The 72,089-nt window shown below is 40.5% G+C and overlaps 1 long non-coding RNA gene across 1 annotated transcript; it reads left to right on the forward strand.

The window, feature by feature from the left end:
* Positions 1-3,948: 3,948 nt before the first annotated feature.
* LOC115080080 lies at positions 3,949-21,442 on the forward strand. Its single transcript, XR_003853502.1, has 4 exons — positions 3,949-3,978; positions 5,184-5,278; positions 19,852-19,964; positions 20,325-21,442. It is a non-coding gene; the product is annotated as an uncharacterized LOC115080080 (long non-coding RNA).
* Positions 21,443-72,089: the final 50,647 nt, after the last annotated feature.

Here is a 72,089-nt window from a genome sequence, read left to right on the forward strand (position 1 = left end):
AGCTACGCTAAACAGATTTTTTTAGCCGCATCCTAGCTGGATAGAATGCAGCTGAAAATTCACCCACATGTGGCAAGCTGTAACAGCTGGTTAGATTTAAGCCATGTGGCAGGGGAAAAGGTCAGCCTGAGGCCGTCCAGGACCATTTCATCGATAACATCGAGGCAGTCGTATGCCCAGGGAGCACTCTAGCAACTGGAAAGTGATTTGGGGCGCCAAAGAGTCCTGGAGGAGTCAGAACATTTTACACACAAGGGAGTAGGATTGAGGTATGGGGGTGGGAGAGGGGAGTCTCAATAGGCCCTCAGAGGAATTTACACTGCCATGGAGGGAGCGGTCCTGGGGCTGCATCAGGCCCCTGTAAAAGACGGCAGCCCTGGGATGTGGGATGGCCATCACATGCTGTGCCTTGGGGGGAGGGGGAGCTAAGCCGTGGTATTTTCCCTGCTTTATTATACCACCGAGGAAAATACCTCATGATTCACCACCTTAGGGGGTCTATTTTCTGAGCTGTGGTATTTTCCCATCCAAGGAAAGTTTGTTCATGCAGACAACAGGACGAATTTTCATTCTGCAACTCAATAATTCCAACTTAGTATCAAAATGGACACCGAAATGTAGCCTAAAGCTAGTGTGATTTGTGTGTCAGTGTTTCGGCCGTAACAGAAAATGGCACCTGCATCATGGCTGGCAGGCGACATTGTCAAATCAGGTACTGGTGGGGCAGGAGCAACTGGGGATTGCCTTTGCCCCATGGAAGGGATGAGAGGCCTCCAAAATACGGGGGGAGGTTAGCAAACCATAAGGGGGAAGGTCTTGAATGCGAAATTCAATAAAGGTAAAGTTTAATAAAGATGACAAAGCATGAGAGAAAAATAATCGGGGTGAAAGAGAACGAGAGACTCAGTGACCTCGAGTGGAAAAAAGTGTGACCAAGGGCTGCCTCCCTAGGCAAACCTTTGGTCATGCACCTCCCTCTCTCAACTTACCTCCAACACAGCACTTCTTTCTTTGGCAGTATTGGCTCTGGCACCTCTTTGAGACTCATGCTGGTGGGATTTTGCCATTCCCCCCCCCAAAAAAAAATGTTGCTGCTCTAGGCGACTGCCTGGTTTGCCTATTTGAAGCACCAGCCCTATAACAGAAAAGAAATAGAATGAAGGCTGAGAGAAAGAAAGAGAGTTTGTTAGTGAGTATGTATGTCACATATCCAAAGATGGGGATGGAAGTCCGAAGAGGTGGGTTTTGCTAACTTCCGGCTTCCGCTCTGGGCCAAAGACTGAAAGGAACACTTGTACCTGACCACAGCGTAGGCAAGATAACATTTACTGCCGCAGTTGCTTTGCAGAGCGGGAATGCTAGGTTATGTAGAATCGGGAATCTTGAACTGATTGAAGCTATGAGGGACAGGACTGTATCCAAAGGATTTTTAGGGCATTGGTGTGCCCAAGCATCAGTCTTATTCGTGCTAGTTTTTCAAAGAGCTGCTCGGGGTTAAAGTCTGTGGGTACTTTTTACCTGGGGACTTCAGCCCGAATTTTCAAAGAATTATGTGAATAAATCCACTTGTAACATTTGTGGGTGTTTCGCAGACACTGGCGTACGGTTTAAACACATGGCATACAGACTTGAGAGTGGATGCAAGTGAACCAATTTTAAAACATGTGCGTGTAGAACAAATTGACCAGTTTGCCAATTAGCCCTCCAGTTCACTCAGTGCTCCAGATCAATGAAACCTTCCTGGTTTTTCAGCCTGAACTCCCTCCACTCCACCTACACCTCCCACCCTGTTGGTATTGCACAATAAACACATTTAATGTCACTTACACCAGATAATCAGCAGGCATAAAACTATGCAAGTAAGTCGTAAAATGTCTTTCAAAATAGCAACTTAGGTGTGCAACTGTTACCCTGTCCTGGAACTCACATATGTGCATGCGAAAGTGAACATATGTGCATCTTTTTCATTTTTATAAAATACAGAATATGCGAGTAGAGTCTACTTACGCATGTATATGCTATATTTTATGCACATAACATTTTGAGAATTCTACTGTAAATGAACAGAAATCTCAATTTTAAAAAATGAAATAAAACTAAATGTTTTTCTGTGCACATCCTTATTAAATTTTGGTGCTAGAGGTAGTTGACTGCATTGCCTATGACAAAAGCCTAGACTTGCATTACAGCTTTGAGTTTTAAGGTAGAATTCTAAGGTTATAAGTATATTGCAATGCCTCATTAAATTGGTCTGCTTCAGATCCCAAAATGGATCGTTCAACATTTGGAGTTGGAAGGTCTACCTGACGTTCTAAGCCTGATTATTAACTAAGGAGATTTGTCAAACTCCACAAATATGCATTAGCTGGGGGTTATTTCTTTGGATAAATGTATTCCACACTGCCCCTTCAGGAATATTTAGAGCTGAGCAGTGCAGAGTTCTGCAGACCTTGAGTCACTTAAAAGTTCTCTCACTAGAGGGGTCCCTAGCGATCAACAACTTTCCCTTGTATTCCCTTCCAGCTTCTGCTCATTAAGCCCTGCTTGAATCCTCCAAGGGAAAATTACTCATTGTATTATCTTCTTCTTAAATTCTGCAGTGGGAGGCTAGATATGCTGATCCCGTCTATTTCTACAAAAGACAAAGCCCAGGATGTTTCAGGAATTCTTTTGCCCCCTACTGCATTGTTGCCAAGCAACATTTCTCTACCAGCAGCTGAAAACCTCAAACTTGAGTATTTTGGAAAATAGCATTGTACAAGGGACATTTAGCAGAAATGAATCCATACTGGATATTTATTATTATTTTTAAGGGAGAAGGCTATGAGATTTTCTGTGACTCCCCCCTAAGTCTATCTCACTCAGGGTTTCCTAAACCTGTTCTGCTGATGCTACAACCGGTTGGATTTCCAACATATTCCCAATGAAGATGCAGGGAATTAATGTTCTTACATTGGGGACTCCGTATTTCCACTGTTATGCCATGATATTCATTGTGAATATTCCGAAAACCCGACTGACTGTGCAATTACCAGAACAGGGTGTTGGGAAGCCCTGGACTTTTTCCTTGCAAAAAGTTTCTGTTGTCCAATTAGTGATGTATAATGAAATTTCCGTTTTCAATTCCTTTAGTTTGGAAGCAAAAGAAAAGTGAAACAAGATATCATTTCTTTTTTGTTTCTTTTTTCCTCACTGAGCTGCCACGAGCCCAGGTCTGGGCACCCCCTGCCCCGTGTCACTGCTTGCCCCCACTGTAAAAAAAATAAATAAATAATTAGGTTCTAATAACAAAATGTACATTCAACAAAATGGTACAGCCTCAGGGCCAGCCAATGCAATTTTGAAATACTGACTTAGTGGGGCAGGACTAAATAGGATCGCTTCTGCCTCATTTGGAATTTAAAGACCAATGGTGCAGTAGTGATATACATTTGTTTTTAACGAATACCAAAAATGCAATGAAAGAGGCCATTTTTAAAAACTTACTGGGCTTAAACTTACAAAATAAGGAATTAACAGGTAATTGTAAGACTTCTCACATGGTTTCCCTGTGAAAAGCAGGTCAGTGGTGCACAGTGGACACTTGGTACCTGCATACGTTTGCACCTGCTTAGAAGCAGGTTCAACTGTGCATTCAGGGCTTTCAAAATGAAAGCTGCATGCAATATGTTTGTTCCCTTAACCTCATCCCATCCCTTTCCCTTGCCATAGATAAAAGCACCCATGCTGTGAGCAGTGCATATACTTTTACCCACAGTGGGGGAGAAATTTTCAGCAGCTCTGTTCCCGTGGGTCAACTGTTTACCCATGGAAAAAGCTTTGAAAATTACCTTATAAGTTCATAAATTGGATTGCATATTCAGCACCTCTGAGTCAGAATTTAGCTGGCTAAGTGGTACTGCATAAATATTTATTTTAATTATTTTTTATTTATATTCCATTTTTCAGGCACTAAAGAGCAGATTGCAGTCAAATACTGTAAGTACTTCTGAGCAGCCACCAATTAGCCAGCTGTTTATCTGGCTAAACAGCTGAATAAGTGGGGGGCAGGGTGGGGGTTTTCTGGATAACTTAGGCCTAGATTCATCATTTTGCTATAAATTTTGCATGAATAGCGCTCACGATAAAAAAGGAGTGTGGTTAGGGTAATTTTTGAGTTACCGCAACATGTGCTATTTTCATTTGGGCTGCTGAGTGAGAGAGAGAGAGAGTCTCTTTATAAGGCTCTTAAATTAGACAACTATACCACTGTAGGACGGTCAACTAGTAACTCGCGGTGAGGTTTTGGTGGTGGTCAAGGGTTTGAGAGCCGGTTTTACATGCACAGTCAGTTAAGAACAGCACAGTAGACATCAGCAAACATTTGATGTGATTCGGAATGAGGAAAGGTACACAAAGATAAGATTTCTACAATGTTCTCTCGCACTAGTTTGATGCAGCCTAGGGCGAGAATACAATGTAGAAATCTCATCTTTGTGTATCTTTCCTCATTCCAAATAACGTCAAATATTCACTGTCTACTATGCTGTTTGTACCTCTGACTATGCATGTAAAACCAGCCCTCAAACCCTAGACCACCACCAAAACCTCACCTCTGGTTACTAGTTGACCATATGTGCATGTTATAAAACTGGTGCATCTCTTAAAATCTACCCCGTAGCTGGATAAATCTAGGAGCATATCCCTCTAACTTTAGCTAGATAACTTGTCTGCTTACCAGCTTACTGAATATGCCCCCCTAAAGTTTTATTCCATGTTGATATTTATTTATTTATTTATACATTTTATAAACTGTCATTCCATATATAGATCACATCGGTTTACAAAGTGACATTCATAGTTATAGCTCAACAAACAAACAATGATTTGTTACAGAGGTGTTATTCATAGACAAGCATTAATATTTATCAAGTAAAATTTCTAGTTCATATTAATAATAGATCTGGTACTTAAGGCAAAGAGTATTTAAAATAAATCGAAATGATAGTTTTCACATCTTATTCAGTGGGTTGTTTGGAGAATCTTATGTTCTCTCATTTGATTTATTCTTCATGATTTGATTATTATCTTGTGTCCTTCTTGACTTTGTGGCTCTGTATATTCTGAAGTTTTTAAGTTAATTTATATGCATTTTTGAATAGCCATGTTTTTATCTCTCTCTTAAATTTCTTTCCATCTGATAGACTATGTGACGTCTCAGGCAGAGAATTCCAGAGCTTTGCACCTGCTATGGAAAACACATGATCTTTTGTTTGCGTCAGATGTGTCCGTATTGAAGGTATAGTCAATTGTCCTATATTTATGTGTTTATTTAAACATAATTACATGCTACACTTCTAGCAATGATAGCCAAGCATGGTACAGTAATAAAAAACATGGCATATAAATCCTTGCAGGTCCACCCAAAAAATAAAATCCTACCGCATTGATAACTCTCTTTGCGCTTGTGCAATAATTTGAAAATTCTTTGTAGGTCATGATAACTTATTGGAAAAACATTATGTAGCCCTTCTTCTAGTTGTAGCTATGAAGGCAGAATTCATGATCACTCCCTTTAAAACCTGGCATAGATCCTCAGAAAGGGGGGAAGGCTAAACCTCCAAGGCCCAAAGCGTAGTGTAAATGTCTCTTCATTAGATGATTGCTCAATCTCCATGTTGGAGATGGCCAATAACATGCTAGACAGATGAGTAGAGTGTTAAAAAAAAAAAATAAACATTTCAACTTGTTTAAGGATAATTAATTGGCACTAAGTACATTTTCTTTTTTTTACATTCATAACCACATCAACAAATAAAATCCAAATAGATCTGTATCTGTAGTACCATATTTTTTTTTTCCCAGGGGTTCCCTTTCTTGCAAGTGGGAAGATAAGGTCGTCTAGGGTGCATGAAATGGATTCTCCTTTCCCTAACATATCTTCCTTTCCAAATACCTGTGGTTCGCTGCTGAGATATTCAGCGGTCTTGGCAGGAGGTCTCAAGAAGGTACTCTGTGGGGCCATCCTGAATTTTTTTTTCTTTTGGGTTTTATCCCAGATCCTGTCCCTTATTTTCTTTCAGAAATTCATACTGAATAGTGCTGCGGCTTTCTATTTTTTGCTGGTATGAGTGACATACAAATCAGACCCAACTCCAGAGAATTCTAGGACAATTTTCTGTAAGAACACTTTGCAGAAAATTATCTAACAGTGCCCCTTAACTCGCTCTATTCTGCGCAATGCTCCTGCCAGCATAATGTAAATGGACTTGTTTTAATTGCTGAGCCTAGCCACTGCTCCATACACTGACTCAGGCTAGAGATGCTGTGGAAGCAAAACCCTTAGAAATGAGGGGGGAGGGGGGGTGTGGCTTAGTCCCTGCAGAAAGGCAACACCCAGGGCTTTTCAGAAATACGATTTCATCTTTTACCCCAACTCTGACAAAGATTCCCCAGGATTCAATAGTATGGGTAGCTTATTCAAGAGAATAAAGCAAAGATTACTTAAGTTTTTCTCCATTTTACCTTAACATATTCCTATTGAATCAGTGAGCTAAAACTTTAATAAGAGCTTTCGTCATTTTGTTTATTTGAGCTTTTTATGTAGTTTAGAATGAATATTTACTATTTATTGGTTTTTTTTAAATTATTTCTGTATTTCTGTTTTAGTTTTAATCACCACTGAGAATGGGTTCTGGATTAGTAGATTCTGAATTAGTCTAAAGAAACATAAATAAGTTGTAGCTAGGGATGTGCATTCATTTGAAATAAATGGGTAAAACATATCTAATGTGCCCTGTGAAGGAATGGCCTTATGATGCCTCCTTAAACTGTGCAGGACCAGGCTAGATGCCTGGTCTACCTTAAATCCCAACGAGGGAGAGAGCTTTGTGGATGGGACCCTGCTGGGGAGGTTAAGAGCCAGAGCCCAACTAGGATTGGCAGGGCAGGCCCATGTCTCCAGGAGAAGGCAGCTCCCATGCAACATTGCTGTCCTAAAGGTGAAGTCTGTATCTGAATGGTGAGTATGTCTGTGTTTACTGCCGAAGATAAGCAGATATGTGTAATTTGATGTTCACTATAAATAAAAACACGGAAAGAAGCCTTGAACACTCATTTGCTGTGCCACATGCCCGTATTTGTTTCATTTGTGACCCCCAAAACGAATCAAGGGGTCTCATTCATTTATGTTTCCCATTCAGTTCAATGGCTCATTGAAGTCTATGGCTATGTACTGTGGAGAAAAAAACCTGGCAACTATTGCCACAAACTGTTTTCTGTGTGATATCACTGCCAAGGCAGAACAATGGAAAGGATGCTATCCAAAGCACAAATCACAGGGCAACATCTTTTAGGCTAGCTTATAGCGGCTATCTGGATCAAATGATGCTGACGCACTCACAGTGAAACGTATGAGCATGTGCAAGAATCAGTCTGTATTTCTTCTCTAGCTTTTGTCAGAGAAGGATATGCTAAGAGAAGCTCTGAGAGTTTTAAAAAGCTTATCTTTCAGTTATGGGACTGATATAGGGATACTTCTAATCTTCTCTGTGCTGCAGTGGTCTCACTTATTGTGCCAGAAAGATAGCCAGTACACTGCTGTGGATTTTGAGGCCTCACCTGGAGTACTGCGCTCAGTTCTGGAGACCGTATCTCTGAAGAGACAGAGACAGGATGGAGGCGGTCCAGAGAAGGGCGACCAAAAAGGTGGATGGTCTTCATCGAATGACTTATGAGGAGAGATTGAAGAATCTAAATATGTACACCCTGGAGGAAAGGAGGAGCAGAGGTGATATGATACGGACTTTCAGATACTTGAAAGGTTTTAATGATCCAAAGATAACGACAAACCTTTTCCATTGGAAAAAAATCAGCAGAACCAGGGGTCACAATTTAAAACTCCAGGGAGGAAGAACAAATGTCAGGAAGTATTTCTTCATGGAGAGGGTGGTGGATGCCTGGAATGACCTTCCGGAGGAAGTGGTGAAGACCAAAACTATAAAGGACTTCAAAGGGGCGTGGGCTAAACACTCTGGATCCATAAAGTCTAGAGGATGTAATGAAGAGTGGGTTGCTCACGGGAACAATGGCTACTACCTGGTGACAATACCCTTATTCAATAAACATATACACGGTTAATGCAACTCCAACATTGCTCTAAGCTTCGGCAGCAATGAGGAAATGTGGAAAAAAGGATTTGCATTCACAAAAAAGCGGGGAGTAGCTTTCTTATGGCGGTTACTTCCCCAAACCAAATAAGCCTGATACTTCACTTTCAATACATATCCAGCATAGCTCTCTGCTTCAACGGCAGGGGAGAAAGTTTGACACTTCACGCATATCCAGCTTAGCTCTCTGCTTCAACGGCAGGGGGGAATGAAGAAAGGTGGATCTATATTTAGGCAACAACCAACAAGGACTGAATTACATAGTCTGGATAAACAGATAAGCATTGGTGTAGCTTGCTTATTGCGGTGGTTAATACCCCTAACTAATTAAGCTATTTCACTTAGAGGCAGTTCCAACACTGCTTTCTACATTAATGGCGGTGGTGGAAGGGAAATAGAATAAAAAAGGTTACTAAGAGCCAAAAGAAACATATAAGTATGTTTAAAAAAAATAAAAAAGTATGAAAGCTTGCTGGGCAGACTGGATGGGCCGTTTGGTCTTCTTCTGCTGTCATTTCTATGTTTCTATGTTTCTCTTCACTGGGGGAGAGGGTCAGGGTGGGACTGTGGAGATTGCAGTGGCAGCAGTGATTTCTTTTGTCCCTTAACACTGAGGTGAGCATAGCATGCTCAGAGAAGAGTCTTACCAGGCTAACAGTGTTTTAACAGATTTTTTTGTGTGTGGATCAGTCTGCAAATAACACAGAATACATACAATATGTATGTGTCTGTATGTGTGTGCGTGCAATACAGTTCTCCATACAGTGAGTGGGGGTACAGTTATGGTATCAATAAATTAATTTGTAATATCCAGTGCAGTGCACCAGCAAATTCTATCTAAAAGAGAGAAGAGGGGATCTTGGAAGGGTTGGCAGCTTTGGCAGAGGCAGCATTAAACAAAAAGTAGTCCAGTAGCTAAATTAAAGAGGGGATGTTTTAGGTCCAGAAATTAAAATTTGGACCTAAAATTTATTGATACCATAACTGTTCCTCTCCCTCTTGTTTTGGAGCAGAAAGAAAAGATGGGAGAGTCATTCAAGGCTGGAATTAGCAGGGCAAGGGTAACAGACATGCTATGCCATAAACCAGAAGCAAACTCCACTTTGGTTTCTGCTCCTGGGGCAGTGAAGGTAATATTTGCACACAATGATTCAGAGGATGAATCTTGTCTGGAATTTGCCTGAATCAAGATATTGAAGAGTTAGTAGCTGAAGAGAATTTGAAAAGTTTAGTCAATACCATCTTAACCTCCAGTTCAGTGATAGGGGAGAGAGATGATACTAACAATGTTGAAATCAACCCCCAGGAAGAGCAGGCAGTGCAGTAAGAAAGTATAAGTGATGCCCCTGGGATTTTTCCTCAGCCTCATTTCCAGTGCCAGCATCATCCTCCAAGGATGTAGATAATAGGGATGTGCAGAGCAAAAATTGTTTAGGTTTTTATGTTATTAATTTCAGTTTCTTTGTGTTTGTGTTTTATTTTTTATTTTTGTTTTGGTTTCAGAAAATAGTGTGTGCTAGTCTTCAGAGACCCACATCCCACCCCCTGCCACCCATAGAGATGACCATTTAAAAAAAAAAAGTAATTTATTTTAAAATAAATCTGTGGACACAGGCCTCACTCCTACCTCCCCCTGGGAGCCATCCCCTCCCCACAGCCCATCATATCCCACCTACTTGACCTCCCAGAATCACCAAATTCTCTCTAATGGTCTAGTTGGGGCCCGGGAGCAACTGCTTCTCTCTGAACTCGGCAGCCGCCAAGAATACTGACTCCCACCCCAGCTACGTTTGGATTTCAAAGGCAACACCCAAAACCCAGAAAGTGGGGAAAGCTAGATAAGACAATGCCTCCATTGCAACAGTATAAATCAAACTCTACCCATTCTCAAGGAGATTCAAGCAGGTTTATCTATGTAGCCAGAAAGAGAGATAGATAAATGCAACAGTGGCAATAAATATGGAATCTGGAAAACATAATGGCCGTTTCTTCCCTTCTCACAAGCTTATGTCTGCTTCTAACTACTGGAACTCTGTAGATACTGTATATGCCAAGACTACATGAAAGAAAACCATAGAATTATAAATTGACTCATTTATTTACACAGCTTGGTGTAAGTTCTATTCATAGGTCCCAGCTTATTTCCTCTGAAAGAGTGAGAAAAGGGCATTGGAGCTCCCCTGCCAGGCACTGTTAGCTATTCCATTCCATCCACACTGTACTTTTTTTTTTTTTTTTTTTTTTTTAAGAAAACCGAAGGCTGGCTTGTAATAAGTTCCGGAATCTGGATTGTATGCGAACCTCAGGAAATGCTGATGGAGGCTGTGAATAATGTAGATACCACATTTGCAGCCATCATGGGGAAGAACCAGGACTCTTGCTGCAATCGAGACCTGCAGCATTTGCAAGTCAACCAAAAAGCACCACTGTGATTTGCCTTGCCTGTTGCTACCTGGGATGCAGGGTGCATCCTTCAACACACCCCACTGCATTGGGAATAGATAAAAAGTGGTTAAGAGTGGAAAAAATGGCCATATATATATGAAAGCTTGTGACAAAGATTAGTATACCACTGCTGACTGTAAACTTAACAATTATAGGGCCCATGAGCATTGTTAGCCTTAGGCACATTTTATTTATTTCAGGCATGAGACTCAAGGCATGAGGTCCATGCCTTGAGTCTCCTCCTTGGTGCCCTGAGTCTCCTTCAGCTGTTGAGCTGCAAAGAAAAGGAGAGGCTCAGTGATGCTACGGCAGATCCCTGTTGTGACCGTTGCTGCCCGACGTCTCCACCCCACTCACCTTACCTCTGTGGCGACTCCCTCTTTGCTTGTTGGATGTTTGGCTGCTGCCGCGGTGTCATCTTGCCGCCCTCCTCCGGCGTCCCTGGGCTGACATGATGCTGCACTCCGCCATGTTTCCCAGAAGCCTAAGGGCACACGTGTGGCGCAGCCCCAACACAAGTACCAGCAGTGGCGCGAACCTCAGGGGCGTCCCCCTGAGATGATGTCATCCGCACCGGATAGTTAAAGTCTCTGAATTCGCCTACTAATCCAGTTGCAAGGAAAGGTTTTCTTACGCTCCTAGCTACTCTGCCTCCTCGGACTTAGGCAGGGGTCCCTGCTCCTTGGGGGCCTCATTTCTCTTTTGCCTTTCAGGTCGCAGTCTGTAACCAGTACTCGCTCCTCGAGGGCCCACGTTCTCAGACCTGCTTCTGAATACCACTTCTGCCAGGAAGTCTTCGCTGCCTACAACACCAGTGAGTTACCATCTCTCTCTCAGAGCTTTCCCTGGAACCAGGTACTCGCTCCTCCAGGGCCTAATCCATTCCAGCTCCTGGGCTGCTTCAAGAGACTATTGTGTGAGTGTTACCACCAAGGTTCTGTTCCTGAACTCTGCATACCCTGCCTACTCACTATATTCAGTTTCTCTACAGCTCAGTTATCCAGGGATCGCTGTTCCAGTATCTGAGGGACTACAACCCAGCCGGGTGCTTCCAGCTCACTACTGCCACCTCTGGTGGTTCAATATACTGTTTTGTTTTGTTTTTTAATTCTTTATTGTTTTAATGTCATAAGTACAACAAATAAATATCTTCTTGGAGAAAAATTAATAATGAATGATTCAACTGAAATTAAATCAATACACAAAATTACAATAAATTGCACAAAAAATATATATCTTTTCCAATGAAACAATCATTATATTAAATTATAGGAAAAATCAAAGTGATAATTTGGAACTAGGCGGCTTCTAAAGGAAACAATTTACTAACACAAGAAATTTGCATTAACATGTCCCACTACATTCTATCTAACCCGGATTTATGAATTCAGAAGTTTCCTGAGATCCTCTGGATCTGTAAATACATAATTCTTTCCTTCAACTTTGACAAAGCATCTACATGGATATCTCAACATATAATACCCTCCCTTATCCAATACTTGTTTCCTCAATGAAAAAAAATTTTTCCTCCACAATTGAGTAGGTTTTGCATAATCTGGAAAAATCCAGATTCTTTGTTCATAAAAAATCTTTAAATGATTGCAGAAGAAATATTTCATTATTATATCTTTATCTGATGCAAATGCACATTGGATCAATAAGGTTCCTTTTGATTTAACCTCAATTTCTTCTTGGGACTTTTGTAATAAATCTGAAATATCAAGAGAGCTATCATTTATTGTTTTTATATCAGAGGTTTCTTTAATTTTTTTATCATCATTTACCAACTTCCCTTGCTCTAAACTCTTCCTATTTGTTCCCACATATAAAGCTCTTACTATTACCGGAAGACATTTTTCAGGGATTTCCAAAATCTATATTGAATAATTTCTAAATAATTCTATTGGGTTTAGTTTCTTAATGATGGGAAAGTTATTTACTCTAAGATTTAATGATCTAATTGAATTTTCTAAAGCTTCTATCTTTTTATGAACTTCTGTTTCAATACCTAATTGGTGAGTTTGAATTTTCTCAACTTGTACTACTCTTTTATCTAGTTCTTTTATTTCTTTTTCTTGCTCGGCCAATTTTACAGAATTTTGAACTGAGGTATTTGTAGTCTTCATTACCATCTCTGAACTATCCATCTTAACCAAAAAGTTCCATATATTTTCCAATGTAACATTTGAAGGTTTTAAAGGTATTTTATCTGACTTGATGACAACTTCAATATTTGAATAATCAGTATCTTTATCAGTATTTTTTAATTTTGGAGTACTGGTAATCTTCGGGGAAGTATTTAGATTATTCAAGGTAATTTTCTGAGATATCCCTTGCTTCGCTTGTTCATTCAGTTCTAACCTTTCTTCTTGATCTAATAAGGATTTCAGGGATACTTCTTGTTCCTCTCCTGGCTTCTTTAGGGAAGAACCCCCATCTATACCAGGTGGTGGTGGTACCTCAGGTGCCCCAGGGCTTAATGATGTCTCCTCAGCCAGAAGGGAAATATTCCGCTCTAATATTTCACCTTCAATGGACTGCCCATTAGGGGTATCAATTTGGGTCAACCATTCAGATACTGTCTTCTGACTTGAATCTGCCATTACCCCACCAGTTGGAGGCTTTAACTTTGCCTTTCCTCTTGGTGTGTGGCATTTCATCAAAAGGATAACAAAATATTCTAGGAAAAACGAATTTAATTCTAGTCAAGAAGACGTCTAGAATGGTAATGCAAAAATTATGTAATTTTTATTTTACTTTGAGGAGCCAGGGCTGCCTTGAGTGGCAGCTCTGGGCTGAGCCGAGGTGTCAGCCCTGAACTCCGCTCAACCTTTTCTTTCAGCCATGGCACTTTTTAATTTTTTTGTTCTGGGTCCTTTAAATGTAATGTGGTATCCTCAGGACCCGTGTTAGGGACCCGGGGCTCCCATGTCACTTTTATTGCTTTTTCAAATGATGCTGCTGTTTTATTGTGGCTGACCACTTTCTCAATATTAGCATCAAATCGCCTATTAATAACCTTTTTTGCATGCATTTTCATTATTGATGCATGCAAATCACATGCAAAGAAGGCCATTGTAATAGGGGAGGCAACCTGGGCAGGGCCATGCATATCATTAGAGCATTACTGCGGCTTGGAGCATCACCCAGTTTGTTGGCTAGTTTTATAATTGAACAGAGTCATTTCCTCTGCACGACTTTCATATTTCAGGACCTCTGTTTATAGTTAGCTGAGCCCTCTCAGTAATGTGCATGTTAGTAAGTTAACATTAGTTTGGGCCAGATATTAAATAGCGTTCATTTGGCAAGTTCTTAGCAGTGTAGAAGGTGGCCATGCAACATTGTTTACCAAGCACACACTAAACCCTCATTTGCAGATTACGTTCTTTCATTTGCATGACATGCAAATTTGAATGTGCTGATGGTAATGCATGGCAGGTCCCCTTTAGTGTTTATGCACATAAATTGGGCTTTCAAAATCAGCCCTGGGATTGTGAATAAGCACATGTGAACCCTGATATGACGTGCAGTTGAAGTAGCTGTCCTGGGAGGTGGAGATAGGGCGAGGGAAGAATTTGCACACATGCTTTAGATTCTTGAATATATGCATGCAAATCTACAAGGACAAAACTGTACCTGTAAGTTGTGCATGTATGTCCATGCACTTGCCTGATACCCACTGTGAAACTTCATAGGTTCTTATGCGTAGAAGTCTGCTTTGAAAATTTGACTTAGTCTGCTGATTAAAAAAAAAAAATACCCTTGGACTTTAACCTTATGAAACTACTCTCCCTGAGTGCACAGCAAGGCCTTCCTGCATAGTGCATTGTTTTTAGCTTGCACACAGGAGCCTTCACAGGCACACTAAAAAGTTTATTGGATGGGCCTCAATATCACTGCTAATGCTGCAGAAATAATCAGTATAAATGCCATCTAAGAGTAGCTGTGAATAAAAAAACACTCCTGGGGGAAGAGTCATTATCCAGGACACATGCTGAGTTCAGCTGTTAATGGAAAAGGCAAGCAAATGCAGAAGGCTCTTTGCCCAAGTGGGATGAGCCCATCAACAGAGTTAGAATATCAGGCACCATCATTATTTGCAGGGTTCTGTTGCCTTTGTTGAAACCCATGTTTGTATAACCAATGTGAATTTTGTCAGGAAACACAGAAAAGGAGAAATGAGCTTCTTTCGATATTTTTATATATGGTCAATAAAACATGTTGCTTATGAAGGAATGTGTTTTTCAATAGCTATATTTGAATTTTTAAAAAATGATTAAATGAGTTTTAGAATGATTACTTTATTCTCGTAAGATAGAAATAATAATTTGACAGCATTTGAAAGATAGGTCAGCAGCCCTGCTTTGTCTGTATATTACATAAGCATGATTGCGCTGCAGTATACAACAAACAAGTAAAATCAACCTCTCAATGCTACACCCAAGGCAATACAACGACAGATAAAAGACTGAAAACTGTTTGAATTAGGGTGTTGGCTGCAACTAAAAAGTGGCATGAAAAATTGATTTATCGTTTTATTATATGTCATTAAGTGTTTGTTAGACTCAGCAGATGCCAATTTATGGCTCTGCTGGGTATATTTTAATATAAATTGATTATTTATTATTGTGTTTATTATTTCTACTATTGTATTTTAAATTGTTGTTACATACTTTGAGCATTTTGTGAGGTTTGACATAAATCATTATTGTTAGTAGTAGTAGTAAGCCAACACCTGAGAGAGAGAGAATGGGCATACTAGTGGCTGAGTCCTTACACCAGTAGATGATGAACCATGGCAAAGTTGGCAATGCCTTTACTGCCTGTGCACTGAGTTGGGACACTCCAAGCAATCAATAAAGAAGTGAAGATACATTACTGGTTTAACCATCTGTGCCCTCGGCATCAAATGTCAGACAATGCCATTCACTGACGTCCCATCACTTCAAAGCCATTCTCCAGGCATCCGGCAACATTTTAAAGCATCGTGGACCCAGGCGGAAGTGACTGGGCATTGCTGCTGCCTGTTTTTGAGGATCTGGGAAAGGGGTACGTGGGGGGGGGGGGGGTGTTGGAGTTGTTGCTCCCCAGCCTTGACAATTGTAAAGGGACGGAGGGAGAGTGGCTCTGGACCCCAGATTCCAGACTGCCTCGGGGCCACATCCCACTGCTAGGCCCTGGTGTGCCTCTGTACTGGGCCAGGCTCAGGTCAGTTCCTGGCACCGGGTAGGCCTCAGTGCCTGGCCCCAGAGCAGAGGCAGGCCCCAGCAACTGGTAAGCCTCAGCACTGGGCCGGCACGGAGCAGGCCTTGGTGCCAGGCCAGGTTTTTGTCCTGGAGTGGCCCATTTTTTACGTTTTTCAAAAAAAAATGCCACAAAAATTACCCCAGAATTTTGAGGTATTTCTGTGGGAAGCTATTGTCGGTTCATTCCATTCTGAAGAAATAAAAAAAAATGGCCTCCTTTGTTGCATTTTTGGCATTTGTATGAAATGAATGCACAAACTTAGGAGGTAATTTTCTAAGACACAGAGGGGGAAATACTGCAGGATTCGCTAATTTGAGGTACTGAGTACTGCAGGCTTTCAAACCCGGGTGGTAAAATATTGCTGGGGAAAAATACTGTGGGCAAGCAGTCCTGAAACAGCTTTCTGGGGCTACCATCTTTAAAAAGGGGCCACACAGCTAGAGGCCAACGGTGCTCCCCCCAGCAGTATAAAAGCACCTGGAGTATTTGTGAAAATTCCACCCCCTCCCCGCTGTTCTGAGGTGGCCAAAGTTTTTAAAAGTAAAAAAAAAAAGAAAAGAAAAGTTTAAAAATTGTAGCTATGTCCCTGACCCCTCCCCAGTCCATACTCTCTCCTTGCTCTAATTCAAATCATGCCCCCCACTCCCCTCCCCAGGCTAACTCCAACCAAAGCCCATACCCAGGAACTCCAAAATCACAAGTTCTCTGGTGGGGTAATAGACTGCCAGAGTACCCCCTTGGCACCTGGGTCTGGCCATGCCATTGTCAAAACGGCGCCGGCTGACCTCAGTTCTAGCATGTGAAAGGGGCAAACGTCTGCACCGGGTAGTCCTCAGTGCCTCAAATGCTTATGTATTTAATGTATCATTACATTGCCGATCCCTTAACAACAATCGCAGTCTGTGAAGACTCTGGTTTTCTCCAGGACCTATACCGCTTCCAGACTTCTGTACTACACTAGTCTGGCATGTAATGAATTTAAAAAAAAAAAACAAACAAAAAACATTTCTTTTCAACCTTTTAAGTGCCTGGTTTCTTCCGTTTTTATTGTTACCATGCCAACCATCAAAATGAAACAACAGTAATAGTGATGGAAAGGCCAGATGAGCAGCCCCTGCAGACATTCCCATTTATTTCGGCGGTACGTCCTGCTGCTCACCACCGTACTATGCGGCTACCACCTATTCCCTAGCTCCTGAACATCTGCAGACCGTGCAATATCAGAATTCAAGAAATCATGGGACAAGCACAGAGGGATCTCCGAGGGAGCGGAAGGAATAGTTATACAGCTGGGTGGGCGGACTGGGTGGACCGTATGACCTTTATCTGCTGCCATGTTCTATTTCTACGTTAATACGAGCTGTGTCTCTTCTTCTCAATGTTTCCTTGAAGTTTTGCCTTTCTGGCTTATCTTAGAGTATTTTTTGTAAATAATTGGAGGTGGACCATCGCTTTAGAACACAAATTGGCTCCCTTCCTCCCCATGGCACTAGTCCCTTCCTCCCCATGGCACTAGTCCCTTCCTCCCTGATTGGCTGTGCAACTTCCTGTGGGGCAGGCTGGGCTGCTATTGGCTTAGGGAAGCATGTGGGAACACCTGAGAGTGAGGGGGAGGATACAAAAGGCAGCCAGGTGCTATGTGGCTTGCCCCTTTTGCCTCCAACCTCCAGCACTTCACCCCCTCCCCCCACTAGCTTGGCACCCCGGGCTGGAGCCCGTCTTGCCTGCATTTATCAATGGTCCTGATTACAATTGTTTGAGTTATGAAGTCACACAGTGAACTAAGGCTGTCCCTGCCTACACTGGTCTAGCTAAGGATATCTCCCAACTGTAGGCTATGCATGATTTAACCTTTCACACCGCTCTAACTCTGGGCCATCTCCCTTCCTTAGCATAACCACTACCCACTGGGCTAAGAATATCTAAATCATCTGCCAGGGCAAACATTAACTGTTTTCATGTGTTGCTTTTATAATTAATATTTCTAAATATTGCCCTATCATTACAGATATTTTAAGAAAACAAAGAAAAACCTAGAAATGTTTCTGCTTCAAAGAATTTCAATGATTTGCATTTTAGTAACTTTAAGAGCAGGGTCCTTTCTCCTAGCATTAATCTCTCATGAGTTATAAAGGTTTCTTATTAATAGTGTCTTGGTTCAGTGATCCCACTTTATTCTCACAAATGCTTCTGACTTCAAACACTTAATTAAGCTCTTAGAAAACCACATATTCAAGAAGATTAACCTTTATGAATTCATAGTTCTATCATTAGCTTCAGTGGAGAGGGAGTGCTAGACTCATTAAGAATGATTCCCTGCTCGTAAATGCCCCTTAATCAGTTTGCCCAATAGTTGCCCTCTAAAGGTATTCATTAATACAGAAAAACTGATTTATCAAGGGTTTATCAGAAACTGATTTATCAAGGGTTGCTTATTTCCTTCAGATATAGAATAGAGAAATGAAGCTTATGCAATATACACATCAGTAGCCAGGAAAAACACCATGACTCTCGCTGTGTGGAGCCAGTTTGAAAACCCCAGTGTTGGTGTTCTGTACTGCCATAAGTAAGTCCTGAGTTCAGATTGTGCTCCTCCTTGTCTCCTGCAGCTAGGTATAGCAGGAAGTGTTGCCAAAGTATTGTACCTTTCAGAGTCCCTCTGAGGAAACAATTTGAGTTGGTGTCACAATGACACATAGAGGCCCCCTAGAGAGCAGCACAGGAGAAACTTAAGCTGCATCCTGCGCTCTCTGATCAATGGGGAGTTGCCACAGAACAAAATAGGGAACATGGCCTGAGACTGTGCATTACGGGGGGAAATTTCCAAACTGGCCGTGTTGCCGCAGTATCCACGGGTACTGTTTAAACATGGGCTTCACACCAATTTTCAAAGGGAAACGTTTCACCCCGGGTACAAAATACCTGCAGACTTTTGATTCTGCTTTTTGTAAAAATCAGGGTGGTTATGCATTCATTATGGCCATCATATAAAAGACAGTATTGTCTACTAATTAGTGGAAAAAGTGGTCTTTTCCAGATCTCGTCTTAAGTTATAATCATTGGTCATACAAATGTGTTTTTTGAAGAACTTTTCTGTATGCAATTTTTCAGAAGAATAGAAAATATGAGAACTTAACTTAAAACTCCTCTTGTTCTCAAAGGAGAACTTAAAATGAGGTCTGTAAAAGACCAATTTTTCTAATAAGTAGACAATACCGTCTTTTATATGATGGCCATATATTTTGTTTCACAGTGATGGGTCTATGAAGTACTGTTGAATTTTGAGTTCCACTATTGTTTGATTGACTATTCACCCTTCGGTTTCATTTCCACAGAGTATGTGTGCCAAAACTGGAATGGATAAGGCTATTGTGCAGCTGGAGGTGCCATAATTTGCATGCCAGTAGGGATGCTCATTTGCTTTTAACAAATGAAAAACGTGCAAGGAATGAAACCATTTTCAGTTCGTTCTGAATGGAACAAACCAAAAATAGCCTTCAATGAAAATACTCATAGTATTTTTGTATTCATTGCATTTATAATAAAAAAAAAATAATAATAATAATTGGCCTCCGATGACCCAATGCTAAAGCCTAGCCCCGGGCCAGATCTGATACTGAGGCCTAGGCCCCGTGCCAAGTTTAGTCTAGCCCTGGCACAAAGTCTAAGAGCAGACATGGCCCAGGGCTGGGTCCTTGACAAGTACGGGGGTAAAATAGCCCATGTGCTTTGGGAAAGGCCCAGCATGTACTCTGTGTTACCCCCCAAGGGACCATATCTTTTTTTTTTCTGAGGATTAAAATACATGCATTGTGGAAACTAGGCTGAGAAGGGCAATTTTCAGATTAGGTAATCTAGTGCATTAATCCATTTAAGTGTGGCGATATTGCTTTGAATATTGTCCTTAGCAGGTTAAAGCTAAACGCTGTGATAAATATATGTGTTAATAAAAGTCATTTGGTTTCATGAATTGTGTAAACAGCTCTTCTCAATTTGCTCCCTCTTCCTTCAGCTGGCAGACTTTGCACTCCAGATACTGATGTTTTATTCAGAAACCTCAGACATTAGCAAATAATAGATTCGTTTGGATTTGGCCTTTTGAGTTCACCATAAATCTTTCAAAAGGTGAGTGCATTCTTTTCGGCGTCTCTGATGGCATTCCTGCTATTGTTTTGGGAAAAGTCTGATTTTAAATGAACCACCTTATCTTTAGGGTTGAGATGGTTCATGGTTGGATTAAGGGGAATGTGAAATAAGCAGCTTCCTTGGGGGCCTGAGTTCCTATAGCTGACTAAGGGGGCCTTCTCAGTTAAGTCAAATCCAGCAACTATCTTTTCACTGGCTTATTTTATATGCAGTCTCACTCCTGCTCACTTTGATTTTAGATGCTTCAGTAATCTGTTAATGTTAGGGCTACTTTCATTGCTTGGACTGAAACCCAGATGTTATTCGTATTAACCATTGGCCCTTGGCTTTGCTTGTCAGGTACAAAATCAGTGTGATTGTTGGATGAGGGGAGACAGCAGTTAATGGTGGCTCTAGGAAATGTCAGCCTGTGAATATATGTTCTAGTCATGCCGCCGGTAAGAGGTATGAAATTTCCCCTTGAAGCAAGTGAGTACCTGCATTAACTTTCTCTTTTGATTTTGCAATCTAAAATTACCCTAATTGAGCATCAATGAGACACTGGTTCTTCTGAAAAGGTGCATTTCTATGCCCCTTAAAGCAAATCTGGATCTGCAACAAATACATGGAATAAGAAAGCACTTGCAAGGTATGTCATCATAGTCACAGTATTCTTTTACCTTAAAGCCTAACGTCTTTCTCAGGCTCCTGAACACCACTTTTTAACATTTATTTTCAAGTATTTTTATGCTACTTTTCCCATCAACAATCACCTTAGACAGAGTGAAACAAATAAAATATGTGAGGCAAATACAACAAACTATAACAATTTTGCAACAACAAAAGCAAACAATGGTCATAAAGTAATCAAATATGCCAAGCACGATGATACCAGTTGTGTAGGTAACCATGAATTAACATGCATTTGCCAGTGATTTCTTTTTTGAGGTGAGGCTGTTTTGTTATGATGATTTATGCTGTGCTTTAATAATATTGTAGAATTTTATTTGCATTTTAATTTTGTGTTTTATGTATGTTTAAATTTGATTGTAATCCGCTTAGCATGATGCTCTGTTATTGGCAGAATAAAAATATTTTAAAATAAATTAAAAAAAACACCAAAGTTTTTAGTTTTTCCCCTGAAAGCCAATAGATTGGTCTCTCGCCTGATTTCTAATGAACGACTATCCATAATGCTGTGAAAAAAGCCCTTTCTTTCAGACACAACCAGTGCATCTCATGGAAGGTAGGACTGACTTAAATTTACTTAAGCTCAGTGTCGTGAAGACCAAAATACTGAAAGTCAGAAGGCCTGGCACGCTGGAGGTAAAATCTTTTTCCTTACTAGATGGTACAAATTTCCCTGTTTGAAAAATCGTACGCTCTCTTGGCAATCAACTTGATTAATTTCCGACAGCATGGACGGATCTTTAATCCATCTGTAGGACATATTTCATATATCTTTGATTGCTCAGGCAACTCTGCCTTTCTTCAGCATGAATTATTTAATTAAAGTCACACATGTTTGTATGATGACCAGGCTAGACTATTGTATTTCTATCTTAATTGATCTCCTCCCCCCCCCCCCCCCCCCCCCGCCAAAAAAAATATATTCAAAGTCTTCAAACTTGTCCAAAATGCTGCTGTCTGAATAGAACCCTGTTACAGCTCTAAGACTAGCATGTCTTCTGTCCTTAAAAAGCCATATTGGCTTCCAGTAGAATTCCATGTGCAGTTTAAATTCATTTGTCTTGTATATAAATCTCTTGCACAGCTTAGGAGGCAGGGTCTCTTCTGGTCATTCATGTGCCAAGTCAATTGTTGCATACATCTCAGTCCTTGTTATTAACTGAACTCTCTCAAGACTATCTGACTTGTCAGCACTAAGAAGCGTGTTTTGCTGTGTGCGTCCATCATTGTGGAATAAATTGCCACATGAAATTCAAGCTGTGAGAGATTTATTGCGCTTTCGTAAGCTTGTTAAGGAGCATCTATTTTTGCAAGCCTCTAAATAATCTTGGTGAGGTTTGCTGTCCTGTCCTATTATTGAGGATAATTTCCTGCTCTTGTTTATTCATGCTTTACTGGTTGTTGTTTTGTGATCAGTGTTAATTTAATATGGGCCTTTGTGCATTTTATTCTCATTTATTAATATCTGAGTTGCACTCCAGTTTTCGACTGCAAGTGATCACTTATAATTTGTTTATATATGTACCTTTATATTGCAATTTTATTCATGTTTCCCTTTTTATTGTGTATTTTTACTTTGAAATATTACTCTGCTGCTCCTCACCCAGAAGACTTCAGACTATGCACAGGTGAAAATTGAAAAAAATAGGGGGGTACAAACAAGACAGCCCTGGCTTGACCTAAGCTTTCTATCTTACCTATACCAACTTAATTTTCCTCTAAGGCAGTGAACATTTTTGCCACAGGTCACAAAAGGCCAGTGTAATGATTTTAAATTTTGATCTAGCCAGAAATAACAGCCAAAGTAAATTATGAAGCAATGCTTCAGCGTTGGATGTCCTCCAACTTCCTGACACAGTTCTTATTGTATTGATCTGTATAGTCTGTAGCCTATGAATGATCTTAACAGGTAGGACCAATACACAGAGCATTGCAGTAATAGATTTCTAACATACTAAGAACATACATTAGTGTCTTAAAAACCTTTAAATCTAAGGAAGGGAGCAGTCGCACCAACCTTAATATGCATTGCAGGCCCCTATGGCAATTTGTGACACAAGATTCACTGACAGGGATGTGCATCCATTTGAAATGAAATGGAAAATATTAATAAAATTTCAAATTTATTTTCAATTTGCTTTTAAAATGAAATGAAATAAAACTGAACACAATTTAGTTTGCTTTCCTTTTGGTTTTTTTGTTTTGTTTTGGTTTTTTTTTTTTTTTAAATGAAACAATCACCACTATTTAAAAAAAACAAAAACCTCCCAGGTCCTCCCGGGCCCTCCCCTGGTCCTTCTTACTTGCTGATGCCATTTTGAACTGCAAAGACTGACAATGGTGCTGCTGACCTTGGTCTTCTGGCACTATTTGTAATAGCTGTATTGGTGAGGAAGGAGAATTGGAGATCACTCCTACCTTGTGAAGACATTTTAAAAAAAATACAAGAGGGTAAGAGATAGGGTTATACATTCAGATAATCTGGATGATGAACTGAATCCAAAAGGACTGACTTTATTTGGTTTATTTTGGCATATAGCAATTGCTATTTGAGAATAGCATGCATTATTTTTCAAACGAATAAACTGAAAAATCTAAAATTTAACCCCCAAAGTTACATTCGGTCAGAACCGAACCGAAAAAAAAGGGCTGCATATGCCCCCTAGTAAGAGATTCCAGGGGAAGGTGGGAGCGGGTTTAGGGGGGGGGAGGGGCTGCAGATCAAGTATTTAAAAAAAAATTTTTTAATTTAATTGGTTATTATTTTGTTTTAAAGAAAGAAAGAAAAACAAAACAAGCATGCAAAATGAAGTAAAAGAAGAAAAACATAACCAAAAAAATAAAACAAAATGAAAAAAAATATCTGTGTACGTCAACAATGAATCAAGTCTAACTACCAATATTTTGGCCTCAGATGTAAGTTTAAGTACTAGCCCTTTAATAACTGTCAGCACATGCAAACCTGAAATACTAATGGTACCAATACGCATAATTTTGACTTTATTACTATTCAATACCAATCTACTTTCAAGAAGCCAAGATACAATTTTGGCCAAGCAGTAATTCAGCAAAGTAACCATAGGTTCTGACCCAAATGAACCACAAGCTGTATGTCATCGGCGTAAATGCGGCTAGTAAAGCCACAAAAGCATATTAAACTTCCCAGAGGCTGCATGAATGTGCTGAAAAGCAGTGGGGACGTGGAACATTCTGGTGGCACACTGCAGCTAATCACTCTGGAGCAGACAGGATTTCTCTAGTGTGCACAGGCTGTTTCCTCCCAGACAGAAATGAAGACACACCAGTTGATCACGCCTCGTGTCAGGCTAACAGACCATTTAAGAGGAGAGAATGGGCCACAAGGTCAAAATCACATGACAGGTCTAGAAAGACCAGAGGAACTGATTTGTCTGTGACCCGCAGGGCAAGACTGTCATCTAAAATTGAAACCAACACAGGCTTCTCCCATTAGGAAGAGTATACTGGTACTGGAGAGTTGTGAAAAAGTGATGTTAGGGCGAGTATTTGCTTTACGACCTGGAATTCACAGATCAAACACATATAGACAGCAGAAGAAGGTTTTATTCTTACAAACTGGCTGGATGATTGCATATCATTATAGATATAGCTATACTGCTTTTCAATCAAGGAAGTCAAGCCTTTGCTATCATTTTGCATCTCATATTTTGCCAGCAGGGGGCAGTAGGGGCACCCAGACTGAATATACAACTGTTCCAGGTGTCCAGATCTTCCCACGTGCCTCTGCTCCCTCCCCACCAAAGAAAGATAAAGGCTATGGTATCTAAAATGGCACTACTCATAATTACGCATTACAAGTCTGCTGTTTCTGATGTTATCATGGATGTTTAATTTGTTCTTCATTTTTAGTGAATTGCCCCTTCCATTTGATATCGGCTGGCACTGCTCGTTGAAATCAGGTACTCAAGCTATGCCAGAAGAAGCTGAGTTTGAAAAAGACCCCAACGCCATTCATCTAGAGTCTTTTCTGCCTCGAGCAATAGAGTCTGAGTGCCAGCAAAGTTGTAGCAATTGAATAAGTCATTAAGCTGTCTGCAAATTATGAATGTCATTCCAAGAAAGGGAAAAGAAAGTGTTCTGATTATTAAACACGTTATTCACAGACCTGAATTAGCAGCACTGTCAATAGAACCCTGTTTCCTCTCCCCATTTTTGTATTCATTTCTGGAGGAAACATATTTCTTTTGTATTGCTCATTCTTCTTCAGTGAATGATAACATTTTTAGTGCATGACAGAGTTGGGGCTTTGACCTTTTCAAGGTCACTGTTTTATGTCAATTTTAGTACTATAATACATATAATATAATATTAGTAATAATATATTACAGTAATAGCATTTACATTATTCTTTCCCTTAGCAGTGACCTTTCTGGGGTTTTTTCTTATAGCATTCTCCTTATTAATGGTTCACAGAACCGATCTATCTTTTCATTTCCCTCCCTAATCATGAACAGGTATCCACAAGGATTCCCTGTGCTTACCATCTATCCCAGTTTTACCAAGACAGACCTGATTTTAGCACCTGTATTTACTGTCCCTGCCAGCAAGATAAATTAATACCACAGAGTCCCAGATCTAACCCCGTGCCAGGTGTGCAGTTAGAAATCCTGAAGAATAATCAAAAATTTCCATCCAGCTCTTGTCTGTGCTGTTTTGATTCTGTTGTATTATGTCGTGCCTCGGCTTCTGTTATTGAAGTATGGTTTAGAAGCACTCCAGAAAGTTTTCCACGTATTTCAGAGCAATGCTGCTGAAAGTGCGAAGAGAACAAGAGAGTCAGTGAAGAAGCCAACTCACAGACAATGCAAGTACTGAGCAGTGCTCACGATGAGCCCAACGTTCAAATCTATCCGAGGTACAAAATTTGCACGCATAAGTGGAAACGCAGAGATTAGGGCTAGTATTTTATAAACTGCACAGCATGTATATTTCCAATGCTAGAAACACATACTTTTTCTACCCATTTATTAAATATATGGGTGTATATTTTGACATTGGGTGAATAAACACCCAGAATTATACATAGAGGCAGGTTTTAAAAATAGGGACGGTAACTTTCAAATGGGTGCACGGGTACACATGTGCATTGGCGCGTGCCCAGAGATAAGGCAAGTTTATAACATACGTGCACATACAAACATGGTATGAAATAGCATAGGTGCACGTATGTATGTCCCCAATTTTGCAAGTGGGCATGCAAAGTCAGGTTTGAGCTGTGCAAGTGGGGGAATTTTATAACAGGTACACATGCACGTCATAACCAGTTTCACCAGTTCACCCAGCCTAGAGCTAGGTTCTTTAAACTCCCCTGGTTCTTTAGCCTGCACTACCCCCAGTTAGCCCAGATCCCTCAAACTCCTCCTAGATACCTGTTTTGTTTTTTGTTTTTTAGACTGACACCTCCTCCATAGCAGAAGTAAACTTATGCAGCACCAGACCAGGGCCTGCACCCAGGTGTGCAGGCCCTGGTCTGGTGGGGTGGGGGCATTCCAGGGGGGCATTCCAGGGGGGCCAAGAGATGTGTGAACATCTCTTGGCCCCCCTGGAATGCCCCCACCCCTCCCACACCACGCCCTTTTTCCATTCCAAGTCAGATATTCATGTTTCGGGAGATGTGTGTGTGTGTGTGTGTGTATGTAGGCAGCTTTGAAATCAGAATGACACGCACAAGTCAAACATGCAGGCATATCTCCCAATTTTGGTGTGTGCCCGGCTTTTAAAATTCATCTCTATGCCCATACACCATTTTGAAAACTCTTGAGCATGTATTTTGAATCCCCAGTTTGGCAATACCTCCACCGATTCACCAAGTCCTTCTCCAGTTCACCCAGACCTTCTAGCACTTCACCCTGAATCTCCACCAATTCTCTCAGATCCTCCCACCCAAAAACTGCAGACAACAGACAAGTATGATTTCACTTGCATAAGTCAATTAGCGGGTAAAAAGTATACCAATAAGTTTGGCAGTGTATTCACGGATATGTCTTGCAAACTAGCAGCTACCATATGTTTTTCTGGACCCTGTCCCAGAATGCCCCAAGGCTGCCCTATTTTTCCCCTATTAAAATGTACACATTTCCTCACCCGACACCAAGGTAGCTTCAGGTGAGGACGCGAAGTGAGAGCGCTCTGGTGATCTTTGCTTCCCTTACCTTTTTTTCTCCCTTAAATCATGGTGAAGAGGCATGGCAGGCCTTCTGTTGAGCCCTGTTTTGTGTCAGTCGACGATTCCGAAGTTGCTTCTTGCATCAACACCTGCGGGAGCCGATCTTCGATGCTGGAACTCCTAGGCGAGCAGTGCAGCAGCCTGTAGCACTGCTAGACATCTCACCGAGCGATAGGAATCCGCCTTCCCTGATGCACCTGCATGCATGCTGATCTCAGTGGTGTCCCCTTCGGAACTTTTCAAATCTTATATGAAAGATGTTTTTGGACTTTCTCAATTTTCTCTTTTTCCGATTCGTAAGGCTTATTACCTTTTTCTATCTAAAAGGTCGGATGGTATAGGGACTGTCCAAGCTGTGCTGAATTCTGAAGGTGAGACTACTAAGGAGGATGTGTCACATAGATTTACTCTTATTGTGACTTTTTCTTCAAATTTTGATCAGGATTTATTTATTTATTTAGAGACTTTTATATACCGGTATTAGTAGGATATGATTCTCCAATTGTATTTTTCTGCTATGAACATTTCTTTCATGGGTGGCAAAGTTCAAATTTTTCCTGATTTTTCTAGGGCTACTCAGACACACAGGAAAGCCTTTTTCAATATGCAACAAAAGGTTGGAGCCTGGTTTTTTCTGAATTTCCCATATAAATGCATTGTTAGTTTTTCTTCAGAGAAATTTGTTTTCCTGGATCCTATTCAGCTTAGATCTTTCATTAATTCTAAAGCTCCTGATCATGGATAGAGGGTATTTAGGTTGGGATTGGCTCTCTCCTACCTTGTAATATATTGAGATAACACTCTGTTCTCACTGGAAGATACATATTTCCTCTGTTGAAGTTTCTTTTCTTTTTTTATTACTCCCTTTCTGGGTTTTGCTCTTCTTATTGTGGTCTGTTAGCATTTGCTCTAAATTTTGAGGTCTTTTTTTTTCTTTTTTCCTTACAAAGATTTCAATGTATTTTCTATTTCTGTTGCAAGTTTATGCTTGTGTATTATAAATAAAATGATTTTAAAATATGTACGCATGAAACCAAAAATATTTGTGTACTCTCAACACTTATAAAATAGCATATCCACCCGTGCATGCTACATATGTAATATACACTATTATTATTATTATTGAAATTCATTTTATGGTTGCTTTCCAAGGGTCACAAATTAGTTAGGTGCTTACTAGGGGCGTACACAGATATTTTTTCATTTCGTTTAGTTTTTTGTTACATTTTTTTTAGTTTTGGTTTGTTGCTTGTTTTGTTACTTTCTATTTATTTAAAAATGGAAAAACAGCAAATGAAATTAAAAAAAATAATACAAAAACAATACAAAAAAATGTTGGCACTCCCCCCTCAAAGAAAACCTCCACAAGGCAGAAGCAATCCATGGTTCCCCTGCCCCGCTGGGGATGCGATAAAAAATGTTGCCAGCTGACCAAGGACTGCTTCATTGTAAATTTTTTCCACATGAAATGGCACTGACCTGGGCCTGAGCTTGGCTGGCACCAATTTGTATGGCAAAATTGACAATGGCACGGGCAGACCTGTGCCATTTTGTACAGAAGAAATTTTAAATGGCCTGACCTCACTCTGCTGGCACTATTTTTAATTGCAGGACTGGCAGGGAAGAAGATAACGGATCTCATTCCTGTCCCATGAAGGACATCAACTTGGCAAGAGGGTTTGGAAGGAGGGAGGAAGAGTTGGGGGGGGGGGGAGGGGAGGGGGGCTTGGTGGCATACTTTTAAAAAATGAAACAAAGAAAACCAAATGAAATTTCTTTCTTTTTTTTTTTTTTTTGTTTCATTTATAAATGAATTGAAGCAAAACTGGAAATGTTTTCGAGATGTGCCGCTTTGTTTCAAATGAATGTATATTCCTCGTTTTACTGGCCTCTGGCCAGTTCCAAGGATTATAGCAGAAGCATTAATGTCACAGCCTCTCTGATTTCTATGAATCCATGAATTGTGCTGCACATCTGTTGGATCACAAGGAGGAGGAGGAGAAGGACTGGAATCTTCAGGTTAGCAGGGATCTTTAAATACAAAGTTGCCAACTTTCTCATTTTCCAAAGGAAATTCTCTTTGAGCTGACCAAACCTTTGACATTTTTAGGCACATTGGATCTGTTCATCTACGCTCATCAGTAAGCTTGTATCTGGGACTCTCCCCTGTGGATGGATTTTGCAGAAATTTAGTAGAAAAGCCTGAAGTTTCGACACGCCTGCTAAATTTCAACTCGCGCTATTGAGGGAGAGGGCCCCCACCAGATCTAACTGGGATTATCACTTGTCACACATAGAAATGTGCCTTTTTTTGTATCATTTCTGTTTTAGATTTATATCCATTCTTCTCACAAAGCTGCTTACAAGCATAATAATAGCATAACAAAGTAGCATCCAATAATGGCATAACAATACACTTCTCCAGTATGTTCCATTTGTTTTTCCTTAAATGTTCTTCTACTTATGCAAACATCAGTAGAATATTAAGGCCTCTGTCTTTTCTCCTACAAATCTCAATCACAATAGCTTTCATATTTCAGCAAGTACACTGTAGTTCCAATTAAACACATTGGATCCCAACTTGGGTAGAACACAACAGAGAATAATTTTACACCCTCTTAATGGCCGAAAGAGAAGATAAGTTTCCCCCTTCTGTTAACTTTTTGTTTTCTTTTTTATTTATGAATTTTACAAATTAAACAGAAGAATTCTTGCACCAGAAAAATGAGTAATGTACCATGTCATATACATTAATTAGCGTCATATTAACATAATGAAAATGATTATTTCTACTCATTTCTCAAAATATATATAGGAAAAAGGGGAAACCAAAAAAAAGAAAAAGCAATTAAATACTGAAATACGAAAAAGGAAATAAAGAAGCATAATTTCCAAATTGCCATACCATCTTAAGCAGCTTCTTGGGCATGTGAATCCAAGAACAATCTCAGTTGAGAAGGTTCAAAATAAAATAATTAACGTTAAGATATTTCACATAACATTTTACATGGTTATCTCCATGTAAACTATGCACCTAATGACAAAACCTCAGATTGAACGGAGAGAAATTTCCTCCTACGATCTTGGGTTATTCTAGTTATATCAGGAAATATCCATATTTTCTGACCATAGAATGGAAATAACCTGTTATGAAACAAAAAACTAAGAACAGTATTTCATTCAAAAGGACAAATCAAACCAATAAAGTTTCCCTTTCAGATATAAGGGTATCTTGTGATGATTCAAGAAAATCTGTTAAATTCAAAGAGGAATCTTGTTCTTGGTCTTCGTGATTACCAATAGCCTGCTATGGCAGATAATACACTTTAGTGATAACAGGCAATGCCTCCTTGGAAATCTTGAAAACTTGTGAAATATAGTTCTTGAAAAGTTCCAGTGGTGGAATCAGTTTAGTAACTTGAAAAGTAAGAACTCTCAAATTCAAGCTTCTCATAGCGATCTCCATGATCTCTAATTTCTTAAATTAGATGAAACTGAACCAAGCCATTTTGTGTCTTCTCAACTGCAGACACGCATGACTCCAAAACTGCAATTTTACCCCCTTGTGAGGAAACTGGTTTATCAGTAGCTAAAGAAGAAACTAAGGCATTCCAAACAGCATCCAGGTAAAAAGTGGGGGTTTAATTAAAGTTATCTTTGGAGCCAGATGAACCCTGGTATCCATGCCACTTTCGCTCGATAGAGTGTTGTTAACAGCCAAGTCCCCTCCAAATACCGATGATAAGGTCTGCATCGAGGGAATATTGGGTGCAGTTCCTTGAACAGGGGTGGAAAACTAACCTCTCTGCAAAGCTGAGGTCTGCAGCTGCCCAATAGTGGTGTCCCCATGCACCAGAGTCACCCAATCTACTGTGGGGCTTACTGGTTTCGTCTCCATTTCCACAGGTATCTTACTGAAGGGAGGAGATGGCATGGTAGGCATGCCGGGGCTCAGAGATGTTTCTTTGGCCCGTGGCGTCGGTGTTCGCTCCTCGTCGATGTCCGCAAGGGCCATAGCTGGCATTGTAATGAAATGGCCTCTGCTATTACTGGCATCAGTAGCATGGGATGATCTTGGTGTTTGGGTAATTACCAGGTCCTTGTGGCCTGGTTTGGCCTCTGTTGGAAACAGGATGCTGGCTTGATGGACCCTTGGTCTGACCCAGCATGGCAAATTCTTATGTTCTTATGTCAGGGCAAAGAAGCCCTCAATCCAAGACTGAAGCGAGCCTATGGAGGGAGAAGCCTGGACAGACTCCCCCAATTTGGCTTCCCTCTTGGTATATCACATTTTAGGAAAAAAGGAACCAGGAAATGCTCCAGCCCAGCTTCTCAGTGCATGGTCATCTTGGTCTCCCTGCCCCTACTGTTTTTAAGTTAGCCATGACAGGCTGGGAAAGCAGTCTATATACATATTTTAAAAATATAAAAAATAAATGCAGCACCTTTCCCATGGAACTGTGCATGGGTAGGCCTTGGTAGCACTCTACATTTAAGCCAACATGAAGAATTAAAAGACTGAGCCTCAAATAAAAATCAAGTCTCATACTTAGGACTGCATTTTCAAAAGGGAGCAAGCTCAGTAATTGACAGATCTGCCATATTTGTCTACATTGTAAGTGCACATACTTTTTGTAAGGTACATAATTTTATTAGCATAACAATTTATGTAAATATAGAGACAATTCCCACTTATCAAATACATTGACAACTCAATTAATAGTAACATATTGGATGAAGTCAAATAAAAAACAATTGGTTGATCCAGTCTGCTTTGTAATTATGATCTACATTGCTAATAATATATCCCAGCTACCAGCTGTAGAAGCTTGACCACTTGTAGGATATTGCTACTTATACAAGTCAATTTTTGTTGTCTTTCCATCCTGGGAAGCTGAGAGTATAATTTCTCATAATTAAACCAACACCTCAGGCCTTTCAATCCACATGTGTTACCATCAAGCTTTGTAGTAATCTAAATAGCTACCAAAACTGAGGCTGTTGTCCAAAAATAGGGAAGCTGTTGCTCGAACATCTGGCCACCTATCTCCTTATGTCCTTGCTGGATAGTACTTGGCCATCAGCATCAACCTGGTTGGTTTCTGGGGAGTTGTGGCCTGCTGGTTTCCTTTATGCGGCCCTTCGTTTTTTTTTCTAACACCTCTCCCCTTGAGGGCATGAAGGGTGATTTGTTTGCAATACTTAAACCTCCAAACCTTGTCCCTATCATTGTCCGCTATCTCTGTCCCAACCAAGCATGCTTGAACTTTGTCACAGTATTGGTTTCAATCACCTCTGCTGGCAGGTTGTTCCAGGCATCTACCACCCTCTCAGTAAAAAAAAAAAAAGAAAAAAAACATTTTTTTTATGTATAGACTGAAACTTTATTTCTGCAGTTTCAGATCAGAACGCCTTCTCCTCGAATTTCCTTTTCTCTGGAAAATGTAACCTTTCTGTAATTTTTTGAAATCTGGCAAAGTTCTGAATGATTTTGCAAATCTTCTCTTTATCCTTAACATTAAATCACATTCTTCCAAACCATTTTTTCATAGCAAATTATTTCTCAACAGTGGTCAGATTATAATATTCAACATTATAATAATCTATGCTATGGATGTACACCCCCAAATTTTTGGTTCAATTTGGGTTTTTTTGTTTCTGGGTTTTAGGGGTTTTGTTTGTCTAGATTCAGTTAATTCAAAAACATCCAACTTCTTAAAAAAAAAAAAAAAATTAAAAAAAATGGAAAAATCGTGTCCTGGTGCTGAGACGCTGCCTCAAAACCTGGCCCCAGCATTGAGGCCCAACCCTGACACTGAGTCCAAGTGCCAAGGCCTGGCTCTGAGTCCCAGTCCCAGCAATGAGGCCTGGCTCTGGTACGGAAGTCCATCCCTGAGGCACTGTCCCGGCAATGGGGCCTAGACCTGGTCCCATTACTGGGCCTAGCTCTTTTTCCAGTGCAAGGACCCAGCTCAGAGACCTAAGCCTAGTTTTGATGCTGGGACTTTGGCCCCCAAAGGCCTGTTCTATTACCGAAGCTGGTCCTGATGCTGGAACCCATCCTGAATGCTTGGTTCTATTGCTGAGTCCTAGGCCTAGATGAGACTCCAGGACTCAGCCCTAAGACCTGGTCCCACCGCTGAGGCTTAGGCCTAGGCCTGACACCTGGATCCATTGCCAAGACTTGGGCCTGATGCTGGTGTCTGATCTGGAAGCCTGTTTCCTAGGCCCAATACCAGGACCCAGCCTTGAGGCCTGGCCCTATCACAGAGGCCTAGGCCCAGGCCCAACACTAAGGCCCAGTACAGATGCCTGGTCCTATCACCAAGGAATAGGCTTAGGTCTATACTCAATACCAGGGCCCAGCCTGGAGGCCTGGTCCTGAGGCCTAAGCTTAGGCCATAAGCCAAAGCCTGACCCAGAGTCTTGGGCCCATCGCTGAGGCCCAGCCTGAAGTTCTAATCCTATCTCTGAAGTCTAGTTCTTTGGAACTAGCTTCCAGCATGTCTTCATGCCATCAGATGTCCTAAATTATTCAAGAACCAACTTAAGGAGTACATTTTAAACAGGCATTTTGAATTGGCAGAGTAAGTTGGTTAATTAGTCTGGGTCCCACTTAGTTTTTTCCACCAGTAATGAAAAGAGGGTTAGTTTTCCATTTGTTCATTGGTTCCCATAATTCTATTTAAGTATGTTTGAATAGACAAAGAGGAGGTGTTAGAAATTGAAATGAAGGCAAATATTTTTGGCTTTTTTCCCTTAGTTAAAGTTGATATGATTGCAGAACATGCTCAAATTGCTTCATCTTTTGGCCAGAGGAATATAGTGATTTTTTTTGTAATGAAGAGCATAAGGCACTTCATGATTCCAAGGGGGGGGCATGGCCTAAAATCTTAGAAAAATTGGTTTATTTTGCTTTTCTGTGATATGGAAGGGTCTCTCAGTTTGATTCTGTTTTTTTGTAATGTACACTATGATTATTTTTATTTACAGATATTCATGAATATCCTTCTGCCATAAACTTTATAAAACCCACAAATTTGGGTAAATTCAACTTTTTAAGAATGCCTGTTGCAATATTGTACATCTCAAGATACTTGAAGGCATTGGAAAATGTTTAATTGAGAATCAGTAGTTTTCCATTATAAAAAAATATTTTAATAATTGACAGGAGCAAAAGTATATAGACAAATAACAGAATCACATTCAGGCCAATACAGTAAAGCAAGCTCAACTGAGCGTGCTGTTTAACCTGCAGTTGGACGCGCGTTTTGAACACGTGTCCACTCCTTTCACAAAATGGGGTTTAGTGAATCCAAAACGCACGTCCAACTCCCGCAAAACTAATAGCGCTCATCACATGCAAATGCATATTGATGAGACTATTAGTTATTCGCCCCAGATACAGAAAAAAAAAAGTGCGCCTGATCTGCACATTTTACACTCAGAAATTAACGCCTGCCCAAGAGCAGGGTAAATTTCTGAGCAGCCTAAAAAAGTGTACAGAAAAGCAGAAAATACTGCTTTTCTATACATCCTTAAGCAATATCTCTGCGATATTAAGTCAGAGGAACCAAAAGGTTAAAAAAAAATAATAATAAATAAAAGTGTGCTGGTGGGTCAGGTTATGAGCATCCATTTTCCTAACCTGTGAATGTGCACAATTTAGGGAAACGGATGCTCATAAAATTGAGCATCTGTTTTCTAAACCCACTGACAGCTACCTCTCCTGGGCTTTCACTGCTAAAGAGGTGCTAGGAGTGCGCTATTGCCCCTAGTGCCTCCATTTTAGTGCAACCCCTCATTTAAATACAGTATTGCGCACCCAGGAGAGGTGGCTGGGCGAGCATTAGGAAAGTGGGTGCTCATCACTGAGCGCCCGTTTTCCGTGCGACCTTACTGTATCAGCCTGATTATATAGTAACTGACAGTCTTTAGAGAGAGGCCAAATATTGGGTGAGCTTGAAGAATGAATTACTCTATCACTCATAAAAGCCATCTCATAAAAGCCAAGTATCAAGCAATAAAGAAGTTTCCATAAGGCAGTATAAAATACTTATTCTGTGAATAAAGGGATTTAACATTCCATGCTGGCACATGCTCGCACACACACACACACAAAAATAATTCAAGAACAGCACACAAAATCAGTTATAACTTCCCCTCTCTGCCCTTACTAACTCTCCAGTTATACCAAGCAATTTACTACCCATACGAACACCTAACTATTCAGCACAGTGGAAATTGTTGGCATAGAGAAGAATAAGGCCAATATTTAAATCTATCTGGCTAAATTACATGGGATATTCAGCGGCACTGCAATGCCTCTGAATATACCAGGATAAGTATTAAAGTTAGCCGAATAAACTTATCTGGCTAATCTTAGACCTGCTATGGGCCACATGTAAAATATCCTATTAAATTAATCAGATGTCTAAATATCTCTACTTATCTAAGTTAACTGGATAGGTAGGTACGCCCACTGCCTGCCCACTGACTAACCGGCTAAGTAGCGTTTGAATATGGATCTCATATATATATATATATATATATATATATATATATATATATATATATATATATATATATATATATACACACATTATATTTATATTTATCACTTAACATCACCAAAGTGTCACAGGTGGTAAAAATAGATTTTCATTACAAGTAGAAGTCAGTTTATTCTACCCAGGTTTTATTTGTGATCACTTCTGATTATAACAAATTGTGAGAAATGAGAACCGAGTCATAAACAACTGAACAAAAACCCTCAAGGTTGCTAGGCAACTAGTCACCACCATTATATTAAAGAGTGAGACCTATAGTGAGTGAGTGAAATAACAAGTTGTTATTCTGACTCTTTTTCTCTATATTTTATTTTCTGTTAAAAGCTTTTTAATTTCCCATAGGCTGTAGTAGCATAAAATGGATCTCTTCTACTTCCCTTCCCATTTGTGTGTAGCCTGATCCATCAGCCTGCAAGATCTCTTGGGAGAAAGTACGTCTGCCTGGGATGGGGTCCTCAGATGGCAATGACCCGCTGAAAATGTGTCAATGAGGTCAATGAGGGTCACAAAGTGCAACACTGTGCCCATGGAATTACCTTGTCGGATATTTATGTTCTATAGGCCGCTTGAGTGAAGTTGGACAGCTGTTTCTTTCTAGGAGTTTGCAAGGGTTTTGGTTTTTTGTTTTTTTTATTTCATTTTGGTTTCATTGGCGGAGGCTTTTGTTCCACTTTCTTTTGTGTTTAATTTACATTTTGTTTTGGGTTTTGTTTTTGTTTTTTTAAAAAGGCAGTAGCAGCCAGCTCTGAGGCCTTCTGCTCCATCCCAAAAATCAAGATTCTAAAAATTTAAGCAAAGTTCCACTGGGTCTTTTCTCCATTCCTCCCTATCCACAACCCTCAACTTAAGTGCAACTGTAGGCATCTTCAAGGGGATAGGAGAAATCCCCAGACACTCCTACCTCACTGGTACAAGCTGGTATCTCTGTAGTGGGGTACAAATATACCTGCACACAGCAAAATGGCACTGGCCTGAGGGCCTGCCTGTGCTCTTTTAAATGGAGCATTGGAGAGGCAGGAGCACCTGGAGATCATTCCTGTCCCTTGAAGATGCTTACGATTTCAGGTAAGCTGGGGGGGGGGGGGGGGTGCTCCAGATGGCTAGGGGGAATAGAGAAAAGGCCCAGCGGGACTCTGTTTTATTTTTTTTTAGAATCGTAAAAGCACATCCCTAGTTCTCTGTCTCAGGGCCTCTGGCAAGAGGATGTTCTATGCAAATATTTCAGTATCACTGCAAATAATAGCTGATCACATTTAGTGGAGCTTGAAGAAACAACTCTGTTAAAATATGCTTACTGGTTGTGATTGATAAAAAAAAAAAAATGAGTGGTTTAACATTAGAAAAATGACAGGTCTTTGAATACTGACCTATGTTTTGGGAATTCGAGCTGTTGTATTTTAAGAGAATGACTAAATCTTATGACATCACTTCACCAGTACACCTACTGGAATAATGTTATACCTGACGACCCTCTGTATTTTCTCTGTGTTCTTTTCAGCTGAACTAATGAACTCCTCAGAGGAGGAGAAGCCTAGTGGTTAGAGCAGTGGGCTATGAACCAGGGAAACCAGGGTTCAAATCCCACCACTACTCCTTGTGATCCTGGGCAAGTCACTTTACCCTCCATTGTCTCTGGTACAAAATTAGATTGTAAGCCCCTGAGGGGATAGGGCAGTACCTGAATGAAATCGGCTTTGAAGTGCAAAAACAGGAGAACATAAAAATCTAAAATAAGTAAATAGTAAGCGGTTTGCCTCAGCATTACACAGCTCTATCAAATAACCCTATTTGTGACTTGCAGTACACCCTTGTTATTTCAGTCAAGTTCTCCTGAGTACAGACAACGCTTTATTTGGGGGGACAGAATGGCCTTGTGCCATTCACTGACGACCAGACTTTTAGATTTAAGATCTCCATGCGTATTTCACTTTTGCGTATTAACCTGCCTCGGTGTCCATTTTCTGGAATGAAAGGGATTGCTTGTTGATTCAGTGCCCCCTGAAAGCTACTGCGGAGAAATCACTGTTAATCAGCCTTTAAAGAGAACGAAGAACCACCCTTGGAAGGTGCATTCCAATCTTTCATCTTTCCTAAAACAGCAGGAGAAATGCCATCACTACAAGCCTGTGTAATTTCTACCCTCTAATTATACCTGTCACCACTTCTGAGAGAGTGTGGATATAAATAACCAGAGTTATCTACGTTTCAATTGTTGGGATTTTTTTTTTTAAGTCTATACTTCTTTCTGCCTAGGTTGTTAATGCCAGCATGAGATGTGTAAATTAAACGAAACACACGGTATACCCTTATACATTTCTTACATACTGTAGATTCTGCCCGTTGCTCGAAAGGGGCAAGTTAAAAAAAAAAAACAGCCCGTGTGCAAATTTCAGAGGGAGACAATCTGTGGTGTTAAGTGCGTGTGCTTAAAAGAGTCCACGGACTCTGCACTTGTCTTCTGTATAGATTGCTGAGCAGGGGCAAATCTGTGTGCACGTTTGAGAAATATCCGGATGCACGCTGTCCCACTGCCCCGACCTAAACACGCCCACAGGAACATCTCTTTGAAACACGGCTAAAAGTGCACATGCACATACTTTTACCCAGGCTGGAGAGGGTAATTTTGCAGTCAAATCATTTTACCTGGATAAATACCCTTTTCCCCCCAGATAGATGTATTTTTTAATACTGCTCTCCACAGTTTTGGGGCCATCTTATTTGCTCCGCAGTGGTTTCAGAGCAGATTTATGAACTGTAAGAGAGTTGGAGCAGGGATAAAAAAAAAAACAAACAAACAATAGACTTTGGGTACTATTAGCTGATTTATTTTTTTTCATATGTGTGGGCATTGACAGCTGGATGCCGCTTTAATCAGGGAGGTTTATCCTCTCTTCCATAGGTGAGTCAAAGCTGTACACTGCCCTTGTTAGTATATTGCATGACTTTACAAAGCTGCCCTCCCTTAATAAGCTTTCTGAGAAGTGGCTGGCATTTGCTTGCTCCAGTGCCAGATGGATTATATTAAGATTGTGGAGATCGATCTCGGTGCCGGGTTTGTCAGATTGATATTGGGAAATGGCTATCATTGTATAATTAGAAAATATTATATGTGCTTCGCAGAATTTACTACTTATTCAATGAACCATGCGGGCAATAGGGACGTTTTTCCCTGAAGCCCCTTCCCTTTTTCCTAGTCTCGGTATTATTTTATACATTGTTTCTTCGTTTCTTTTCTGACTGCTCACTGATGTGTCTGTTTTTAAGCTACTACTGTTATCACTGGTTGATATTTTTATTTTGTATGATCTTGCAAAAATGTTTAAGAAAAATGACTATTCAAAAAAAAAAAAAAAAAAAAGGCGCAGCATAACTCTAAGAAGTACTTGTGATGAAAGAAAAGGCATATATGAGCTCAGTCTTACACAAGGTCTATTACTGATCTCTGAGGGTGTGAGCTGTACATAAAGGGGTAGATATTCATAGCCTATACAACCAAGCAAGGCCTAGATTCGTCATTCCACTACAAATATAGCGGGTGCGGCCATGCCGCACTCTATCACCTCCATAGTGCCAGTAGAAAAGGTGGTGTTAAACGACACTACTGCTGGCGATAATGTCCGAAACATGCATGCCATAAGGCCACATCGCAATTTGATGAATGACTCTGCAACTTACCGGATAAATTTATCCGGCTAAGTTACAAGGCACAACAATGCCACTGAATATCTGCATAGAAGCTGCATATGTTGTATCCATGTAAGTTTAGACCTGCTAATGAGCAGGTCTAACTTAGTCGGAAAACTCATCCAGCTAAGCTGTAATATCCACCCACTGCCCAACTCCCAAGTTAGCTGGCTATCTAGCGGCTGATGAACTTAACCGTATCTTCAGTGGTCGTTAGATAGCTGCACAAGTCCTACTTATCTGGCATCTGAATATCAGGCCCCTAATACATATACAGAGGTACAAAGGGAGGTGAGGTAGTTGGGGATATTACTTGTGCTACACTACCTACGTCCCACTGCACAGGAAGTTTGCAGGAGGGTTAAGTTAAGCCAGATCATCTGCTCAGCTATAAATCCAAGAACATTTACTCAGTATAAGACCTCTGTAGGATTAAATTGCTGATGAGATGCCACAATCTATAAGTATCTTCAGCATCTGCTCATTAACCCTTCCATATCGCATTTCTAAAACACACTCAACGTCCAATATCAGGATTTCTTCAGCACCTACTCGCTCAGACTTTTAAGTTAGAAAACATTTTCTTTTCTGGGGGTAAAGTACTTCATGTGAACTACATATGCTTTAGTGGCTTTCTGGATCAGCAAAGTAAGAAATGTCTCTCTAATTTCGTTATGAATTACCGAGACCCAAAACATGGGGCCAAGACTTCAAGGAGCTGGAGTTGGATGCCTCAATCCTACATGAAGCTCATAACATTAGTCACCTAAAATGAAGTAATCTGCCCACCCTGCGCATTTCAAATTACTAGAGAGCTGCTGCACACCTGGAGGCCGATGTACTAATGTGTACTGAATTTTGCAGTCCACTTCACACATTAAAATGGCAACTTGCGTCCTTAAGTTGATCTTAGGTGCACGTTTCCCCTCTTTACACATAAAACAGACTTTGCACATAGTAAACCTGTGTGCCTAAGTTTACTTTTGTGAAATTGTATGCAAATTTGAGTTTAATGCGCTGCTGTGATGAGAAATCATGCAGAGCAGCTCATCAATGGTCACAGCCCTAAAATACACATGAAAAGGCATGCACCGGACAATTTTCACAAAAATGATATAATTTTTTATTTTTTTGGTGAAGTTATCCATAGAAACTTCTGTGCATAAGCATTCTACCAGGCTTATCTACATACGAGTCCCAGTAGAAAGTTAACGTGTGTAAAATCACAACTTCTAAGTTAGGAGCCTTCTGGTGGTTATATACAGTATACTCTGCTTTTCAAGCACTTCAAAGCAGAATGTGGGTGGTGAACTCCTGTTCAGGGAATATAGCCTAAGCCCCCACTAAGCTTTTGAAAATTCATCACACGGTGACTAAGCTTCAGTTTGTCCGATCCATTAGCAACACTGCTGTACTTGTACCGACTTATGCTTTGATATCCACTTACAAGTAAATGAACACATTTTCATTTTCTGAAATTATTTTAATTGTTGAAAGCAACAGCCATCCTACATAACAGATTCTAATACTTTACTGGGTAGAATAAAAGAAATTGTTACTACCACTAATAATACTATACTAAATTGCTCCGTGGTGCAACCTCATCTTGAGTACTGTGTACAGTTCTTGTCATAGCATTTCAAAAAAGATATAACACAATTAGAAAACTTACAGAGAAGGCAACTAAAATGATAAAGAGGATGAAACAATACCCTATGAAGAAAGGCTAAAGAAGAGATGACTGAGGGGAGATATGATAGAGGTCTATACAATAATTAATAGAATGGAACAAATAAATACAAATTGGTTGTTTACTCTTTAAAAGAGTACAAAAGACTACAGGGCATGCAATGCTTCTAGTGGGGGAAATTTTCACTACACTGAAAGTATTTTTGTGCCTACATAAGTGTTATACATTTTTCAAGGAGAAACTAATAAGATGTGCATTTGTTTTAAACAACATTAGATGATGTCAATGAAATCGTCTATGTCATTTCAAGACATTTTTTTAAAAGAAACCTCCTACACAAAATTTTGGGTTTTATTTTCTAACATTTCTTGTGCGCACTATTTTCAAATAGCGTGCACAGGTTCACCCAACAAATTTCGCAACCCGGGGTCTCCAGTGACCCCCCCACATACACACACATACACACACACATACACACACACGCTACCACCTCTCTCTATGCCAATCCCTGGAGGTGGCCAAAGTTCCCTCAGTAAGATAATATTTGTTAAAAAAAACAAAAACAAAACCTGTTCACGTCTTACCTCAACCACTTTTTTTGTTTAAATAATAGCCCTTATGACACCCCCCCCCCCAACTTCTAAATTTACTCTGGTGGTCTAGTGGGGGTTTAGGAGCGACCCTCAACTCTTGGACCTAGTAGCCACCATATTCCAAAATGGTATCTATCTTTTGCCCCTATTATGTGACAGAGGCTACCAGTGCCTGTGCAAACTATTACTATGCTGCTACCACTCCCCCCTCCTTTTCCAGCCACTCCCATCCTCTCCATTGGATTGCAAAAGAGTCCTTCACATGGTTTTTTTTTCCTCCAACAAAAAATGTACATAGAAACATAGAGATGACAGCAGAAGAATACCAAATGGCCATCAGTCTGCCCAGCAAGCTTTCACACTTAGGGGCGGATTTTAAAACCCCTGCGTGCCGGCGCGCTTATTTTGCATAGGCCGCCGGCGCGCGCAGAGCCCTGGGACGTGGTTAAGTCCCGGGGCTTCCTGTCAGGGGCGTGTCGGGGGTGGTGACGTGGGCGTGGTTTCGGCCCGGGGGCGTTCCGGGGGCGTGGCTGCGGCCTCCGGAACAGCCCCTGGGACCGGACCATGGAGCGGGGCAGCCGGCCGACGCGCGCAAAGTTACGCCTGCTTTCAGCAGGCGTAACTTTGCCGACAAAAGTAAGGGGGGGTTTAGATAGGGCCGGGGGGGTTTAGATAGGGCCGGGGGGGTGGGTTAGGTAGGGGAAGGGAGGGCGAAGGAAAGATTTTGGAGCGTCCTCGGAGGGAAAAGGCAGCGCGCGCTGGGCTCAGTGCACGCAGGTTGCACAAATGTACACCCCCTTGCGCGCGCCGACCCCGGATTTTATAAGATGCGCGCGGCTACGCACGTATCTTATAAAATCCAGCGTACTTTTGGTCACGCCTGCTGCGCAAACAAAAGTACACATTCGCGCAAGTATTTAAAATCTGCCCCTTATTTTTTTCTCATACCTATCTGTTACTCTTGGCCCTTATTAGTAACTTTTTGGTTCTGGTTACCTTTCACCCCCACCATTGATGTAGAGATCAGTGCTGGAGCTGCATCTAAGTGAAGTATCAAGCTTAATTGGTTAGGGGTAGTAACCACCACAATAAGCAAGTACACCCATGCTTATTTGTTTACTCAGACTATGCAATTCAGTCCTTGCTGGTTGTTGTCTGAGTATAAATCCTCTTTTCTTCATCCCCCTGCCGTTGAAGCAGAGAGCTATGCTGGATATGCATTGAAAGTGAAATATCAGTCTTATTTGGTTAGGGGTAGTAACCGCCGCAACAAGCAAGCTACTCCCCTGCTTTTTTGTGAATGCAAATCCTTTTTTCCACATTTCCTCTTGCCGTTGAAGCATAGAGCAATGTTGGAGTCGCATTAACCGTGTGTATGTTTATTGAATAAGGGTATTAATCACCAGGTAGTAGCTGTCATTCCCCCAAGCCCACCCCCATGCCTCTTCTCTTCATTCACATCCTCTAGACTTTATGGATCCACAGTGTTTATCCCACGCCCCTTTGAAATCCTTCACAGTTTTGGTCTTCACCACTTCCTCTGGAAGGGCATTCCAGGCATCTACAACCCTCTCCGTGAAGAAATACTTCCTGACATTGGTTCTGAGTCTTCCTCCCTGGAGTTTTAAATTGTGACCCCTGGTTCAGCTGATTTATTTCCAATGGAAAAGGTTTGTCATTGACTTTGGATCATTAAAACCTTTCAAGTATCTGCAAGTTTGTATCATATCACCCCTGTTCCTCCTTTCCTCCAGGGTGTACATATTTAGATTCTTCAATCTCTCCTCATAAGTCATTCGATGAAGACCATCCACCTTTTTGGTCACCCTTCTCTGGACCACCTCCACCCTGTCTCTGTCCCTTCGGAGATATGGTCTCTACGAGACTCATATGAGACTCATACAAGTCTCTCTAAACACCACTTGTAGGGTGCCAGTGCAGCAGGGTTACACTAAGTATCAGACTTCTGTCAGAAAAATCTGGGTCATTTGTTCTTGTGGTGCCAGTAGTAAGCATTAGAAAGCAGTTCATTTCAGATGGGGAGAGGTGTGCTGTCCAGTGGACCACCTACATGGAAAATTGAAGAGATCTACTCTCAAAATAAGCTTGAAAGCACATTCTTTTTGTTATGAAACTATTTTGGACACAGTTCAAAAGCCTCAGGGCTGGTGGGTGTATCCTGCATACAAGAGAATTAATGTTGGACCAGAAAAAAATCAAATCAGACAACAAAAGACAGCTGTTATCAGCATGCAAAATATGTGTGAGATGCACCTCAAGGTCATAGACTTTGAACTGGTCCCAGGATATTTTACACTAATGCGTATTTAATATTCTCTGTCTGATAATATATATTCCCAATCTCTGGTGCTTCTGATTTTATTTTATGGCTCAGCATGCCTCTACATTCTTACTTTCCACTCCTGCCTCCATTCCTTTTTTTCTTATTTATTTTATTATTTATTTAGGGTTTTTATATACTGACATTCTCGATATACATATCAAATCAAGTCGGTTTCCATATAACAAAACTGTCGCCGGTAAGGCGTTACATTAAACAATAGACAAAGTATTGAACAGAGAACGTGCAGCGTAACATTAAACAATCAACAAATTATTGAACAAAAGAACGTAGATCAATAAATATTAAATATTAAACGTAAAAAAGATATATAAAATAAATAACTATGGGAAGAGCATGAGCTAGAAAGCTGATGCTTCTCTCTTTGGTGTACTCCCTTTTTTGTTTTCTATTTCAGTTCTTTTGATTTCATCTTTATCTCTTTCCTTCAGAGTGAATATTTCAATACTGTCTTTTTCTTCTCCTGCTTCTATTTATTTATCTATTTATTTTAGAAATTGTATATACCGCAGTCTACAAAATTGCACAATGCAATTTACAAAATAACATACACAATAAAATAATAGAAACATTCATGAATAACAAAAAATAAAAACACTACTCAAGAGAATCAAATTCAATTCTGCAGAGAAACAAGCACCTGAGGGGTAATCTTGCCAAAAGATTAAAATCAAAAGTCTTGTAAATAATGCCACATGGTGGCAATTATATACTAAAAGCTTGTTTAAACAGGAACAATTTTAGGTTCCTTTTAAATTCTTTGACGTCCAAGGTCATTCTTAAGGCTTCCGGGAGCAAGTTCCTCATGATATCCAGTCTAGCTACGTTTAATACAGAATTGCTAGTAAGTTCTTATTGGCAGAATGCAAATGTCATGTTGGTTTATATATGTGAAGTGATGCCCTCAACCATGCGGCAGAGTCTCTATATAACAAATTGAAAATTATGGTTAAATCTTTATATTGTATATGGAAGGTGATGGGAAGCCAATGCAACAGGTGTTAGATGGTCTCTTAAACAGGTATTTGCAAAATGCAGGCTGATGATTTTTGTATTAATTACAATGGCTTCCCTCTTTTTTCCTCCTCCTCTTCTTATTCTTCATCTTCCTGCATGCTATACTTTTCTCTTTCCTCTTCTTTCTTCTCATCTTTCTCCTATGCTGTCTCCTCCATTCTTACATTTCCTGGATTCCTTCCCCTCTCCAAGCCCAAGGTCTCCTCCTTCACATCCTTGGTTCTCTCTCCTGCCATTCCTGATTCTCTTTGCCTCCCTCTCCCCCAAATACTGCATCCTTTCTCCATCTCCCTTCCCTTCATCTCCTTTCTGTGCTCTCTCTCTCTGCCCTGACCCCCAGAAAGGTCTTGTCACATCCCTCGCCACTGAAAGGCTCTCCCTACATCCCTTGATATCCAGAAAGTTCTTCCCACATTCCTTCACCCAAAATATCTCCTCACATACCCAACCCTCAGATCTCTCCATATCCCTTTTCCCTGACACCCAGAAAGCTCTCTCTACAACCCCAGCTCCCAGAAGATTCTCCCTACATCCTCCACTCCCACCCCTGGAGGGTTCTTCTCATATCCCCTCATCCTCTCCCTCACCCTAGAAGGCTCTCCACATTGATTCCTCTCCTACATACTATAGTTTGATTTCCCTTCTTTTGTTTTAGGAACCTTCTTGTTCTTGGGTTTTTTTTAGATGGAGATGATAAAGTCTAGAGATGTTTGAATTATCTGTCATAGAATGGCATCTCTTTCCATTTTCCATAATCTGATCTTGTTGTGTACAGTAGAACACTGTTTCCTAAAATATTTTATTCTTCTAACTAAAGAGTAAGGAAAGTGGAAGGGATATGAGGAGTCTACCATCTAATCTTGATTGTTCCTGAAAAGCTCTCTGTTTCAATGTTCTTTTGTATTGATTCATGTATAGCAAGGCATATTTATGACAAAATGGTTGGTAAAAATAACTAATTTTATTTTAATTACATATTGTCTATAAGAACAACAGACTTCTGCTGCACTGATACAATTTGAATGGATTTTCCATACCCAGTACTACTTTCTACTACCCCTACTTGGTTCTCACCTGGAAATTTAAGGGCATGAAATTCAATTGGGAGATAGCTGGATAAACAAATGGGCAGGCAAGGGGCAGTCAGGGTGATGCTACTTAGCCAGATAACTTATATGGCTAAGTAGTGATACTGATGCTTAGCCAGATAAGTTAATCAGCTAAGTATTGCTTTGTATGTGCATATTCAGTGGCATAGCAGTGCCACTGAATATCTTTGTAACTTAACCAGATAAGTGTTGTCTGGCTAGGTTACTTAGCCAGCCAGGTTTCAAAAATTGTTATACACTGCTGTCAAACTAACATCTGCATCTATAAGTGGTAGTACAGTATCAAAAAATAAATTCCTTTATAATATCAAAATCACCAGTAATATCCAAATTCCATCATGCAACTGAGAGGAAAAGGCAAAAGTGGGAATGGCAGTCTTGGCAGGGGGAGAGGATGTGCCACATAGCCCTACCTAGTAGCAGCAATAAAAAAAAAAAAAAGGTAGTCCTGCCCCTAATCTGAAAAGACTTTTTTAGCCACAGAATGGCAGCAGTGGAAGGCAGTTTAAAGCAGAAGCAATTCAAGGAAGCATGGGGCAAACACCAAATTTCAAGAGCATATGCCATGGCCACATGTTCATCTCCCTCTTGTTTTCAAGCAGAGGGAATAGGCTAACTTTAGCCAGTTAAGTTCCCACTAACGGGCTTACTGAATATTGGGCTCCAAGAAGAAGAGTCGTATCCTAGATTCCCTGAATCACAGGATATTAAGCAGCTAGTGGCTAAAGAACATTTGGTGCTTCTAGTCAGCAGTGTCTTCGCATCCAGTGAAGACCAACTCCAAGCCCAAAATGATGTCAGGCCTCCTTTGGGAATTTCCTCCGGCTTCTCCCTGAGTAGAGCTTTCTGCCAATTTGGTTGGTATTCATTTGGAGTCTTGAGTGTTCTTGCACATCTCATGATGCTTTGGGGTTCTTGCTTTGGCCTGCTATATCTTGTTCTGTCTCTTTTAGTGATTTGTTCCCATTTCATGGTTCCCTCTTTGTGCCACTTTGCCCAACTTGTGCAGCCTTGTGGAGTTTATGCCATTGCTATCAGTGTCCTTTGCCCCACTTTTGCAGGCTTTGGGTGTTATAGCCACTCTTGATACTGCTTTGCTTCTCTGACTGTCCTGGATAACTGCTGCCACTGCTGGTATTGGGTTGTCCCATTGCAAGTCCTAGGGCTCTTCGTGCCACTTTTGGTGCCATATTGACCTATTCTTTATGTTTTGGCATGCTTTCACCCTTCTGATGATGTCTACCCATCAGTTTCATTAGAAAAGATTAGAAAAGCCCAATTTGGGAGCCCAAAATAGGCTGCATTGGTTCCCCATTAACTATAATGGTAAATAGAATGAACAAACAAAAAACATTCTTTTGTATAAACCAAACAAATGACTGTGACCTATGAAATGAATGAATGAATCAAAATTATTTTTTGACTCTGCATATCCCTAGTATTTAAATTCAAGGAAGCATGGGACAAGCACTGGCAATTCTGTGCTCTTTGAGCCTAAATATTGAACTAAAGCTATGAGCCACTGTTAGGCCACTACAAAAATATGTGCAACGTGTGCCTAAATCATGATTTCAAGCAAGGGAGAGACATATCTAAGTAAACAGTACAACTGATAGACATGAACAACAGTTTGGGCAAAATTAGATTTACTTAGAACCTTGATAGCAGAAAAAGGCCATACAGCCCATCTCATCTTCCCATTCAAAATTTGTGGTTCTTATTTCCCAAAGCTATTAATACAATATAAGCTTGAGATGCCCTTTTTTTAAAATATGCTTTTATGTTATTTGCTTGTTTCTAATGGGGAGCGGGTACGGATATAAACATCTCATAATCTGCCTAGTGATAGAAGCTAATCCAAAGTGGAAGAACCCATAACATTTAAGGAATAGATGAGCATCTAAACGGGCACTGAGGAGCTGCATTAATAAGCTCACGTGCATTAAAATCAGATTTTAGAGAGCAGCTGATGAAGGCTCTGAAGTGAGAGTGCATGCTGATGAAGTGCCCAGGTGCTTTACTCGACTGCTCAATCAGTAACCACACCACACACATGCAAAATGAAGAACCCACGCCAGAACATTTTTAATTACAGTACAAATCCCTCATTCACCAACACCTCCCCTTTTTAAACAAGAAAATTACAGTATCCTGGTCAAAGCCTACCAAATTGTTAAATATGCAAAGTAGCTTTATTAAGCACTATGCAAATTACCAATTAGGTGTCCCTTGTGTATTTTCCGCCAAGGCTTCAACTGCCTGCCTCACATTTGTTTTTCAGGCATACATATTTATTTATTTTATTTTTAGATTTTTATATACCGGTGTTCCTATATGAAATAAAGATCACATCGGTTTACATTGAAACAGAACATGAAAATTGCCAAAAGGCATTACATAGAACAAGGTTATGAAACTTGGAACAGTGTACATAAGTTCAAAATTTAACAATAACGTTGTAACATTGATGACCAAAAGATAAAGGAGAAAAAAAAAAAAAAAAGACTTAAACAATTAAGTTGACAGGTCTTATTGAGCATAAAATTATAACGTATAAGTGAGAAAGTCTCAAGTGTCCTGCAGCAAGAGATTAGATACCGAAGTAGGTAGTGGTATGGAAAATGGGGGTTTGTGAAGAAAATATAGTTTATACATATAGTTTACAACAAGCTGTTAAATATATAGTAGATCTCCAAACCAGGGTTACAGTCCTTTAGGGGCTGAATCCTACATATTATATGCAGATATAAACAGCAGAAGTCATAGCGCTCTCTAATGAATAGCAAACACTACGGAAAACAGTTTAGTTTGCCTGCTCCATCGTGTTTCTCACAGCTTCTGCCAAATGCATTTTGCCGTTCTAGTTACAATATTAAGTAGGAGGAAGGAAAACTTTTTAAAAGTTTAAAAAATATTGCTGGCAGACAGGTTCGGGAAATGGACACTCAGTTAACAAGCATCCATTTCCTGAACCCATGGCTGTGGCCGATTAGTAAAACAGACGCCGATAAGTTCAGCATCTGTTTTCCTAAACTGGCGGATGGCCGCTGACAGCCGACCGCTCACGGGCTCTCACGGTCAAGGAGGTGCTAGGGGCACGCAAGCATCCCTAGTGCCTCCTTGACAATGAGACCCCTAACTTAAATATTGCATGGCACCCCCGGGAGAGGTGCCTGGGGGCGCACTAGGAAAGTGGGCGCTGAATACTCAGCGCCCGCTTTCAGCACTCTTTTTTTTGCATCGGCCTCTGAGGATGGTGTGTGTACCTCATTTAATGCAAGAAGGCTTGAGTTCGGTGGGAATCTGAATGTAGTAATCCCTAAAGAGACACTAACTTCCATAAGTCTTCTATGTTAAGGCTTCAATTTTCAATATGAGCAAAATAAACAGTTAAGCAACAGGCTGATCCACGCACTTATCTTGCATATTTTAGAAGCCCATATTCAGTTACGGGCTAGATTGAAAAGTTAGCTGGCTAAGCGTATCTGGCTAACTTTGGAGGTATACTCAGTGGCACATCTGCACTAAGGAACAGAGAAGGCTATTTTAAAGATAGTCAGATATATTTATACAGCTAACTTTAGGACAGCTCTATGGCATGACCAAAGTTAACTGGATATGTTATCTGGCTAAGATCCCAGAAAAGTTCCCAGAACCACCCCTATGGTATCTGGTTAAATTGCAGCCAGACAATGCAATAACTTGCGCGTTATCAGGTTAAATGCCTCTGAATATGGACTTCCATACTCTGCAATTTTATTAGCATGTTTCCATTTAGAATTTGCATGCATTTCTTTTGCACACTTTTGGAAACAAAAAACCCTAGTGCTGAAATATTAGTTTCATTTCATTTTATAGGCATTTGCAACTAATGAATGGTAGTCCAGTAATCCCTGAACAATCTCTCTCTCTCTTTCTCTTTTCTCTCTCTCTGTCTTACAGTTTTCTGTTTTCCAGGTCATCACCTCCATAGAACCACTGTGGATTGATTTTAACAGCTGCAACATTTCAAAAGCAAGAAAACAACCTCCTATTTGAGAAACACTGATTTCAGCTGAATGCCAGCTGGGACACTTGGCTGCAGAATAAACAGGATCCCATTTACATAAGACCATGAAGCATCACAATCATTGGGCAGGCTGAGAAATCTCACAGACAAAAAATTCCAGCAGCATTTCTAGTCCTCCATCCTCGTGTCACCCACCAGGCACAGCATGATGGTTCTGAAGTTTAACATTTATTTTTAAAAAAAAATGTCCATGAGATCGGCAGGATTCGTCGGGCCTCTACCGTCAGCTAAGCTAATGGCTGTTGCTTGGTCAGCTTTAATGTTCCACATTTGAGAACTCAGTAAAAAATGTTTAAAGAAAATTCTCGGGGTAAACTATTCTTTTTCCCCCCTCGCACTGCAAAGCATTTGAAATGGCGAGTTTGGGATTCTTGCACTTCTTTTTCTTATCTAATTAGTAACCAAAGGCGGGAGAGAAGGAAAGAATAATCCAGACCCTCACTCAATTTAAAAAGGGCATTTACCATATAAAGTCACTTGTGTTTTCTAATTAATAAATGAACGATATGTTCCAGGTTCCCCGTAATGGCCTTTCCTTACATTAAAACACTGTTAATCTGCTGTAAGAAGGCGATATTAACCATTTTGCACCCATAACAAATGATGCACACCCAGCCCTTGATTTTCATTAGCATCGGATCTTATGACTGCAAGGGCCAGATGTACCAAAGAGTTGCTTCCATTTTGGGCAGTGATTTTGTAACAGCCTAAGTTACACCAGTTTTCACAGCACACATGCATGCATACATTTGCTTTGAAAACTACCTGCACAGTTTTGGGGGAAAATTTATGACGTGCACACATGCAAGTCCCACCTAGGCTTGGCTGGCCAGAATGCCTACAGGCTACATGCATGCCATCTGATGTGCATATTGGCTTGCCAGTTTTTTAAAAAGGGGCCATTTCCATTTCACCCTCAAACAGACATCCCTTTGAAAATTATCCTCAAGGAGGTTAATCTAGGCAAATAAATTGCAGGCCTTAGGTGCTTACATTTGGGAGACTTGTCAGCTGAAAACTTAGATACCTAAATTTGACTGGAAGTCTGCTTAAATTTAGGGACCTAAAAATTTAGGCATCTAATTTAGTGAATGAGGGGAAATTTTTCAAAAATTGCTCTGTTTATAAATGCCTACATTTTAAGAGTCTAAATTTAGTATAATTTGCAGTCAAATTTAGAAATCTAATAAATTTAGGCCTGTAATTCATATGCTCAGATTTAGGTGTCTAAGGACCTGGTTTACTAAGCTTTAATCCCGTAGACACAGAATGGGAAAAATTATTTGATCAATCAGGCCCTAAATTAGGTGCCCAGTATTAAAAAATCCCTTTGCTAAGTGCCTAACTTTTTCTTCCTCACCTTATCTCCACCTCCATATCCACACACCTTTTAGAGACCTAAATTTAGTAAAAAAAAAAAAATAGGCTTACTTACCAAATCAGGGGTTTCCCAGATTGAAAGGGGCAGGAGCAAAGCCCCAGTCACTCCTGCTCTGCCAGCTTCCAATTTAAAAATGGTGCTGGACACAGGACCAGCTGGCGCCAAGTTGTTTGATGACCATAAAGTAATATGGCTGCAAAACTTGTTTTTCTTTATGGCTATAAAACAACTTGCCATCGGCTGGCTCTGAAACCAGCACCATTTTTTAATCAGAACCGGCAGGGCAGGAGTGATTGGGGCTCGTTCCTGCCCCTGTCCGTCTTGGGCAACCTCCGCTGAGAAGGAGAGGGCTGCAGAGGCAATGGAAGGTGTCTCTTTTGTTTTGTTTTACGCTCAGTGGTTCATGGGCTATCCCCGCGGACCGCTGCTCTCACATTCTTTCCGGCTCGATGGGCTCTGCGGCGTTCTGGAGCAATGGGGCCTGTGCTGTGCCGCCATCCCCAGCAGAAGCGCCATCTCCCAGATTTGTCCCAGGCTGCCAGACCTCGTGGCAAGGATGCCGCCAAAGGGACCCCCAAGCGGCACGTCCCTCAGCTGGTGAGTTAAAGGGACTATGGTGGGAAAAGCTCCATGGCCCCTTCTGATGACATCACTGCCTAGTGCCTTAAAAGGCCACTTCTCTCGCTGTTCCTCACCTCAACATTAGCTCTTCTTCACTTGAAGAGTGCTTACCACAGCAGTCTAGTCTTCTGTGATCCTGTGCCCAGTCTTTGGACGCCTAGTGTCTTTTGTTCCTTGGTCCAGCTTCTAGTCTTCTTGTGGTCCTCCCTCTTCCTCCATGTTTTCTTGGATTCCTGGTTTGACCTCCAGACCTGACACTGCTGACTTCCACCTGCCTCGAACTCTGCCTATACCATGACATCGCTTGACCTCCGCCTGCCCTGACCGCTGTCCAACCTGACTTCGTCTCTATCCTCTTGTACTGCTCTGCCAAATCTTCCTAGTGACAGATCTCCATCTTCGCAGAGGTCAGCCAGCCCCGGAATCCGAGGGCTCAACCTAAGGGGAATGAGGCCTGGTAATGGTGAAGCCCCAGCCTGGCCTCTGCACCAGCCAGCTCCTCCTGCCGACGGTGGGGACCTGTGGGGCTCCTCCCTGTGGATTGCGCCAACCCCGCCTCGGCCCAAGAGTCCATTCCTGCAACATTTGGGGAATAAATGTAATATTTATTTTGGTTTGGCCAATGAACCAAACCTAAATAAACATTAAAGAAAAAAAACAAATCCACCTGTTTGGTTTTAAGGGGTTTTCCTGAGAGTGACCCCCTTACTTCAGAAATTATTCTGGCTCCCCATACCAGAGCATACTAAATTTAACATTTTGCTTTTCAAACTGTGAAAGGGGATAGAACCTCCTATCTAGTTAGACTAGTGGGGTCTTATATCCCCTCAGGAAATTTGGGCTCTCAGGGGAAGGGATATACCTTCCGCAAGACTCGCACGTTTGAATGAAAGAAGAAACCATGCCGTTTCTATTATTGGCCCACGTTTGTGGACTCATCTATGTTTTATAGATGATTTTGGTTTATTTCAGGAACAGCTGAAGGATTTACTATTCCAGGAAGCTTTCGGCAGGGTTGTGGGTGACGGGTCAGTTCAATGTTGCGGATGTTTGTGTTCAGAATATGAATATATTGGTTTTAATATGTACCTTGCTTGAGCTCTATTTAATGTGTTTTGTAACTCACGTAATATGGCAGATCTGCTATAAGTGGGCAAGAAATGTTTTAAATAAATAAATAAAATAAATCCCTGAAAAACAAAAACATGAAATAAAAAAACACAAAACATTTTCCTCCTGCACATCACTAGCGATGGATGGTTCATAGAGGATGTACGTGTTCGATTGGTGCTTAAGCTTAATCGCGCATTTGCACAGAAAGTTCATCCAGAATAACCCATCAAGCTACAGAACTCTAGGCCTCTATATCAAAAAAAGGTCTCTAAATTTAGGATGACAGCCACAGTCACTTTTCAAAGGGGCTGGTTTAGTTGCCTAACTCCCAAATGTTAGGTATGCAAACAATTTGAAAATTGACCCTGTAGGCAATAATCCAGTGCATTAATGCTATTCTTGGCAAATATTAAGAGGCAATGGCTGCTCATGAATAGTGCATGTACTTGAGCCATAACTATTGGTTATGACCAATGATTTGGAGTTCTGCATCTGTTTAATTATAAGGGTTCCTGCCATTGAGTTCATTCAGCATTCAGGAGTTCTGCCATTGATACATGAGTCATGTCCTCTATCTAGGCATGGAGAGTGCATAGGGTCCCTCACTCCAGCTTCAGTTCTGCAAAATTCCTAAGATGTGTGAAAAGCTGCAGGAGGTATTTGACCTGTGGCATTTTTTTTCCTCGTGTGAGATAAAAGATATTCAAGTCAGTTGAGTAGACAAGGGTAGCCTCTGACTGTCTTATTTTAATGAATTCTGTGAAAGTCTCTAACTTGGCCAACCTTTGTGCACAATTGTGAACCTAAAATATGGAGAAGATAAATTAATAATATAAATAAATGTATGGAATCTTTACCTAATGTGCTCCTCAGACATGAAACGTAATTAATATGATCAAACAGGCTTATTTGCTGAAAACAAAAAAAAAAAATAAGGCTCTATTTTTCCTTTCTCTTCTTTATTTAGGGAACAGATTTCTTTGTTTTCCTCTTAGGATTTTATAACAGTCATGCCAGAGAAGGAAAAATATATCAAAAGAGTCAATATCTGGGTCCATCTAAATCATTCCTTTATTCTCTTCTAGCTGCAGGCAATTCAACCATGGCTAGAGTGCCTTGCAGACCAAATGATCTATTCCATCAGTGATCGTTTGTTTTGTTGCTTGATATAATTAGAAGAATTTGCATTAATGGATTGTTCACACTTGTGAAGAACAATGGGAGCTAATGATGACATCATGTGCATTCACCATCTATATCCATTTAACAATAGACATAGATGCCTTTTCTCTCCTGCTATACACTCAGGAAGTCTGTGGCCTCCCCATGCAATTTATAGCTCTCAAGCTACCCAGTTTAATAATGAGCAAGACTTTACTGCGGGCTAGTCCTAACTTTATAATCCTCTTCACAATAGGTGCTGGCACATGCAGTATGGTTAACAGATGGCTCCAGTTCATCAGGGGAGAACCTAAGCCAGTCCATGTTTTAAATATATATAAAAACTTGTTATTTCAGTGTCAAAGGAAAACAGAACTTCGTCCATATATGCAGTGAGGTGGAAATTTTTTGTTTTTCTTTTAAATAGGATGACACAGATGGTCCATGACCATCTGCAGTCATCTGAAAATGATAAGCTTATATTTTACTAGCGGGAAGAGAGGACCATGAGTTCCACAACATCTGAGTTCCAATATTGTCTTTTTTTCCCCTGCTCTTTATTACCCATGGCATCAATAGGAAAACTATACCAGAGTAATTAGGAAGTTACCTAATTATCTTCGGTGGTGGCATATGTGGAACTTCCCAATTCTTGGTCATAATTTAATTGAGTAGACTTCATGGCTATACCTGAAGTTATAAGATCCTGTTTCTGGTTTACTGAAATTGTTGGTAGACCTGAAGGAAAATAATGCTGCTCATTCTCTTAGCGATACAGAGTGTAGGCAATTTCCCTCTCCATGGGGACGATTCAGCTGCTAGAAGGACGTCTGCAAGCTTGTACGGGAAGGAGCTACTATTCCTTTCCAAAGGGAGATGCCATCCCTCACCAAAGGAAGAAAACATCCTTAAGTGAAGAAAGAAAAGGGTTATCTTTATCTTTCATAGAACACCCACTCTGTATAGAAGAATTGGGATTCACACACAAATCTTCTTCACAGAACTAGATTATTAAAATTCAACTATACAGGAACAAAAGTGCATTCAAAAGCTGCTGAGCATATATAATACATTACTGGAGCAACCAATAACTATAATTGACTCTACTAAAGACAGTGAAGTGCTAGCATTGTAAAAATTAGTCAGGTCTTTTATTTTTTTTTTCTTGGGGGGGGGGGGTTGATTTTTAAGATATTTAGAATGTTTAGATTTTGAATATTTTTTTTTAATTGCAGCTATTGTCATATTTTTCCCTGGAACTTGAATGTCTGAGTAATAGTAGCGAGGCTTTTCTAAATAGGTATGGGTCATGTATTCCTGTTCTTGCAGGGCAAAGGAACTATACCCAACACCATGTTAGGAAGAATTTAAGCTCTGCAGTATAAAAGTGTAAAAGATATAGAACAGAGGTAAAATGTAATAAGAACATTCCTTATTAAAGGATCAGGTTTGATACCTAATCAAGTGATTACACTGGATAATATTACAATTTGATAGGTCAGTCATAGGTAAATCAGTTATTATCCATGACCTAACCCAAGAGGATAAAATAGATCTGTTGTATATCATAGAATCCTGGCTTTTGGAAACTTTGAAATGGCTGTGTGGACGCACATGTACACTCGCATGCCGGCTCGTGCCAAAGGATGCGGATATTATCATAACATATGCTCATGCATGGTATAAAATAGGTTGTACGCACGTACATGTGCACACGATTTTATATAGTTTGCATTGTATGCTCCCAGTTTGCCAAGATATGAATAGAACTTTCTAACCTCCCTTTTTAATTATCCTCTCTTTTATCCTGTTTACCCCTACCCTTAAAACCCTGCTTATGGACAAGATGGCGGCATAGAGGAGGTCGCGTTATTTTGCTGCTCCAGCCTGTGCTGCTGTTTATTTGATTATCCTTTGAAATGCCATTGAAACAAAAGAGAGTGAGTGGATCCTTGTCTCTTAACGGCAGCAAACTATCACCGCTTTCGCGACCTCAGCAGTAGTTCTTTGGGACACCGAAGATTCTGATGTGTTCTGCAGTGTGGGAGAGCCGCAAATACTGGCAGATGAGGTTTCCCTTAGCCCAGAATTCTGGGCCCCACCGATACAGAAAGTTGATCAGACGTGTGAGACCATGGCGCAAAGTGATGGCGCGCCAAGTACGCCCGCTATGGAGTGCTCAATTGCCCGTATTCTAACGCCCTCATTTGACTCGCCTTCTATTGAAATCAGTGGGGAAGCAGATGGGAATCTCCCCCTTACTCCATGGCTGGGCTGCTGAGAATGGAGCCGGTGGTGAGATCTTCTACATCTGGAATTCCCCAGAAAGCTCCAAACTGATGGCAGTGAGTCATTTATAGTACCATAGTGCCTAGAGGTGGTGACTTTGGAGGCTATTTGGGACTTAGTTGCTGGCTTCAGGGAGTTCTCTTAAAGCTCATAATGTTAAGATGGACCTTTGCTCCACTAATTGCCACCAAACATCATCTAAATTTTAGGAATAAGTTACTGAAATTAACACTAAAATTTCTAAAGTTGAAGATAGTGTTCACGTAATTCAGGAGTTTAACACTGCAACAGTAAGAGACTGTAATGCTATCTCCAGGTGTATTGAATTTTTGGAAAATAATATGAAACATTTAACCCTAGCTTCCTGAATTTCCCCAAAGTATTAAGGAAAATTCCATTTGTCACCTTAAAGAAATATTTTCAGGTTTGATCCGGAGCAAATGCCTGCTGTTAACACTTGTTGTTTTTTTCCAAAAAGAACTCCTGTGGTTTCAACTATAGATTTTCAAGCCAATTTGACCAATTTTCTTGAAAATTCTACTCGAAGTTTTGGGTAGGAGTACTCTTTGAGTCTCCTTTATTTCCACTGCTAATGTAAGCAATGTAGTGTGGAATTACTTTGTAAGTGTTCTGTTTGTTTTTATGGTGAAATTGTTAAGATATTTCCAGATCTTGCTCAAGCTACTCAAGTTAAGAGGAAGGGCTTTCTTACCTTAAAACAAGAAGTTGTATCCTTAAGGGCAAATTTTAAAAGCCCTATGCCTGGCAAAATCAGGAGATATGCATGTGATTCAGGTGCATGTGGGCCGTGGATTTTAAAAGGCCTACAGCCACACACATATCTCCCGGTACGTGGATAAAAAAGATTTGACAAAAAAAGGGGCAGGATGTGGGCATGGTCTGGGCAGGGCATGGACGGGTTGCAACTGCACCCATGAAGTCACTTACATGCTCTAGCATGCACCGGGATCCCGCAACCATGTAACTTGCTTCTGCTATGGACAGTAGTGAAATTTAAAAAAAAAAAAAAAAAGGGTAGTAAGTGGGGTTTTAGGGGGTGGATCTAGTAGGGTAAAATGGAGGCAAGTTAGATAGGGGGTTTGGAAAGTCCAATCCTTTACTGGGGTGAACTGGGAGGGAACTGGGAAATAGGCCTATTGCATCACCGCGTGTACCTACTAAAATTTCCCCCCACGTGCTCGAGACGAGATTTGCATGCACTTGTGCACTTCGATATAAAATCATGCTCACATGTATGCGTGGCCAGCCAATTTTATAACATGATGCATAAACTTGTGCATGTTATAGAATTGATTGAACACAAGGGCTGTCTTTTGATTAGAAAATATGAGGCACCCATGGTGGAGCATTTTATTGACAATGGTCATGTGTTTCATGACATACAATGGACTGTTTTAGAGCAAATTCTAGTGGCTCAACATGTTGGCAATAGATTACAAATATTGGTGCAAGAGCAGGAGTAGATCTTCAGGTTATGAACAACACAACCATTTGGATTAAACTGTAACTTGAATGGAGCATTTGGTTTTAATAAAATGTTTTCAGGTGAAAATATATCAGTTTTCACTGGGACAGTTTTTGAATGTCATGTGATGAATCAGATATTCTTAATTTGATTGGTTTGCAATAGAACTTCAAAGTGTGATGTTTGTGACTGACTCAATGTGATTGAGGAAAGAAGCATATAATGAATGAGCCATTTCTGTTTCTTCTTAGCAGTGGTGGTAGGAGGGCCCTGATAGCTAGGCTGGCTCTCCAGGAGCTTAAAACGCCTTAATGCATGGAAAAACACCATATAACACTTTTATAAATAACCCCCCTTAGCTGACTACCTTATTAGCAGGCTAAAATATAGCCAGCTAAGTTCCCAAACATTCATTTAGCGGGATAACATCTGAGTTATCCATCAAAATGCTTCTGAATATAGGTGTATGATTATGCCTACCTAGCAAGAAGTTTGCTTAACTAATGGTAGTCTTGAGCTGGTTATGGTCCCTCTGTAATCATACTTATAACATTGTTGCTTTACTTAAAGAAATGTGAACAATTTGTGAATGCCTTTTTAGATGATTTATTTGTGCATTCCATTTTTTGACTCTGCTTTTTGAAACATTATTGTTAGGTTGAGCATCCCGAAACCACCCTGTACCAGTCATTAGCTTGGGATCCAGTTCTCTGGTTCTTTTTCTTTGTTAGTATTACATCATGTATTTCATGACAGATGTGAAAGCTGCTATGTTGAGCATAATGGGTTTCATTTCCACTTTCCATTTCACAGTTCGCAGATTTCAATAAATCCCACTTCTCAAATGGTTTTAACTTGAAGCTTTGGAATCACAAATCTCAAGCCGGTAGATAAATGATAGATTTTACTCAAACATCAGATATGCTGTGCAGAGTAAAACTCCAGAATTTTAAAGCAAGTGGCTTCTCCCCAATTTACCTAGGCAAAGGATCTTCTGACTCATTTTCTAAAGAAGTTTCCCATTCTTAGAAGACATAAACATAGAAAGATGACAGAAGAAAAAGACCATATGGCCCATCCAGTCTGCCCATTCATCCACTTAATTTAGCATTATAATTCTTATCTCTCCCTTAGAGATCCTCCCTGTATTTATCCCATGCTTTCTTGGATTCAGATACTGTTTTTATCTCTACTACTTCTACTGCTAGGCTGTTCTTACATCTACCACCCTCTCTGTAAATAAATATTTCTTAAGATTACTCCTGAGTCTACCCCCTTCACTCTCATCCCATGACACCTTGTTCTAGAGCCTCCTTTCCATTGAAAAAGGCTCACCTCCTGTGTATGGATACCTTTGAGATATTTGAATGTCTCTATCATATCTCCCCTATCTCACCTTTCCTCTAGGATATTCATTTTTAGATCTTTGTCTATCTCCATATGCTTTAAAATGAAGATCACTGTCCAACTTAGTAGCCACCCTCTGGACCTGCTTATATCCTTCTGAAGGTGCAGTCTCCAGAACTGTACACAGATTTCCAAGGGACCTTTGCAGAAGCAATACCATTTCCCTTTTTCTGCTGACCATTCCTCGCCCTGTGCAGTCAAGCATCTTTTCTGGCGTTTACCATTGCTTTATCCATCAATTTGCCCACCTTAAGGTTATCGGATATAAATACCCCCCCCCCCCCCCCCCAGATTCTACTCTTCCTTTTTGCTTAGAAGAATTTCACCTCCAATGCTGTACCTTCCCCTTAGGTTTATGCATCCTAAATGCACTACTCTGCATTTTTTTTAGCATTAAATCTTAGCTGCCAGACTTTAGACCATTCCTGGAATTTCACTAGATCCCTCCTCATATTTCCCACTTCTTCCTGGCTGCCCATCCTGTTACAGATTTTGGCATCACTGGCAAAAAGGCAAACCTTTGCCAACAACCCTTCCATTATGTTGCTCACAAAAATGTTAAAAAGAACTGGTCCAAGGACCAATCCCTGAGGCGCACCACTAGTAACAACCCCCTCCTTAGAGAAAATCCATTTACCACTACCCTTTGTCACCTCCCACTCAGCCAGTTTCTAACCCAGTCAATCACTCTAGGATCCATACCAAGGGCTCACAATTTGTTTATAAATCTTCTGCGTGGAATTATATCAAAGACTTTGCTGAAATCCAAGTATACTACATCTAGTGCTCTCCCTTGATATAATCACTTTATAATTATTACAGCCTTTACCTTCTTTCCAGCTTCTGTTTTAAGCTTCCAAGTTCTCTATTCCTTGTTGATTGTAACTTTGACTTATTCTTATCTTTTGTTATGTATAGTTTACCTAAATTGTTACTTCAGTTATACCCTTGCTAAATGTAAACCGATCCGATATGGTTATTTACTATGAAGGTCGGTATAAAAAACTGTTAAATAAATAAAATAAAAACTCTCTGGTCACCCAAAGAAATTAATCAGATTCATCTGACAAGATTTACGTTTGGTAAAACCATGCTGCCTAGGTTCTTGCAATCCATTGGATTCCAAAAATTATACTTTCCTCTGCTTTAGCAGTAATTGTATTAGTTTGCTCACCACAGAGGTCAGACTAACTGGCCTGTAGTTCCCAGCCGCTTGTATGAATAGGAGCCACATCCGCCTTTTTTCAATCCTCCAGAACTACTCCAGACTCTGAAAAGGTCAGGCAGCAGAGCTGACAAGACATCTCTAAGTTTCCTCAGTACCCTTGGATGTATCCCATCCGGCCCCATCGCCTTTTCTGAATTGTTTAATTAGCTTCTCATGAACATATTGTTTTGAAAAGCAATTGAGGTTTTACCTTACTTCCAATCTTATTTGTGTTTGTTTTATGTGGTCCTGCTCCTGGCAATTCCACCATGCACATCAAACAGAAGTATTTGTTAAGTAACTTTGCTTTTTCCTTATCAGCCTCTACATATTCCTCTTCTTCACCTTTGAGTCTCACAATGCCACTTTTGCACTTCCTTTTATCACTAACATATCTATAACATTTTACCGAATTTGCTATTTTTTCTTCTATTTGAATTTTCACATTCACTTTCCCAGTTTCTCTTAATTTTTCCAGATATTGTCGCCTGTCTTCCTCTTTCTGCTATCTCTTGTAGTTTATGAACACTATCATTTTCTCCCTTACCTTTTCAGCTACTTCTTTAGAAAACCATAACGGTCTCTTTTTCCTCTTCCCTTTATTTATATTCCTAACAAAAAAAGATTAGTTCCCTTATAATATCTACTTTTGTTTTGTCCACTGCTCTTCTGCTTCCCCTAGATTTTCATCCATTTTGAGAAAGTTTGTTTTCCTGAAGTCTAGGACCCTCACCTTAAATTGAACTTTTATCTCTACTATCCGGTGGTCACTGGTTCCCAGATGATCATTCACTACAACATCAGAAGTACTGTCCCTGTTGGTAAGCACCAGGTACAGCATCGCTCCCTCCCATGTTGGTTCTATTACCAGTTGACAGAACAGCTTTCCTTGCAGAGAATCCAGGATCTCCCCTGCTTCTAAAAGATACTGGAGTTGGGATGTTCCAAACAACATCTGGAAGATTAAAATCCCCAAGCAGCAGCACCTCCCCTTTCCCAGCAATCCTGAGAAAAATCCTCCATTAAAATCTCTATCCATCTCCTCTGTATATGATGGAGATCTGTATATATATATATATATATACACACAGATATATACAGAGATCTGTATATATAAATAGATATATAAATAGATGTTCCATTCCCTCATTCCATATTAACCCACGGTGCCTCCTCTTTACCTTGTAAGCCCAGCAATGCTGTTGCTTTAATACTGTTCTTTATATATATGTCACACCTCTCCTTTCCTTCCTACCTGGTCCTTCCTGAATAGATTGTAGCCAGGTATAACTATATCCCAGTCATGGTTTTCCATGTACCAGGTCTCCGTGATAGCTACTATTTATTTATTTATTTATTTATTTAAATTCTTTTCTATACCGTCGCTAAGTTATATACCATCGCAATGGTTTACATGTAGGCACATAAATTAATGTAGGTGGATGCGTACTATAGTACATTCTAACAGGTGCCACAAAAGGTTCAGTTACAATAAATCTTTAGACAATCAATTGTTTAGTGAAGTAGGTCATGACCAAGTGTATCTGTAGGGTACAGTTCACGGGTAAAAATCATATTTATAGTGTTTACAATTGCATTTATTGTGAGATAGAGTACTATATGTAAATAAGCTTCTTCTACCTAGTGACTCTTTCTATTGGCTGGTGGCTGCCTGGAATGCCCTTTTGGAAGAAGTGGTGAGGACAAAAACAGTGAACAAATTCAAAATTCAAAAGGGCATGGGATAAACACTGGGGATACCTAAAAACTAGAGGTTAGAAATGAAGAAAAGGGTGCATGGGGGTAACCTGCGTGGAGGGGCAGTTACTATGCTTAATAGAAGCCACGGGGATCACTACCCTTAACTTGTTAGTCTTGATGTTTGTGATGCAACTGCATCATTGCTCTTTGCTTCAACAGCAGGGGAGAAAAGGGGAATTGGATTCAGATGACAGCCAACACTGGTCCAGGATACTGATATGCAGACATCAGGGATAAAGCACAGTACTGCTTCTATGGCCAAGTCCAAAAAGCAAAGCACATTCAAAGAGCATTGTCTGAACTATCATGAAGGCTGTGGACCCTGTAATTTTATAATGGGTTTGACAGTTGTTTGGTTTGGATTGTAAATATTGCTACTCTGAACATAAGGCTTGGGGGATAACCTGCACAGAGCGTCAGTTATTACATAAGAAACTTGCTGGGCAGACTGGGTGCACCATCTAGTCTTTTTCTGCCATCATTACTATGTTAATTTGTTACCTCCTATTAGGAAAACAGAACAAGCCAAGTTGCTATAGATCCCTACAGAGAAACTACACGCTAAGTCAATAAATTTTAAACAGCCGTGTGGGCATAAATGTATGCGCGTATGCTGGCTCATGCCAATGGATGTGGCCATGTTATACCATACATGCATATATGCATGTATGGTATAACATATATATGCATATTATGTATGTTAATGTTGTAAATCGCCTAGGCCTCTCTGTGGTAGGCGATCAATAAATTTTAATAAATGAAAAAAATGAAATATGCGCGTATGTTATAAAATCAGCTTTACGTGTGTACATGTGCATGCAAATGCTGCCTCTACCACATAAGTGGGGGGACTTTGCTAGGCACATGCACAAATGCAAATACCCATTTCCCCAGTTCATTTCCAGTTCACCCTGGTAAAGGATAGGACTTCCTAACCACCTTAGCTATATAGCCTCCCTTTCACTCTATTAGCCCCGAACCTTCAAACCCCACTGAATAGCCCTAATGTTTTTTATTTTAAAACTTACATGCCATCCATAGCAGAAGTAAAGTTACATGGTACAGGACCCTGGCGCATGCTTGTGCATGTTAATATTTATGCACAGACTTCATGTTACAGACTCGGACCACATATGTCCCGCCTATGTCCCACCCAGATTCCACCCACACTCTGCCCCTTTTTTTTTTGCCTTTTCAATTTGTGCACATACCGGGAGATATGCATACTCAGGCACTTCTTAAAAACCATGTGGCTCACACAGGCCCAAGACACATGCATAACTCCTTGCTTTGGCACACGTAAGGCTTTTAACATCGACCTTTAACAGAATATTTCATCTTAATGGTCACACATGCGGAACACAGACAGACCCTCACCAAATACAAAATAAAAAGACCATAAAGCATAAACAGAAATGTGCAGACAAAAAATGAATTGTAAACTGTAATAAGCTAGACTGTATATAGTCTTAACAATGGAATAATAGAAACATCACCATTCCTCATAAAACATCAAACAATAAAATCAAGAGATATTAATCATAATAGTAAAATCATACTAATAAAAAGAATATTTCAAAACAGCTAATGAATTAAAACAACATCCAATAATGAAAAACTCTTACAATTTTTGAAAGCATTCCCAAACACCATTAAAATATTTCTAAATAGCAGACACAACAAATAACAACTAACAATTAAAAATAAGGATAAAAAAAAATTCCCCGTGCTCCATACCTGAGAACTTTTGATTTCTAGTCTAAGTCATAGATTAGTGGGATGTATAAACTTTCTCCTCTCTCTCTCTCTTTCACATACGCACTTGCTTACTCATACATGCTCATACACAAATGCACTCTCTCACCCCCCCCCATGCTCTCACACACACACATGCTTTCTCGCCCTACCACATGCACGTGCTCACACACACTTACATGAGTCTCACACATACATACACTTTCACATACACGCTCTCTCTCTCTCTCACACACACACACACATACATGCACTCTCACATACTCACACACATATATTCTTTTTTTTTTCTTTCCCCGGAACACTCAGGTAGCAGCAGCAGCTTTCTTTTTGGGACCCTCCAGCATTGGGATGCCTCCTGGAGCAGGCCACTTCTGCTGCTGCTCCTCCTCTCATGGTCTGTGTGAGCCTGGCCTGCTGTTACTCTTCTCTCCCTCTGTGCAGGCCCGGCATGCTGCTACTCCTCTCTTCTAATGCATGGACCCAGCCTGATGCCGCTTCTCCTCCTCTCATGGTCTGTGTGAGCCTGGCCTGCTGTTACTCTTCTCTTCCTCTGTGCAGGCCTGGCATGCTGCTCCTCCTCTCTTCAGCAGGGAGGGCCTGCCAATGCTGCTTCTGCTTAACAAAGTCAGGTGGGCCCGGCCGATGCTGCAGTGCTGTGACCTCGGAGTCCTTTCCTCCAGCCACGGGGCCCATAACCTATTGCTCCTTCCAGCTGCGATGATTGGGCCTCCCCTTGTGGGCTAAAACACTCTTCCTCTTCCGAACCTTGCAGGTGGGAAGGAGGCCCAATTGCCATGGCCCTGCAGCTTCTGCCAGTATCAGGAGCGCTGCTTCCACAATTCTGAGCAGGGCCACTGGGAGCTGTAGGTTGAAGCCCGCTCCCCCTCCCCCCCATCTCTGTGGCCCTGTCTCCGTGACCCAAAATCAGTTAAGAGTCACTGCCCTAGAGAATGCCTTCACTTTGGGAACAACCACTATGGCTCCAAACACAGCAGTTCATACTCTTTGGGACAAACATGAGTTTAACAGCATTTTTTTTTTTGTTTTCAGTAAATGAATGTAAATTATTCTTTGGGGTTCAGATGCTTGTTTATTTTCCGTGCACAGAGAACAGCAAAAATGTGAAGAGACGTGTGGTTTTTATCTATTTTCATTTTCTCACTGATAACCCAGAGTGCTCATCGCTTCGATCGGGCTTGGAATGTTTTGTGTCTAGTGCAGTCAGATAACAAGTTAATTAAAATCCAAGCATATAGTTTAATCTTAGAACGGCAGTGAATCATCTTGTTTAGGCCTCTGAGCAGTCCTAGAATGTAGCTGATGCTTGTCTGGTTTGAAGGCAGACATATATCCAGGGAGATTCTGCCCATTTCCCCCAGGGAAACATGAGGTGCTACCTGCCTTCTCCTCCCCCCCCCCCCAATAAAGAAGATGCAATATTTAATATTAATAAAAACAGTTGCATAACTCAGTGTTTTGTTTTGTTTTTTAGTACTTCTATGAGTAGCAGTTTTGATGTCCCCCACCTCTGCCACCTCTCATTCTGATTTGCCACCCAGGCGGCATTTCTAAATTCAGCAGTGGTTATGGCCAGTAATCTTGCCTCAAGATTAGGTCTAATTAGAATTTGAGCTACTGGTTACTTCCCTCTTAAAATAAACAATAATTGCTTGAACAGGTGTAACTTCCATCAGTGTATGTCTAGGGTTTGTCTAGCTGAATATCTATTTTAACATTTTATTTGAAGAGTCATATGCTGAAACATTGAACAGGTAATGGTTGTGGGAATTTTTGTTTATTATTATTATTTATTTTTAAATTTTTCAGTGGTTGTGGTTATTTTAATTACTCTGTTTATTAAATGTTAAAGTTTTTTTACATCAAGATAAGCTATCTTGGAGATACGGGCACTGTTAATTCAAAATGAAAAGAAAAAAAAAAGCGAATAACACTAGCCCAGGGCAAGACCTCTAAATATGAGGGTAGACAAGAACACAATAACAATAATTCAACACATGGTCAAAAACAAAACAAAACCAGTTAGCAGACAGCAAATTATAAGAAAAAGAAGTTAAAGGTATCATTCCTCTTTCTTTATGAAACAGTAAGTTCAATGGATCAAAATCCCAGAAAATATGACAGATTTTAATTTTATATTTGCAAGGATAGCACAATGAAAATTCAGCTCCCAGAGAAACTACAAAGGAACTCAGTCATATTTTTTCTCCAATTGTGTGGCTTGAGAGAATCCGGGTAGAATTGAATCTTTATCCCAAAAAATAAAGAATTCAATTTCTGAAGGGAAAAAAAAGCCTTGAAACCCAGTCAGAATCAAACAGAAAAATAATAAAATTAGATCTTTTAGCCCCCACTTCAAATTCTGGAGATACAGCCTCTTGAGATAAATTAAGGAATGAGTGGGCACTTTGCTTTCTCACAATTTCCCTGTTAATTTTCTATAGAAAGCTGCTCTGTTTACATGTTGTGGACAATGCAAATGTTTCTATTAAAATGTAATAGGATTGCCTGTGTACAATATGTATTGAACACATTTATTATCCAATGCCTATTTTAATCACAACAGCAAGCTGACCAGAGTGAAAACACCCTCTGTGCTGGTAGATAAGGACCACTTGGTCCAACCAGTCTGACCATTTGTGCCTGCCAATTTGTGGTCTTCTCCCTCCTTCCACCACTAGGGTCCTTTTGTGTCTGTCCTCTGCATGCTTGAATTCAGCCGCTGTTTCTGCTCCTGTCATCTTCTCCGGAAATCTGTTTCAGGTGTTCGGCATTCTCTGTTGAAATGTATTTTCTAACATTTTTTTTGAGCCTCCCTTCAGCTTCATAGGATGATCCCATGATGCATCATGAAGATCATTGTAATAAGATCAAGTAAAATAATTGTCTCCATTGGATTGAAAGATTAAAGGCAGTACCTACTTCTTCAGGATGAGGGGCTAGTTAACTTGTCACTAGAATTGGGACAGACTGGACTAATTCTAGGTTTGATTTATGTCCCAAATATATATTTTCTGATGTATAAAATATTGGAGGTCAAATGAGAAACAGACAAATTTCACCCCCTTTTGACTTTAGCAGACTTTTTCGTACTTTTTTTCTATTTTGATAAGAAGGTTGATACAAGAAACACTGACCAGATTTGACAAATTTCTCTGAATTTCAGTCCCTAGGTATAGAAATTGGACATTTGAAATGCTTTTCTGAGAGGGTTGGTCAAATCATTCTTTGTTATTGCACAGTGGCTTTAGCCAATGGGAACCCACCACTCAGCTTTGACTCACCTATGAGAGAGAATAAATGCTATGCGACTTTTAGTTTTTCTGGTTCCAGTGTGGGGGCATCATTCCTAGGCACATAGCCTCTTCCCTCCACAGTCAATAACATCACGCTCTCTGCAGTGACCTACTAAATAGATATGCATGCTACCATCAAACAGTATCTTAAAATAGTCCCATGCCCAAGATCTTCTGAGAGCAGATAGGTGTGGGACTACTGCTTCACTCTCTTCTTCCTCCGTCTGCTTCCTCATCCTCTGCTTCTTCTGCCTATTCTTCTGTCTCCTTCTCTGTTGCCTCCATCTTCACCAGATCATCAGTTCCCATTAACCTGGCCTGCCTGCCAAGTCCAGCAGTCACATCCACCTCAGTCAGCAGCAGCCACAGGCATTGATAGTGGTAAACTGAGTGGGTTATGGATGCTTTGCTGGCAGTGGCACAGCCAGCCTTCCAGCTCTTTACCACTACCAGAACTCCTTCTTACTGTATCTCTAGACCTCATTATATATTTTTAAAAGAAACAAAACAACCTACACCCTCACAACACATACAAACTAGGAGTGTGTGGGTGTGTGTGTGTGTGTGTGTGGATAGTTTTTACAGTTTCATTTTATATTTGTTTTTTGTTTATTATTGTTTCATGTGTAGTTTGATTCATTTCTTTCCATGTATTTAAATGAGGAAAAAAAATAAAACAAAGAAAATAAACAAAAAGAAAAAAACAAAACATTGTTGGGCCTTGTCAGAAACAGGCGAGGAAGGTGGCAGCAAAAGGCTGTTTCCACCATAGTGCCAGTACTTACCACTGCTGCTAGCCCACCACTGGTGATCCATGTCATGTCTTCTCTCCTTCATTCTCAGCTTCTGTCTCTTTCCTCTTCATTATTATCTCCTCTCACTGCCCCCAAACTTTTATCACATCTTTCATCTCTCATCTTCATCTCCATTTTCCTCCCTCCTAACCTTTGGTCTCCATCTCGTTCCCCATCCACATACACAGCATCCATCATCCACATAATGGCTCCATATCCGTTCTAACACTTTCTGTTTCCTTCTTCCCCCAGCATTCACCCTTCTGCTTCTTCATATGGGGAAGAGCCAGTATGGATTTAACAAAGGGAAATCTTTCCTTACCATTCTATTAGTAATTCTTTGAAGGCATCTGGTAAATCAGCTGGATTTTTAACAGGCATTTGACAAAATCCCTCATGAAAGACCCCCCCCAGTAAATTAAAAATAAGATGATAGGCTGTGGTTACTGTGCGCACTAGTAACTGATTCAAAGACAGAGAAAAAGAGTAGTATGCTTAGTTTTCCTCATAGGAGAGAAGTAGAAAATGGAATACTCCAAGTATCTGACCTGGAACCAGTGGTATTTAACAAACTCATTAATGATCTGGAAAAGGGGAGAGATGAGCGAAATGATCAGATTTGCAGATGGCACAAAATTATTCAAAGTAGTAAAAACATGAGCGGATGATAACGAACTAAAGAAGGACTTTGCAAGTCTGGCCTAACTGGGCAGCCAAGTGGCAGATGACATCTTATGCAGACAAGTGCGAAGTAACGCACACAGGATAAAAGAATCCTAACTACAGTAAATGTGCACAGGCCTAGAGCAGCGAGGGAGGAGGAGCTGTGTCAGCTCCCCTGGGTGTGGGGCTCGTGTGCGGGCTGAGGTGTGTCATGCATGGCAATTGCGCATGGGTGCATTTTGGAGGGAACAATGATTGCAAGGCATATGCCTACTTAATTTTCCAAATGGTTTCTTTTCTTTAGGAAAGTGTGCTCAATTGATTTCTCGTGGGAGGGCAATTTTCAAGCCATTTACCTGCATAAGTGCCTATTGTATTTACCCAAGTAAATTAAATTGACTGAAAATTGTTATTTATTTATTTATTTATTTAAGTTCTTTTAATATACCGATGCTCAAGACAAGGTCTTATCGTACCGGTTTACAATAAACCAGGGGAAACCAGTAAACATAGGAAGTGAAAAAAAGTTACATTAAAACAGGGAAATCGAACATGGTAGTTAGAAGGAAAGGATAGATAATTACTATTCTAAACATAAAGAAGAGTCAATCGGCAGGAGCGGTTGCTTCTATGTTAAACTTAAATACATATTTACATAGCATAGATTCAATTGCAGAGTTAATATACAAAAGCAGTTCTGGATTAGTGTATACTTAATGTAGCTGGGAGAGGACATCAACCGGGGGGTGAAGGTCCTTGCGGTTACCATGGGTTTCTTCAGCGATAGGCCTGGGCGAAGAGCCCTATATCTGGGTGAAAGCATGCAAGGGAATGGTTTCGCACTTTCTATCAACACTAGAGGAGACTGCATGAAGCTAGCAAGTCCTTGCTCTTGACTCAGCATAGCACGTCTTAATGCTCCTAACAATGCCATATATTTTTACCAGCAGGAAAAGTAGGCAAGGTTAAGTTAAGGGGCGGGGAGGGGAAGGCAGCAATGCATGCAGTTTTGCATTTGCAGGTGTAAATCTCTGTGGATGCTTTCTCTCTAAGCAGTTTTCGAAGGGAACGTACAGTGAGAACTGGTGCAGAGTCCATGGATAAAAAAAGACCCCTGTGGTCCTTGCAACTACTCATGGATATTTGCAAATTCGTTTGTTCCCTGCATGTAGACATTTGTTTTACAGAGGCGTGCAAAAGAAGCATTGATAGATGTGCTCCGTTTCACAACCCTATCATCGATAATGAACCGGTAATGGCAAATCATCGCGGCGTTAGCTTAATGCAGCGAATAAATCCAGAAAATAGCACTTGTATGGTATGCAGCAGAAAGCAACAGGGCAAACTGAGGGCTAATAGCAGCAGTAGAGCCTTTACAATGAGCCTGCTTTGCTCTCACAGGATTCACAAGTGCACAGAATTCCAGTCTCCTTTGCTCACTCTCTCATATTTATCACATGTTGCACAGCAGAATAAAAGATTTCCTGATGGACCGAAGTCTGGCAAGGCCAAGCTGTTCTAAAACGGCTATGGAGCATTAAGCGTTTCATTACACTTCTTGGATGAAAGCAAATTTTATTCCCCTTCTCTAGTATAATTGTGTGTTCAGTTTCTATGGACAAACTGTTCTGGGTGGAAGGGTGGGGGCATGGGGAAGTGGAGGAGGAGGAGGAGGAGGGGTTGAGGAGACGAGAGGACAGAAGTAGCAATTGAAAACACAGCAACAAATTAACGGCTCTTTAAATCATGTGCATTCAGGAAGGGTGGCTTTCCTTGACTCTGCAGCCTTGGCAACCAGACAAACCTCTGCCCTCCCCCTGTTGAAACCATAAAATGTAGAAAACACTGATGCGACTGAATATGTGTAATATAGATCTTTTGTAATGGTATTGGTCCTTTGTAAGCTATGGTACCTTTTCATTGGAGCAATATAAAAATTATTCAAAGATCATTTTGGATATCAGCTTTTGAGACTGCATGCACTCCTTATAATGTGATTTTTTTTTTTTTTTGGGCTGCATCAACAGAGAAATCCGCAGGAGGGGCCAGCAAAACATTGTCCACGATCCCTATGAGGCAAGATATAAGGACCTAAGGGGTTGATATTCAAAAGGTTCACCCAGTGAAAATCAGGTTTTAGCTGGGTAAATCTGATTGGTTAAAAAATACGGCCCCCGCTATGCGGCTGAATTTAGCTGGGTAGAAAAGGGGTTAGGCCAGAGGCATTCCTGGGATGGGTTTTCAAATGCTAACCAGCTAATAACAGCTATATTTAGCTGTGTAACCCTGGCCACAAACATATAGCGAGTACACTTAGCCGGGTATTCAGCTGCACAGCTAGTCATGTAAGTGCAGCTCAATATCTGTAAACAGATATCTGAGTAAATGTCTCCAGTTCTCTATCCGAAAATCAACCCCTAAATATTTTTCATACCTTTAAGAGTGGAAAAAGAAAACAGACAAAATGTTGAAGGGCTCTGACATTGTTGGACCACTGAGTGTCAGGCCGTCTGGGATGCTTATTTTTTCAGTTCAGGGACAAAGGAAGGGACTCAAAGGGATAGACCCCCAAGGTCACGGTTTTACAGATTTCAGTACCAGGATGTATATTCTTGATAGTTATGTTGGAACACTAGCATTACATCTAGCTTCATTTGTATTTATGAAGGGACAAATAACTAATGCCTTGGTCCCAGGAGGTGATTCACCCCCACAACGGAGGGTCCTGCTCTGGGGAAGAAAGACATTGTGGATCAATAGGCTTAGCCCCAGTATTGAGCGTGTACCCTGTGACTTCTTGAGGAGTCCCCTAGCATAGGGGTCGCAAACATATATAAGGCAAAACATTTCTATTGGACTAACTTACTAGATTGTTAACCTTTATTTCCATGCATTCATGTGGACTAGCACTGCAGCCACATTACTTTATTCAAATATAATTATGTCTTTCAAAGCATTACCAGTGCAGCATTGTCTGCAGCCGGCAATAGATCACCAGCTCTGAAGCTCAGTGAAGTCAGTGCCGTACATACAGTATGACCAGATTCAGTGATACTCCACAGCTACAGGAATTTGTGGAAAGCACCTTGTACCATTTGCTGCAAAGCCCAGGGGTAATTAGCCTCTTTGCCATAGCAACCAGATAAAGGGAAGTTATGTGAGCAGCAATAGAAGGACTAAT

The sequence above is a fragment of the Rhinatrema bivittatum genome, chromosome 18 (genome assembly GCF_901001135.1).
Source record: "Rhinatrema bivittatum chromosome 18, aRhiBiv1.1, whole genome shotgun sequence".
NCBI lineage: Eukaryota > Metazoa > Chordata > Amphibia > Gymnophiona > Rhinatrematidae > Rhinatrema > Rhinatrema bivittatum.